At 36.1% G+C, this 71,694-nt stretch overlaps 6 protein-coding genes and 2 non-coding genes across 8 annotated transcripts; 7 read left to right on the top strand and 1 right to left on the bottom strand.

The window, feature by feature from the left end:
• Window positions 1-26,128: 26,128 nt before the first annotated feature.
• Window positions 26,129-29,593, top strand: LOC143620597 (uncharacterized). Its single transcript, XM_077092260.1, has 4 exons — window positions 26,129-26,356; window positions 27,118-27,360; window positions 28,268-28,292; window positions 29,064-29,593. Exons 1-4 carry the CDS (start codon window positions 26,296-26,298, stop codon window positions 29,458-29,460), a joined length of 726 nt encoding a protein of 241 aa, XP_076948375.1. The 5' UTR covers window positions 26,129-26,295; the 3' UTR covers window positions 29,461-29,593.
• A 1,546-nt stretch (window positions 29,594-31,139) lies between these two features.
• On the bottom strand, window positions 31,140-34,017 carry LOC143620596 (alpha/beta hydrolase domain-containing protein VTE7-like). The gene is made up of 10 exons (XM_077092259.1): window positions 33,806-34,017; window positions 32,967-33,061; window positions 32,767-32,864; window positions 32,468-32,517; window positions 32,305-32,400; window positions 32,075-32,164; window positions 31,908-32,000; window positions 31,725-31,820; window positions 31,523-31,588; window positions 31,140-31,430 (listed from the first exon to the last, which is right to left on the bottom strand). Exons 1-10 carry the CDS (start codon window positions 33,932-33,934, stop codon window positions 31,251-31,253), a joined length of 993 nt encoding a protein of 330 aa, XP_076948374.1. The 5' UTR covers window positions 33,935-34,017; the 3' UTR covers window positions 31,140-31,250.
• Window positions 34,018-40,614: 6,597 nt separating this feature from the next.
• Window positions 40,615-43,748, top strand: LOC143620595 (uncharacterized). Its single transcript, XM_077092258.1, has 9 exons — window positions 40,615-40,805; window positions 41,571-41,694; window positions 41,789-41,856; window positions 41,941-42,000; window positions 42,073-42,231; window positions 42,436-42,582; window positions 42,662-42,876; window positions 42,969-43,077; window positions 43,530-43,748. The coding sequence occupies exons 1-9, from the start codon at window positions 40,674-40,676 to the stop codon at window positions 43,608-43,610; spliced, it is 1,095 nt and encodes a 364-aa protein (XP_076948373.1). The 5' UTR covers window positions 40,615-40,673; the 3' UTR covers window positions 43,611-43,748.
• Window positions 43,749-44,194: 446 nt separating this feature from the next.
• On the top strand, window positions 44,195-44,266 carry TRNAP-AGG (transfer RNA proline (anticodon AGG)). Its single transcript has one exon. It is a non-coding gene; the product is annotated as a tRNA-Pro (tRNA).
• A 725-nt stretch (window positions 44,267-44,991) lies between these two features.
• Window positions 44,992-46,530, top strand: LOC143620593 (uncharacterized). Its single transcript, XM_077092257.1, has 3 exons — window positions 44,992-45,814; window positions 45,910-45,966; window positions 46,470-46,530. Exons 1-3 carry the CDS (start codon window positions 44,998-45,000, stop codon window positions 46,502-46,504), a joined length of 909 nt encoding a protein of 302 aa, XP_076948372.1. The 5' UTR covers window positions 44,992-44,997; the 3' UTR covers window positions 46,505-46,530.
• Window positions 46,531-47,311: 781 nt separating this feature from the next.
• On the top strand, window positions 47,312-49,510 carry LOC143620592 (uncharacterized). The gene is made up of 8 exons (XM_077092256.1): window positions 47,312-47,452; window positions 47,547-47,614; window positions 47,699-47,758; window positions 47,831-47,989; window positions 48,194-48,340; window positions 48,420-48,634; window positions 48,727-48,835; window positions 49,288-49,510. Exons 1-8 carry the CDS (start codon window positions 47,332-47,334, stop codon window positions 49,366-49,368), a joined length of 960 nt encoding a protein of 319 aa, XP_076948371.1. The 5' UTR covers window positions 47,312-47,331; the 3' UTR covers window positions 49,369-49,510.
• Window positions 49,511-49,952: 442 nt separating this feature from the next.
• On the top strand, window positions 49,953-50,024 carry TRNAP-AGG (transfer RNA proline (anticodon AGG)). The gene has a single exon. It is a non-coding gene; the product is annotated as a tRNA-Pro (tRNA).
• Window positions 50,025-50,749: 725 nt separating this feature from the next.
• LOC143620584 (uncharacterized) lies at window positions 50,750-52,351 on the top strand. Its single transcript, XM_077092249.1, has 3 exons — window positions 50,750-51,572; window positions 51,668-51,724; window positions 52,228-52,351. The coding sequence occupies exons 1-3, from the start codon at window positions 50,756-50,758 to the stop codon at window positions 52,260-52,262; spliced, it is 909 nt and encodes a 302-aa protein (XP_076948364.1). The 5' UTR covers window positions 50,750-50,755; the 3' UTR covers window positions 52,263-52,351.
• The last annotated feature ends 19,343 nt before the right edge of the window (window positions 52,352-71,694 follow it).

Genomic DNA, 71,694 nt, shown 5'->3' with positions numbered 1-71,694 from the left:
ACTTGTTTCCTACTCTAACTCTTAATAATAGATTAATCATATAATGTATTCTCTAATATTTATCTTTATACTCTTTATTCGATTCACCCATTGTATTTCTTGGTTGTTCATATTAAACCTAGTTCATATGTGATATTAAAATTATATACTTCAAGTTGTTTGTTGACTCATCAATGACTCTATGAGTGTTCGTTGGTTCGGTTTTTGGTTGTTATTTGATCCGCTTTGAAGGTTTTTCAGTAGAGACCGAGGCTTGAGCCTAACCAAATTCAGGTAGCACAAAACCAAACCATAACTAAAACCGAATCGTTAAACTAAAATTAACCATACAGACAAAACCGACCAGTTATGGTTAAGTAAATTTGATAAACCGACCATTGGTTAATGTGTATTCATTAACCGACTTTACTCATAAACGAACCGAACATTTTATGTTTGTTCGTTTTTTCCAAAATTATACCTTTTTTCATCTTTTATACATCAATTTCCATCTTCACACATTTAAATTCACGTGGCAGTTGTCTATAACTGAGCTTGGAACACAATGACGAAGCTTGAATGTCACACCCTCATCTAAGGCCTAGAAGTATGACCAACAGTTGGTACCATAATGGTAAATAAATCAGAGTTACGGTTTAATGCAAAAGACTTATAATACATGTAGATTTAATATATAATATTTACATTCACAAAAGGCGGGATTAAAATCTCCCGTTTAATGTTTGAAAGATTACTTGTTTAAGTTTTACAAAACCACCATTCATTAATAATTAAGTTTTATCAAAAAGACCCGAGCCATCGGATATCTTGAGCACTTCGTTACTCCAAGCCCTAACCTTGATCACCTGCAAAATGTTAAGAAAATACGTCGGCAACGAATGCTTGTGAATATGCTGACGCTAAAATATTTTCTTTTACTTGATTACCCCTCGAGACATAACTTAGGTCCGGCCCATCGTGGCTTAGGAATAATCAAGCTATTAAACAATACAATTTATAAACTCAAGTCTCTACTCATGGCACCTCAGCAAACACCGCAGCGTTCGACATTACTTAGATACCATAGGTATACACATGGTCATTACTCTCCGCAGGCGAGCGTACTATAACAAAGTGTGGTGCGATGTGCCCACCGCATTTTACCACATATGTAAGGATCCAGACAAACGTATACTATAGCCTGAGGGCTAGGTTTTTACTCTTGTTTATAAATGTTTTAGAGACACGTAGTCTCATGTAAATCTTTTCACGTAACACATTTGACTCGTTTTAAAACAAGTTCGTAAAGTTTGGGGCATATTCACCTTTTCGATTTGGATCGACTTCAAACACCGTCTGAGGGTCTTTCTCGTTGCTATCTCGCACCTATAGTACGAGTATAACCATTTGTTAGTCGAATATACAATCTGGCTTAAGACCTTTAGTCTTATTTTATAAACTTTACCTCGATGAACCTTTAGTTCAAAATCTCTTTTACTTTAAAACCTTTAGTTAAAAAGTAAAATTATAAACCTTTAGTTTATTTGTAAAACTCTACGTTTCTTCTTCTCTAAGAAAAGTATTATTTTCTTTTCTTTATTATTTAAGAATAATTATTTATTACTTAAATAATATTTTCATAACAAAGAATTACATATAATATAATCACATTTGATATATATATATATATATACATATGTTCATAATTCTATCTTTTTCTTTTCATTGTTATATTTTCTTTTATTTTATCGAGTATAACCTCTACTTAAGGTTTAAGCCATTAATATTTTATTATTATTTTATTCGGGCGTTATGCCTACCTTTGCTCGGCTTATAAATCCTAAATACTCGCAGCACCTCAAAACATTTTCACCTTCTTTTTCTACTTCTTTTCTCGTCACTTTTCCTTAGCACGTCAAACTATGAACACCAATACTTCACCACTCGTCGGCACGCTTTACGATGATAGTCATCATGATGTCGAGAGATAACAAACTCCTTCTTGGTTGATACGTTGGTGGAAAGTGGTACGAACAATCGAGGAAGCGACACGATAATTGAGGAATCGAGCAAGCTTTTCGAGGTGGATCGATAATATGATTATGGAATTCTAGTGAGATGTTAGAGAGAGAGAGGAGTACTGATTTTGGGATGTCAAATGCAAGATCCCGGACTTGCTATTTATAGGCAAATCTCAGGGGGCCATCGTGATACGCGATGGCCCTTTGGCTGAGCCCATCGCGTATCGCGACGTAGCCCCGACCAGTCACCCCTTAGACTTGCCACGTGGCGAGCGTTGCGCCACGTGTCGACACATGGCGGATGGTCTGCCACGTGTGACCACGTGGCGGGACACGTGGCGAACGATGTGGCCACGTGGCACGCCACGTGCCTCGCTGTCAGACAACCCATCGCGATACGCGATGGGTTTTCCTTCTGATCCATCACGTATCGCGATGGGTTAGGAAAACCAGAATTTTCATTTTAAACCCTAAGGTTTGGATTTTGACAGTTTTGGTCCCTTGACTTAGGAAACTTGGCATTTTGAACTCAAAATTTTCATGATGTTACATCCTCCCCACCTTGAAATAAATCTTGTCCTCTAGATTGCTTCTTTAGAATAGATGGGGGTATTTCTTTCTCATTTCAGATTCGAGTTCCCATGTATACTCAGGTCCTATTCGTGAGTTCCATTTGACTTTTACGATGTTCAATGTTCGTCTTTTTAATTTCTTTGTTTTTGAATCTTCTATTTGAATTGGTTTTTCAACAAATTTTAAGTTTTCATTAATTTCAACATCCTTTAATGGCATAGATAGAAATTCATCGGCCAAACATTTTCGCAGATTTGAGATATGGAACACGTCGTGCATCCCTTGCATTTCTTCGGGTAGTCGCAAGCGGTATGCAACAATACCAATTCGTTCGAGTACCTCAAAGGGTTTAACAAATCGAGGACTTAGCTTTCCTTTCTTTCCGAAGCGAACGACGCCTCTCCATGGCGAGACTTTTAATAACACTTTGTTACCAACATTAAATTCCAACGGCATACGACGGATATCGGCGTAACTCTTTTGGCGATCATGTGTCGTCTTAAGTCGTTCTCGGATTTGGAGAATCTTATCAGTGGTTTCTTGGACTATTTCGGGTCCAGATAATTGATTGTCTTCGGTTTCAGAATAGCATACAGGCGTTCTACATTTACGACCATATAACACCTCGAATGGTGCGGCTTGAATACTCGTGTGATAGCTATTGTTATACGAGAATTCCATTAGGGGTAAGTGGTCATCCCAACTTCCTCCTAAATCAATTACACAAGCTCGGAGCATATCTTCCAACGTTTGGATCGTCCTTTCGCTTTGCCCATCAGTTTGTGGATGTTAGGCGGTGCTAAGGTTTAGCTTTGTGCCTAAGGCTTGTTGGAAACTTTTCCAAAAATGAAACGTAAAACGACTGTCCTGATCAAAGATTATAGATAGAGGTACTCCATGTAAAGCAACGATGTTGTTCACATAAATACGCGTTATTCTATCCATTGAGTACGATTCATTGATGGGTATGAAGTGAGCGGATTTTGTTAATCGATCCATGATAACCCAAATAACATTATGTTGTTGAGTCGTTTTCGGGAGTTTAGTGATGAAATCCATTGTTATTAGCTCCCACTTCCATACGGGAAGTTCGGGTTGCTGAAGCAATCCCGAAGGATTTTGCTGTTCAGCCTTGACCTTCAAACAAGTTAAACATTTCGCCACATGCGAAGTGATGTCCTTTTTCATCCCATTCCACAAGTAGTTCGGTTTGAGATTTTGATACATTTTGTCACTACCGGGGTGCATCATGTATTTGGACTTATGAGCTTCGTTCATGATTCTCTCACGTAAGTCCCCAACGATTGGTACCCAAATCCTATTACCTAGTCTAAGGATACCATCGTCACCCTTGACTAACGAGTCAATGGCGCTGTTACGTTTTTTGTCGGAGATTTGATTTTCATGGATCGCTTGAATTTGAGCAGATTTGATTTGTTCAAAAAGATCGATTTGAAGTTCTAGCCTTAACGCTCGGATTCCTTTTGGCTTTGCATGTTCCTTACGACTTAAGGCATCGGCCACAACGTTGGCTTTGCCTTCGTGATAGACGATCTTGCAATCATAGTCATTTAGAGTTTCCATCCATCGTCGTTGTTGCATGTTAGGCTCTTTTTGATCGAAGATATGCTTTAAGCTTTTATGATCGGTATACACGATAAATCTTACTCCATAGAGATAGTGCCTCCAAATCTTTAATGCAAATATTATGGCGCCTAACTCTAGACCGTGAGTTGTGTAGTTCTTTTCGTGCACCTTGATTTGACGAGAGGCGTAAGCAATCACTTTCTTACGTTGCATTAGTACACATCTCAAGCCGGAATGAGATACGTCACTAAAGACAACGAAATCTTCGATACCTTCTGGCAAGGCCAGTATAGGTGCTTGGGTAAGCTTTTGTTTGAGTATATCGAACGCCTCTTGTTGTTTTGTTCCCCATTCGTACTTGATGTTTTTGCGAGTTAGAGAAGTTAGGGGAACGGCTATACGAGAAAACTTTTTAATGAACCTTCGATAATAGCCAGCCAAACCCAAGAAACTTCGAATCTCAGTTGGCGAATTTGGAATTTCCCACTTCGAGATAGCTTCAATCTTAGTGGGATCCACTTGAATACCATTGACGTTGATGACGTGCCCAAGAAATTGTACTTCGTGCAACCAGAACTCACATTTTGAGAACTTGGCGTACAACTTTACAGCTTTAAGTATTTCAAGTAAGGTTCGAAGGTGAATTTCATGATTAACCTTAGACTTAGAATAAATAAGTATGTCGTCGATTAATACGATAACAAATTTATCCAAGTAAGGCTTGCAGATTCGATTCATCATATCCATCAGCGCAGCTGGAGCATTAGTAAGTCCAAAACGCATGACCGTGAAATCATAATGTCCATACCTTGTTCGGAATGCGGTTTTCATAATATCTTCGGATTGAACTTTGAGTTGATGGTAACCAGAATGAAGATCGATTTTGGAAAAGAAACTAGTACCTTGGAGTTGGTCAAAAAGATCATCAATTCGAGGAAGTGGATAACGATTCTTGATTGTGACTTTGTTCAACGCTCGATAATCGATACACATACGCATAGATCCATCCTTCTTCTTGACGAATAATATTGGCGCTCCCCATGGTGATGAACTCGGTCAAATGAAGCCTTTCTCGAGAAGCTCGTCGAGTTGTTTCTTTAGTTCCTTCATTTCAGTTGGAGCAAGACGATATGGTGCCTTTGCGATCGGAGCAGTACCAGGAATAAGATATATCCTAAACTCTACTTCACGATAGGGAGGAATTCCAGGAAGTTCATTAGGAAAAACATTAGAAAAGTCGGAGACAATAGGTACGTCTTTTATCTCCTTCGGTTTAGATTCTTCAGTGACGTAAGCCATGAATGCTAACCATCCTTGATCCAAACATTTGTTAACCCTAATCATGGAGATTATGCTAACTTGGCCATCGTCTTTGTCCCCTTCAATTCGAATGGTTCGTTTTGCTATTGCAAATGATACGAGCATGGTTGTTGGATAACCATTCCATACCAAGTACAATATCAAAACCAGCAAGAGTCATTGGTAAAAGTTGGATAGGCAGAACATAACCAGCTAAGAGAATTTTTCCGTTTTCAAGGGCTTCGGAGATTTTGACTATGTCACCGCTAGCAGTCTCGACACTTAGAGTTTTATTTAATTTTGTTAAAGGTTAGTTTAATAGAGTACAAAAACTATAATCTATAAAACTTAAATTGGCACCCGAATCAAACAAAACTCTTGCATAGGTGTCGTTGACTAGAAACGTACCGGTGATGGTTTCCGGCATGTCAGCAACCTTTTTCGTGTCGACTACGAAGACTCTTGCGTTTCCCTTTTTGTTTTAACCACTTCCACCTGCACCGCCAGTCGCGGGTTTGTTCTTAGGGCATTCAAAGCTTAGATGACCCATTTATTTACAGTTATAATAGGTCATTTTCTTCTTCCAGCAATCGGCCGTAGCGTGGTTGGGTCTATGACATAATTCACAGGTAGTTGCCATAGAAGACGGAGTGAAGTGGCATCGCCCCCTATGAAATTTTCTACAAATCTTGCATTATGGGAAGTTGGAATTAAAACTAGACTTGCGTTGATCAATACCCTTGCCTTTGAAGCGGACATTTCCTCCCTTCTTTGGATAGTGAGTTGTTACAATCTTCTTGTCTTCTTCTTTGTTGCGGATCATTCCGCTCATCAGATAACCAGCCAATTCCATTGCGGAGTCGGTGGTTTGTGGAAAATGTGACCTTACCATGTCGCGGATTTCCCGCGGCAATCCCCATATATATCTCGTGACTTTGCTGGATTCAGGGTTAACCAGCTGGGGAACTAGGCGACAATACTCATGAAACTTGGTATTGTACTCGCGGAGATTTGTTCCTACGACTTTGTGATTAAGAAATTTGGTTTGAATCTGGTCAGTCTCGTGCATAGGGCAGAATTTCGCCATCAGCATCTCCTTAAATTCATCCCACAAAAGATTATACAACGTTTGTCGTCCTTTACTCATTATCATCGTGTTCCACCACTCCAGTGCTTCACCTTTGAACATCTGAGCAAAATATTGAATCTTTTCTTGATAAGAACATTTGCTTATAATTGCCATTGATTCCGTCTCCTCGAGCCATCTCACGGTCTTAATGGCTCCCTTATCACCATGAAACTCTTTCGGTCTAAAATACTTAAAATCTTTAAATGAACATCCTCCAATTTTAAACTTTTTGAATTCTTGTCTAATTTCACAATCGGCATTTGACTCATGAACACTCTCCTAAACATGGGACGGTTTCGGACGAGATTTAACAGATTTACTGGAGAGCTCAACAGAATGAGAATGTTTAGAGTGATTAGATTGAGATCTCGCTTCTGATTCAACCCTAACTGCTTCTTTTATCATTCTTTGAATTTGATTCATATATTTACTAGGAATTGGTTCTTCTTGTTCTTTCTCGGGGTCTTTCCCCTTTTCTTTTCGATTATCAGCATCTTTTCGAGCTCTTTCAATGTTATTACTTTGTTGATAAATTATTCTTTTTCTTTTTAAACTTTTTTTCTTTTTATCTGAAATTTTAACAAATTTCTTTCTTTAAACACATATTTTATTTATTCAACATATGTATATATCGTACATGATATATACACATCACACAAACATATATATACATCCATACTTGGTGTATATATATTTATTCTTATCCATACATTTACACATACATCACACAAAGTTACATTTAACACACACACTTCCTTTCCATCACTCATCTACAGTCCTTCATAAACTTCTTTACCACCTTGGCCAATTTGTTACATTTCTGAAGATGATTGTCTCCTATCTTCTTCTTTTTCTTCTCATCCACCGATATCTTCTTTCTCAATTCATCTATTTCATGCAAAGCTCGATCCAGGTGTTCTTCCTGTGATTGAGGGATCTCATTGGGATATCCGTATCTTGGCGGAGGGTCGTCGTAAGCCATCATGACTACATCGAAATGGTTCTTCGGGTCTGGATATGGAGATGCGGTCACATCAGATGAGTAGTTAAAGAATGCCTCAGCAGCTTCATTTTGTTAGCGGATTTTGTTAGCTTGTTCCTCTTCCGTTAGGATCGTGCCTTGGTAGGGTGGAAAGCTTGATGACGTTTTGTTTCTCAGCTCCTCAAGGTATTGCACATAAGGATCAACAGAGTCATAACTCATATTTTGGGGAGAGAGTGGTTCCTCCATTTGTGTTGATACTTCATTTGGGTTCTTCGGGTATTCCTCTTCCGAGTCCTCTTCGGATTCTTCCTCCGGATATTCTTCTTCTTCAGGTTCTTCTTCCTCTATAAGTTAAACAGTCTCTTTTACAATCGAGGGCATTCGGAAACTTTCGTAGAGCATCATTATTCTCATCTTGGGCTTGCGGGATGGTTCTTCACCAAGGTTGGGACGGGAGTCAACAGAATCAAAGGTAGAGCTTCCATTGTGCCATCTACGTTGGTCAGAATGGCATTGCATCCAGACAGATGAGTGAGACCTTGGTTCCTCCTTGATTGGTCGGTTGGAGAGGAATGTGTATGATGGGTGAGGATTTGGTGGTAGATATGTCGGAACTCCAGTTGGATAATACGGTGGTGTCTCGGATGGTTGATATGTTGGGATCTCAGATGGATGATATGTTGGAACTTCAGATGGTTGGTACATGGGTATACTTGGCGGGTGGTAGCTTGAGTGCCTTGGCGCTTGGTATCCTTGCCATGGTGTATCGTCAGGCAGATTGATTGGATTTTGTTTAGTACCAGGGAATTGAAATGATTTGGTTAGGTCATGTTCCACATCTTGATCGAAAAATGCTTCATAATAGTCTCCTCTCATATTATCTTTGGGTAGAGGTTCAACAATTCCAGCCTCCTTTGCTTTACGTACATAGTTCTCCATCATATTTATGAACGACATCTAACATTTTGGGTGGTTTAGAGTGAGGAGGGAAAGAAAAGGTTTACCAGCATATCTTATCCTTATTCCAAATAAAATAAGTAATGAAAACATTTTTCCTATACTTGGATCGAAGCTTAGGTATTATCTTGTAATACCTAATTCACTAAGATCGATGGCTCTGATACCAACCTGTCACACCTCCATCTAAGGCCTAGGAGTATGACCAACAGTTGGTACCACAATTGTAAATAAATCAGAGTTACGATTTAATGCGGAAGACTTATAAAACATGTAGATTTAATATATAATATTTACATTCACAAAAGGCGGGATTAAAAGTTCTCGTTTAATGTTTGAAAGATTACTTGTTTAAGTTTTACAAAACCACCATTCATTAATAATTAAGTTTTATCAAAAAGATCCGAGCCATCGGATATCTTGAGTACTTCGTTACTCTAAGCCCTAACCTTGATCACCTGCAAAATGTTAAGAAAATACGTCAGTAACGAATTCTGGTGAATATGTTGACGCTAAAATATTTTCTTTTACTTGATTACCCCTCGAGACATAACTTAGGTCCAGCCCATTGTGGCTTAGGAATAATCAAGCTATAAAACAATACAATTTATAAACTCAAGTCTCTACTCATGGCACCTCGGCAAACACCGCAGCGTTCGACATTACTTAGGTACGATAGGTATACACATGGTCATTACTCCCCGCAGGCCAGCGTACTATAACCAAGTGTGGTGCGATGTGCCCACCGCATTTTACCACATATGTAAGGATCCAGACAAACGTATACTACAGCCTGAGAGCTAGGTTTTTACTCTTGTTTATAAATATTTTAGAGACACGTAGTCTCATGTAAATATTTTCACATAACACATTTGACTCGTTTTAAAACAAGTTTGTAAAGTTTGGGCCATCTTCACCTTTTCGATTTGGATCGGCTTCAAAAACCGTCTGAGGGTCTTTCCCGTTGCTATCTGATGTGCTAAAAGTAGTCTAATAACTATTAACTAAAAATAAGCTAATCTAGACACTAAGTAATAATTCTAAACTCTTAACTTAACTAAACTACTAACCGGAAAGTGAGCCGGTCGACTCTAGTACAGCTAAGTAAGTCCGGATATCGAACCCACAAGACTCTTTAAATTACGTAAATGAACTAAACTAGACTTAACTACAAGCACGACTATTTATTTATTATTATAATGGGGGGTTTTTACTAAAAATACTAATATTAAAACTAATTAATAAAACTAAAGACAACTCAACTTAGAACTTGGATCTAATTCAATGATGACGAGCAACCACCTATAGTAGAATCCCTAATGTGTCAATTATCAAATGGTTGGAAAATGCTAAGTTATGAAACCGGGATCTTAAACTATTCACTTAATGAGAAACCAAACAGGACCCTTGACCCTTCTCAAGAAGACACCTATGGAATCCTAATAAGCTATTAAAATTACCGGCTTAATTAGACTCATTTACGATCGTTAATTTATTATATGGCAAGTACCTTTATAAGAAATCCTACCTTACAGCGCAGAAATCAAAGGTGGTTTAATGAACTCACTCGACTAGATAGACAAAGCTGATAAATCAAATTTAGACGGACTCCTTACGAAGAACTAAATCTAGCAATCTTAATCAACAAAGACCTATCAAATAATCTATCACCTTACAGCTTTTTAGATTAGCAGCACACTTAAGTCTACTTGATTAATTATTATTGTTTCTACGGTTTTAATGCATATTAACCATGAACTAGTCAAAAACACACAGTAGATAACCTAACAGAATCCTATTATATGGCAGACAATCACCAAGGAAACCGTGAAACAATAAAACTCACCAAACAAACTTAAGCACACATATTCATCGAACGAAAAATCAAGAAACCTGTTACTTAGTCATAAACCATAACAAAAACAAAATCCAAAATCAACAAAAGTTCATTATATGCCTAGACAGTCTAAATGTTTAGCCAACAACCATACCAAACACTCTCTGCTTGAACCAAAGGCCTTTTCTCTTTTTTTAGCTTTCTTTTTGTTGCCTCGTCGAACCCCTCTTGGCTGCTCTCTGATGTGTGTGGCCTTCCGTTGCCTCACCCCAATAACAAATTGTACTTTATAATAATTCTCTCTTACTTGACCACCACAAATTCTTAAGTTGGACCCCCTAATTGTTTAAAAACCCAGAATGTATTAAATCTCACAAATAACTTATTTGAACATTGGATCAACTAGAACTTATTTAGTTCTGCCATGTCACGTGCATAATACCCTACAACCAATTTGGAACAGTAATTAGACAAGAAATAATAATAAACTCATTCTTTTTAATTCATTTATAAGTCAACGTATTATATAACAATTTTCTCATCCAAACTTATATAATATATAATTTAGACTTTGAAATAACTTTGTTCAGACATCATATTCTTCTATTATATAGATTAAGTCCGTTTTATCATAAATTATATATCTTTAGCTCATTAATTTAAAACATTTAAACTCATATATGAATGAATAAGAATAATATTCAATAAAAAACGTGGCTCAAAATTATTTAAAATGTATAAATATTTATATAATAATATGTATATTTTAGACCATATCAAATATCCCCACACTTGAACCTTTTTCGTCCCAAAAAATATATTTGCAATGGAATCATAATCGGAAAACAGGTTTTCAAAACATATAGGTTATTTTAACGCTCAGATAAACGCAAAAACTGCGATTGCCAGTATTGTTGTCCACTTAAACCCACCCACTAGTCTATCATGCTCCCACACACATTAAGAATTTAAGTTTAAATAATATCAAAAACCTATGGGTCTCACCTTTAGAGTTATGATCCACCTACCTCATCTCAAACATAATAAAGACAATTAAAAATCGGGTTGAAGCAGACTGGTTCAACCTATCACCGTAAGATAAGAACCCCTTAACGGTAAGAAGAGAATACACTTAGATGGAATTATGGATGATAGGTCAAACGAGGTCGTACGAGCATGCCCTAAATATTATTGGACTTTGTCCTATGTATTCCCTAAAAAAATATTTGTTGAATAAAAACCTTGAGCCCCAATAGTGTATCCTCAGAGTCACTATCCCCTTGGTAACACTTAAACTCTCAGTTCCGTCTAGTATGTGCACTTTGGCCTCTTTTTCTATTTTTGAGAATGTTTTTTTTTATTGGCATTTTTCAATACATAACTTTTCTTTTTTTTTTTTTTGTATTTCAGACCAACTTTTTGGAATACTTAATTTTAGAACATAACCTTTTTTTATTTTTATTTTTACTTAATTTTGTGTAGTTGAGTCTTAAGTCTAGTTTTTATTACTTGTTAATTTAGTTAATATTTAATTGACTGTTTTAAGCACATCAGTTTTATTAGGGTCCAGTCCCTTTTCTACCTTTCTATCTCTTACGTTCCTTCATAACATACATATGTATCATTCATAGTTCGTACATAACATTCATATTCATAATTATAACTTGGCAGTACGTGCAATATCCGAAGATCGTTTACGTACCGACAAGCAATCATTCATACATTATACATAGCATTCATATTCATAACTATAACTTGACAGTACGTGCAATATCAGAAGATCGTTCACGTACCGACAAGCAATCATTCATACATTATACACAGCATTCATATTCATAACTATAACTTGACAGTACGTGCAATATCCGAAGATCGTTCACATACCGACAAGCAATCATTCATACATTATACATAGCATTCATGTTCATAACTATAACTTGACATTACGTGCAATATCTGAAGATCATTCACGTACCGACAAGCAATCATTCATACCGTCCACATATATCACATAGGGCATACACTTATCACTTAGTATAAGTGTATTAACAAATCACATCGAGTATGCACACAGCCCCAAAAACATAACAAGGAATGGGGCTAGAAACTCACCTGGATTCTGTTTCTTTCTCCGTTAATAGTTAATTCTTTCTTTAGTTGAGCTCAGCTAACTGTATATAAGTTATACGTATCAAAACTCGTCCTATCGTATCCGATTACTTTTACTTAGTATTAAGCGAACTTAGTATTAAGCGAACTTAGTATTAAGCTAACTTAGTATTAAGCAAACTTAGTATCAAGCGAACTTAGTATTAAGCGAACTTAGATACACGCGAACGTATTCAGCGAAGTTATCGACGGGTTTTGATTTTTAACCCCATAACACCTTTGTTCAACCTGTAACCCTTTGATATGATGTTAACCATTCCCGTGAACCTTCCCATGGTCATTTTTGGATAAGACTCGGTCCGAAAACGCATAAAGTTTGGACCTTTAAGTTTAAAAACGTTCAACACTAGTTTTAAGGTTTCCTTTGAACGAACCGTACATGTTATTTTGTTCGTTCTAACATCAAGTTTGTTACTTTACGTTTCGTTTAGGCCCGATCTATTATAGTTTCAAGTTTCATGGCTAACCGTCTATAAAAACATGAACTTTAAGATCGAAATCATACCTTTACGTTTTCGTTTAGGTCTCAGTTAGCTAGATTACGAACTTTGAATCTTTTATCTATCTTGAATCACGTTCGCTTGGCTCGGATTTCACCTCTCTATCCCTCTAGGTCGTGTATAAGGTGGTATGTGTGTGTTTGGAGTGTGTAGAGATTAAGATGGATAGAAATGAGGATTTAGGTTTTAGGGTGGTTTAAGAGGATATTTATATCCCCCAAGGCCCATGGACCTAAAGCCCATTTCCCTTTAATCCATCTTACTTAATCCCAATCCATGATCTTTTCTTTATTTAGTATTAATTAGCTATTAACACACGATAACTAAACGCGACTTTCTTTATTTAATATCAAAATATTTTAGGATGTTACAAGTCTTCCCTCCTTAAAGAGGTTTCGTCCCTGAAACCCAACTATTACTTAAACGGATCAGGGTAAAACTTGCGCATCTCATCCTCAGCTTCCCAAGTGGCATCTGATCCTTTTCGATGCTTCCATATCACTTTCACCAAGGGTATAACCTTGTGACAAAGTTTCTTCTCCTTGCGATCAACAATCTCTATCGGTTGCTCAATGTAGTTCAGCTGTTCATTAACCTCAATGTCCATCACTAGCACGTGAGACGTGTCATCAGCTAGACACTTCCTTAGATGAGAAACATGGAAGGTTGAATGAATTCCTTCTAACTCATCGGGTAAATCTAGCTTATAAGCTACTTCATCCACACAATCTAAAATCTTAAACGGTCCAATGTACCTTGGACTCAACTTTCCTCTTTCCTAAAACGGATAATCCCTTTCCAAGGCGAGACCTTGAGCATCACATTGTCACCAACGTCAAACTCAATAGGTCGTCACCGCTTATTAGCATACGATTTCTGTCTGTCTTGAGCATCTTTCATCCTAGCCTTAATCTGATCGAACTTTGAAGACATTTCTTGAACAACTTCCTAACTTCCCATCTTTTTCTGACCAATCTGTCCCCAACATACCAGGGTTCTACATCTTCTATAGTAAAGCATTTCAAATGGCGGCATACCAATACTTGAATGGTAGCTGTTGTTATAGGAGAACTCTGCCAGATGCAGATGGTCATCCCAACTTCCTCCAAAGTCTAAAACACGGGCACGTAGCATATCCTCAAGGGTTTGGATCGTCCTTTCGGACTATCCATCTGTTTGAGGATGATACGCATTGCTGATGTTCAGTCTCGTTCCCATAGCCTCATGGAACTTCTTCCAAAATCTCGAGGTAAACCGAGTATCTCTATTAGACACGATCAATAACGGTACTCCATGCTTAGTTACAACATCTTTTATGAACAAGCTTGCTAACGTTTCTGATGAGATAGTCTCTCGTATAGGCAAAAAGTGAGCACTCTTGGTCAAACGGTCCACAATCACCCAGATGGTATCATGATGCTTAGCTGTACGAGGTAGCTTAGTTATGAAATCCATGGTGATGTGTTCCCATTTCCATTCTGGTATCTCAAGCGATTGCATCTTCCCATAAGGCTTCTGATGTTCGGCTTTGACTTGTAAACAAGTTAAACACTTACTAACATAATCCACCACATCATTTTTCATTCCTGGCCACTAGTAGTCCTTTTTCAAATCTTGATACATCTTCGTAGCTACAGGATAAATTGAGTATCTTGACTTATGAGCCTCATCTAAGATTCTAACTCTAAGATCTCCATGGTGTGGGATCCACATACGGTCAAACCTAGTCTGAACACCATGAGTGTTTTCCATCAGCTCATCCTGCTGGCCGTAAATTCTTTCTTTCTTCACTAGCCCTTCATTAACCAGCACTTCCAACTGCACCTTGATGATTTCTTCAAAAAGACTCGAATTCATAATTAGCTGGTAGGACTTCACTGTTGCAATGACTTCTTCATTCTTACGACTTAGTGCGTCAGCGACCACATTAGCTTTACCAGGATAGTACTTGATGTCGCAGTCGTAATCCTTTATCAACTCCAACCATCTCCTCTGTCTCATGTTCAACTCCTTCTGTTCGAAGAAGTATTTCAAACTCTTATGATCTGTGTAAATGGTACACTTAGTACCATACAGATAATGCCTCCATATTTTGAGAGCATGCACTACAGCTGCTAACTCTAAATCATGTGTCGGATAAGTACTCTCATGGACCTTCAACTGTTTAGACGCGTAAGGTATCACTTTTCCTCGTTGCATCAACACGCAACCTAACCCACGATACGATGCATCGGTACAAACAACCAAATCCTCGTCACCATAGGGTAAAGCAAGGATTGGAGCTTGTGTGAGTCACTTCTTTAATTCCTCAAAAGCTTCTTCTTGAAACTTACCCCAACTGAATACTACCGTCTTTCGGGCCATACCGGTCAACGGTGCGGCTATATTGGAGAAACCTTCGATGAATCTCCTATAGTAGCCAGCTAATCCTAAGAAGCTTCGTATATCAGTCAGATTCTGCAGAGTCGTCCAATTTGTTATCGCCTCAATCTTAGCTGGGTCCACGGTAATCCCTTCAGGATTAATCACGTGACCTAGAAATTGCACTTCTTGCAACCAGAACGCGCATTTCGAAAACTTAGCATACAACTTCTCTTTCTTCAGAGTCTCCAATACTTCTCTCAGATGCTCAGCATGATCAGACTCGCTCTTTGAATAAATCAATATGTCGTCGATGAAGACGATAACAGACTTATCCAACATCGGCCGACACACCCTATTCATCATGTCCATAAATGCTGCAGGAGCATTTGTTAGACCGAATGACATTACGAGGAACTCGTAGTGTCCATACCACGTCCGAAACATTGTTTTAGGGATATCTGCCTCTTTCACTTTCAATTGATGATAGCCTAATCTGAGATCTATTCGTGAGAACCAACTGGAACCTTGTAGTTGGTCAAACAGTTCATCAATCCTTGGCAAATGATATCTATTCTTTACCGTAAGCTTGTTCAACTCGCGATAGTCTATGCACATTCTCATGCTTCCATCCTTCTTCTTTACGAACAAAACCGGCGCGCCCCACGGGGAAACACTTGGCCTTATGAACCCTTTGTCGAGGAGTTCTTGCAGTTGGGACATCAATTCTTTCATCTCGGACGGTGCTAGACAGTAAGGTGATTTCGCGACGGGCTAGGCTCCTGGTATCAAATCTATCTGGAATTCTATCTCTCGCTCCGGTGCAACCCCGGAAGATCCTCAGGGAACACCTCTGGGTAGTCGCGCACAATAGGAACATCTTTCATTTCTTTCGTCTCGACCGGAGCGTTGAAAACATATGCCAGGTAGGCACCGCACCCTCGCCTTAATAAACCCTCAGCTTTTATCATCGAAATGACATTAAGCCCAGAACTTTCCTTATCACCATAAATCGTCACCGCACTACCATCCAAAGTCTTTAACCTTATTATCCTACTTTTACACACTATCTAAGCTTCATACTCAAACAACCAATCCATTCCCAAAACTAAATCGAACCCTCCCAAGGTCATAACATACAAAGTAACAAGGAACTCGTGTCCCTCTAACTCTATCTTGCAATTCTTAACCATTTTCATTATTTTAACCGAAGTGTCACTAGCGGTTTCTACTGTAAAGGTTTCAGACACTCGGCAACATTTCGTTTTAGCTAGTTTACTAAACGGTGTAGCTACGAAACTTTTATTCACACCCGAATCAAATAATACTGAAGCAGAAATACCGTTTACTAAAAACGTACCAGTCACAACATCCGGAATTTGTTTAATCTATTCCTGAGTAAACATATAGGCTCTAGTCCTTGTCCTCACTTGATCACCATCCTTCTTCCCACTTCCTCCAACCTCACCCTCGGTGCATTCTCTAGCAAAGTGACCCGTCTTACCGCACTTGTAACATGCGGGTTTTGCAGTACAATTTGGAGCATAATGCCCCACCTTTCCGCACTTGTAGCAAGCGTTCATACCAAACTTGCACTCACCAGCATGACTCTTCCCACACCTATAACAAACGTCTGAACCCTTACTCCACATGCACTCGCCATGGTGCATCTTTCCGCAGGTCTTACACGACCTCTTCTCCTAAGCTCTCGGCTGTTTGTTCTTGGGGTTCCACAACTAAGTACCAGGTCTTTTAGAAAGAGCGACCCACTTCTTATCCTTCTTCTCTTCCACCACCACATCATTCGCCGACAAGTCGTCGTAAACCATTTCCGCGAGCCCTACAGCAGAATCAAAAGTACCTGGTCTACCAGCCTTGACTAAGACGCGAACATTTTGCGGCAGCCCCCAAAGGTAGCACTTGATCCGCTTGGCCTTAGTGTTCACCAAGTCCCGCACCAACCTTGACATACGGTTGAATTCAGTGGTGTATTCGCGGTGTGTCATCTTACCCGCCTTCAGACTCAAAAACTTCATTTCAACCCTCTCAACCTCCGCATCAGCACAAAACCTCTTCATTACCAACTCCTTCAGATCATCCCACCGCATAGCTTTGATCTCCTCTCGGGTCTTACTCTTTTCAACAGTTTCCCACCAGTACATGGCTTCATCAAGAAATGATTAGGTGGAAAAACCCACAGCTTGGTCGGGACGGCACTCGCTAATATGGATAACCTTGTCCATAGTAGTTATCCATTGGAGAGTAGCGATTGCGTCCCCCAAACCAGTCAGCTTTGGCGGGTCACAACCTTTAAATGACTTGTAGTTGCACCCACCTCGGCCTCTCTTCCCGTCATCAACCTTCACCGACTTAACCACACTTGATTCCTCCTTCTCCTTCTCATAATCCTTTTTACTCTTTTCCCCCGACTTCTCAGCAGTCTTTGAATGACTTCCAGCGGACTTTTCAGGATTCCAATTCTTCGCAGCAGCTGCTACTACCTGAGCAATGGCAGCTTGAACAGCAGGGTCAAGTTGATACCCTTTGTTGTTACTCGAATTTCCATTGGCTGCACTTCCTTCTCCCTCAGCGTTAGTAGCTGATTTTACTGACGGTTCTTGGACAACGTGTGGCCTACCAAGACTTCCCATACGTCATCCTCTTCTAGCAACTTTCTTAGCTCCAGCCATCGTATTCTATAAGGAAAACACAAACGTCATCACTCAATGAACTATTTAGTACAAGGATAGTAAGGCTAACAGGTAATAATAGTGGCCAGCTGTGATTAGCTGATTACGTTACTTTCCGTGTCCTATACACTTCCTCTTATAAGTCTATTTGTGCTGATTCTAACATTAAACTGTTAATGAATCAAACAATCAAGAAATCCTATCCATATCAATCAAGGTAACATTAACATTTATTACTTAACCATACACTTTACCTTTACTGGGCTTGCTTGAGTGACACATGGCATTCTTGTACTGGCATCTTCTTTCTTTTCTTACTTACATCTCGTTCTCTGTTCGAGTCTAAGCATATAGGATGCTTAAATATCTCGAACTTTGCTCTTATACCAACTTGTAAGGCCCCGTTACCAGTGCCTCACATTTGGGCGTTGGATTTACTCATCAACATAGTTCTAATCATCAGAGTTAATAAAAACATACGCGGAATATAAAAACTTTCATAAAACATTACATTAACCATAACTTGTCTTAAAATAAACATCTTATCTTTCAAAATATCATAATATTAAACATAAACGTCTCGAGTCCTCCGATGCCAGCCTCTTATTTAATGCCACGTGTTCCCCTCAAGCGATCTGTCTCATAGTTCGTACATAACATTCATATTCATAATTATAACTTGGCAGTAAATGCAATATCCGAAGATCGTTCACGTACCGACAAACAATCATTCATACATTATACACATCATTCATATTCATAACTATAACTTGACAGTACGTGCAATATCCGAAGATCATTCACGTACCGACAAGCAATCATTCATACATTATACATAGCATTCATGTTCATAACTATAACTTGACCGTACGTGCAATATCCGAAGATCATTCACGTACCGACAAGCAATCATTCATACCGTTCACATATATCACATAGGGCATACACTTATCACTTAGTATAAGTGTATTAACAAATCACATCGAGTATGCACACAGCCCCGAAAACATAACAAGGAATGGGGCTAGAAACTCACCTGGATTCTGTTTCTTTCTCTGTTAATAGTTAGTCCTTTCTTTTATTGAGCTCTGCTAACTGTATATAAGTTATACGTAGCAAAACTCGTCCTATCGTATTCGATTACTTTTACTTAGTATTAAGCGAACTTAGTATTAAGCGAACTTAGTATCAAGCGAACTTAGTATTAAGCGAACTTAGTATCAAGCGAACTTTGTATTAAGTGAACTTAGATACACGCGAATGTATTCAGCAAAGTTATCGATGGGTTTTGATTTTTAACCCCATAACACCTCTGTTCAACCTGTAACCCTTCGATATGATGTTAACCATTCCCGTGAACCTTCCCATGGTCATTTTTGGATAAGACTCGGCCCGAAAACGCATAAAGTTTGGACCTTTAAGCTTAAAAACGTTCAACACTAGTTTTAAGGTTTCCTTTGAACGAACCGTACATGTTATTTGGTTCGTTCTAACATCAAGTTTGTTACTTTACGTTTCGTTTAGGCCCGATCTATTATAGTTTCAAGTTTCATGGCTAACCGTCTATAAAAACATGAACTTTAAGATCGAAATCATACCTTTACGTTTTCGTTTAGGTCTCGGTTAGCTAGATTAAGAACTTTGAATCTTTTATCTATCTTGAATCACGTTCGCTTGGCTCGGATTTCACCTCTCACTCCCTCTCGGCCGCGTATAAGGTGGTATGTGTGTGTTTGGAGTGTGTAGAGATTAAGATGGATAGAAATGAGGATTTAGGGTTTTAGGGTGATTTAAGAGGATATTTATATCCCCCAAGGCCCATGGACCTAAAGCTCATTGCCCTTTAATCCATCTTACTTAATCCCAATCCATGATCTTTTCTTTATTTAGTATTAATTAGCTATTACACACGATAACTAAACGCAACTTTATTTATTTAATATCAAAATATTTTAGGATGTTACAAGTCTTCCCTCCTTAAAGAGATTTCGTCCCCGAAACCCAACTATTACTTAAACGGATCAAGGTAAAACTTGCGTATCTCATCCTCGGCTTCCCAAGTGGCATATGATCCTTTTCGATGTGGTATGTGATCCATCATTGTGCCAGATGAGTCTTTACAACCGATAATATTCCCCATCTTATCATACATCACACAGAATTTGGGCTGGTAGCTGTTTTTATCTAGGTGGTCCGTAATTGCCTGTATTTATGACTCCCATATAGTCAAACCTCTTTGATCTTTTTGAGGATTTTCTTCAACTCTGGCTCCGAAGTAAAAGTCCATGAAGATCACTGCAAAGATAAACTTAAACAGAAAATGATCACGAGCACCAAATAGTAGTAAAATAAAACAAAAATATATTAAAGAAAACTAAACTAATTAAAAGAAATTATACTAAACTATATTAACCTAACTCCTACGACTCAAAACAAAATATAAAAAAAAACAAAAATAAAAATAAAACTACTTAGACTCTTACGACTCAATAACAAAAACAAAACAAATAGCACGTAGGTAGCAAGAAAGTCTAATCAAACCTAATAACGCAATCGCCAAGAGTTCTTGGTAACGACGCCAAAAACTTGATATGCTAAAAGTAGTCTAATAACTATTAACAAAAAATAAGCTAATCTAGACACTAAGTAATAATTCTAAACTCTTAACTTAACTAAAACTACTAACCGGCAAGTGAACCGGTCGACTCTAGTACAGCTAAGTAAGTCCGGATATCGAACCCACGAGACTCTTTAAAGTATGTAAATTAACTAAACTAGACTTAACTACAAGCACGGCTATTTATTTATTATTATAATGGGGGGGGGGTTTACTAAAAATACTAATATTAAAACTAATTAATAAAACTAAAGACAACTCAACTTAGAACTTGGATCTAATTCAAATGATGACGAGCAACCACCTAGACTAGAATCCCTAATGCATCAATTATCAAATGGTTGGAAAATGCTAAGTTATGAAACCGGAATCTTAAACTATTCACTTAATGAGAAACCAAACAGGACCCTTGACCCTTCTCAAGAAGACACCTATGAAATCCTAATAAGCTATTAAAATTACCGGTTTAATTAGACTCACTTACGATCGCTAATTTATTTTATGACAACTACCTTTATAAGAAATCCTACCTTATAGCGCGGAAATCAAAGGTGGTTTAATGAACTCACTCGACTAGATAGACAAAGCTGATAAATTAAACTTAAACGGACTCCTTACGAATAACTAAATCTAGCAATCTTAATCAACAAAGACCTATCAAATAATCTATCACCTTACAGTCTTTTTATTTTTGGGTTTTTTGTGGTCCAAAATGGTTCTTATAGTTCTCAATTTCAAAAAAGCTCTCTCATGATCCTGATCCCATATATATATTCATAATTCTATCTTTTTCTTTTCTTTGTTATATTTTCTTTTACTTTATCGAGGTATCGAGTATAACCTTGACTTAAGGTTTAAGCCTTTAATATTTTATTATTATTTTATTCGGGCGTTATGCCTACCTTTGCTCGGCTTATAAATCCTAATTACTCGAGCAGCACCTCAACACCTTTTCACCTTCTTGTTCTACTTCTTTTCTTGTCACTTTTCCTTAGCACGTCAAACGATGAACACCAATACTTCACCACTCGTCGGCATGCTTTACGATGATAGTCGTCATGATGTCGAGAGATAACAAACTCCTTCTTGTTTGATACGTCGGTGGAAAGTGGTAAGAACAATTGAGGAAACGACACGATAATCGAGGAATCAAGCACGCTTTTCGAGGTGGATCGATAATATGATTATTGAATTCTAGTGAGATGTTAGAGAGAGAGAGGAGTACTGATTTTGGGATGTCAAATGCAAGATCCCGGACTTTCTATTTATAGGCAAAGCTCAGGGGGACATCGCAATACGCGATGGCCCTTTAGCTAAGCCCGCCGCGTATCGCGACGTAGCCCCGGCCAGTCACCCCTTAGACTAGCCACGTGGCGAGCATTGCACCACATGTCGACACGTGGCGAGCATTGCGCCACGTGTCGACACGTGGCGAACGGTGTGCCACGTGTGGCCACGTGGCACGCCACGTGCCTCGCTGTTAGACAACCCATCGCGATACGCGATGGGTTTTCCTTTTAATCCATCGCGAACCAGAATTTTCATTTTAAACCCTAAGGTTTGGATTTTGACAGTTTTGGTCCCTTGACTTAGGAAACTTGACATTTTGAACTCAAAATTTTCATGATGTTACATTGAAACCCGCATATTCCAGCTTTAAAACTTTAGTAATGAGCTTCAAACACAAAATCGAACCATTTTCAACATATACAAAGATAAAAAAATAATTTAACAATACATTTGGCAATTGATCAAACTTAATCGAACTGACATATAAGTAACAGTTGACCGTTCATGGGGTTATTATTGTTAAGCAATTTTCTATGCTCAAAACCTGGTTAGAGCATTCCCAAACCATTCTTCAAATCACATGAGGGGTTCTCAATTTTTTAGAGATAATTAAAAATGGTTATAAGAGAAGGAAAGAGAAAATGTTACTGTTCATGCTTAAATTTGGAGAAACACCTGTTTATCTCTATAATTTTTTAATGTTTTTTGAAAGTGGTTGTGAATGAAGAAAAGAAAAAAATAATAATGATAAAAGTATAAAACAATATTATATAATTAAAAATGAGAGAGAAATATAGTATTTTTAATATAATTATATATATAGAGAGAGAGAGAGAGAATGGATTGAGAATACTCTTATATGTATGAGGTTTGATTTAAATAACAACTGTCAATGATCCGTAACTTAAGTGATCAAAGTGAGATATCCAAATACTTTATTTAAATATGAAGTGTTCTTGGATTAAACTATCACTTGTGAAAAAAAAATAATAAAGGTTTTAGATTGGGCCAACGAATTTTCTCATCTATGATGAGTTTCTTTATAAGAGTGGTCTCTATGTCGAAAATAAGAAACATGACAAACATACCACCCCATAGTTTCATACTCAATAAATGAAGATGTTCTTATAGACCAGTAGTACATGTGTGAACATATCTTACATCATAAACCATGTTTAAATTTCTCTAAACTAGGAATTTATCCGGCGCGTTGCGCCGGACAGGTCGGTAAAATCTGGGTGGTGGTAAAACTCAAGCGTTGTTGGTCTCGAACGTTGAGATGATAAGTCGACGTAAATTCAGTCGGTTTCTTACGATACCAAAACTAAAAAAATGACACTTAGTCGGTTTTCGTTACATTGGTACTAGAACTAAAACAAAATGCAATGACTTTATGCGAATTTGGTCGGTAGGGCTGTCACTTTTACCCGAAACCCATCCCGAGAAAACACGTACCCGAACCCGAACTAACTTGACCCAAAAAACCCGAACCCGGACCGAAGTAATTCGGGTTGGTTCTTGGGTTTGATTTATAAGTTTCAGGTTAACCCGAATAAACTTTTAGTTTTGAAATTAAATATGTTTTTAGGCATAATAGGCTTAGTTTTAAGCACTAACGTTATCTGAATCTGGTCCTAATCGATTGTTGTCGGTACAACTATTATAGATCCATTGTTTATTGTTAATTTATGTTTTCAGTTTATTACTAATAACAACCATACCGAACAACTAAATCACGTTCGATAGAAGACGATTATGGTTCGAGTTAGGTTTACTCTTTATTTGGATTGTTTTATCTAATTATGTTGGTCTATTATTTTATTATTTGCTTACGAGCAAAGAATGATATGTTGTTTTAATTTTAGCATTTTAGTTTGTTATTTTTCTTATTTTTTTATTTTTTTGTTTTCTAGGATACTCGAGACCCGGTTAACCAAACCCGAACCCGAAAAACCCCGTGAGAGATTCGGGTTGGGTTTCTGGTCAAGATTTGAAACTTTGAAACCTGAAGAACCCGACCCGAAAAGCCTGAAAAACGAACCCGAAGAGCACCCCTATTGGCCGGTTTCTTTCTCGTTTGTTACGAACCCGGAACTAAAACAAAAAATAAAAAAAAGAAAATCGACATCCGGTCGGTTTTCGTTACGTTCGTTATGGTACCGTACTAAAACAAAAAAAAAAACAAATGGCATCAAAACCCTAGCATTGTGAGTCTCGTACGTTGATGCAGTGAGTTCACACGAATTCTGTCTGTTTCCGTTACGTAAACAAAAATTGACATCAGGTTGGTTCTCGTTATGCTACCAATACTAGAAAAGAAAATTAAAATGATATGGACAAGTTTGGTGTCGCCACCTGGTTAGCGGCACCAAACTTCTCTTTTATATATATATATAGGGTAAGGATCCTAAGAGAACCCTTTGCAAATTGAGAACTTTGAGAACCATTTTGAACATTTAAAAAAATATTTAGAAAAATCATAAAACAAAAAATAATAAAAATTTTAAAAAAGTAAAAAAACCAAAATTCTTATATTTCATTCCAGTTTCATTAAAAAATATAAAAAAATACAAAAAAATAAAAAAAAAACGTTGTATTATACACATATGTATAATTTTATATAATCTTTGGTTACGTAATATACACATATGTACAGTATCATTTATCTTAAATTATACACATGTGTACAAAAAAACATGTAAATATACATATATGTATATATTATACATATGTGTATATAATTTAGCTAAACCAAGTTTTTTTTTTATGAAACCTGGATGATAAAATAAGAATTTTGGTTTTTATACTTATTTGATTTTTGTGTTTTTTTTTATTTTATGAATTTTTTTATTTTTGAATTTTTTGTGGTCCAAAATGGTTCTCATAGTTCTCAATTTCAAAAAGGTTCTCTCATGATCATGATCATATATATATATATATGGGTGAGTTATAATAAAAAGAAATAGTTTCTTAGGAAGAGTAAGAATAAATCTAAGCCCTTGAATCTATGATCTAGTGGTTGAGATTGATAGTTTTTAAACTACCAAATAGTATCCTAAGATCTAGGATTTAGGCTATATAGTTTCCTAACTCTAGATTTTATGTCATTCATACTCTTCCTACAAAACTATGTCTTTTTATCTTAACCCTTTTCTATATATATATATATATATATATATATACTAGTTTTATTCCCTGTATTACGGGGTCGTTTTATATTATTTGTTTTTAATATTTATCTATTTTTTGAATATTTTTTATTGTATGAAAGCTAATAATATACTTATGGTTTGATATTAAATTGTTTTACAAATAAATGAGATGTTATAACCCGGTTTAAAAGCTATATGAATTCTATGGGACCCAAGACCCGTTTATTTTTTTACTCTAAAATTGGTTTTTAATTATAAATAACATATATCCTTTTTTAAATAAATCAATACATTAATTTTTAGTATATTCCTACTTTATAGGATTTTTGTATCAAATATTTGGTGAGATTAGTTATTAATTTAATGAGATGTTATAACCCGTTTAAGATATATATGGGTTTGATAAGACCCATACCCATGAATTCAGGTCAAATGCATGAGAAACCTCCATTAAAAAATCAAGCAAATCTTGTGAATCCAAAAAAGGGAGACCGACCACATCGCGACACGTATGATTTTTATGTTTTCATTTATATTATATATATATATATATATATATATATATATATATATATGAGAGGAATATTTTGAAAACTTGATGAGTTGTAAGAACTTTAAAAACTTAATTTTGGAACACACATTTAATTAAATGAGTTAGAATATGTGCCTGTGATTAAATTTGATTAAAAATGAATCATGAGAGAGAATAAAGATTTTGGTAGATTACACAAGTTTAAAATTTAGTTACACATGTGTAAAAAGTCGATTCGGTGTGTAAAAAATTACGGAAATTTTTTCTACTTTACCTACACTTACGTGTTACACATGTGTAAAAAAAATTCAAAAAAAAAGTTGTTACGTTGAGTTCTTTCAAGTTCTTAAAACTCAAAACGGTTCTCAAAATAAAATCAATCACACATATATATATATATATATATATATATATATATATATATATATATAAACCCGGGCACCGCCACCGTGGATATCTATAATCTATCGCCTCTAGAGGCCTCATTCATTCCCGTACATTTGTCCCTCTATATTACCTCCCTTTACATTTTTAATAATAATAATAATAATCACTATCTTTCTTTTGTAAAGCAAGCAGTTGCTTCACCAATTTGTCTACTATCATCATCTTCAATCATGCCTCCTTGTCTCCAGCTTCTTTCTATCCTGCTTCTGTTAGCTCTCGTTGGTTATTCAGGTAAGCTAATTTCCATTTTTAACCCTTCTTTTCCTCACTATTGATACTCAAAATTAATAACAGTTGCAACTAACTCATATGTTGTTAGATTATTTTGCTATTTTTTTTAATCTTAAAACTAGTCGTTTGTCCCCTGTAAAGTGAAAGAAAAACTTACCGGCAGTGGTCTGGACTTTGGTCGGTATGGTTTTGCTACTATATTAAACTTATGGGATTGTTTGTGTAATTTAATGGAACTCTAGGGTTGCTATATTAAAAAGTTGTGGTAATTCATGGAATTTGTGGGTTATCATGTTAAAAGGTTTTGTTGATGGGTTATATGTGTAACTAAATGTAACTTGTGGGGTAAGATATGTAAATAGTGTATCATGGATTTCAACACTATCATTTTAATTTTGATACACAATGTAATATAATTTGTATGATAAGAATCATGTTTACCTCAACATAGAACACAAATTTCGCCACTAGCCCTTTTTAGATAGCAAAATGAGGTTTTTTTTTTTAAATTACATTGCTAGACCCTATTATTCATGACCCTTGGACACGACTAAGTAGCTCAGTCCCGTCTTCGAGGGTTTTTGTTGGGTTTAAACAAATAAATTTTTAAATGTGCTTACTTGGTTATGATTGAGCCTTGAAGTAGCTCTACAGCTTTAAACACTAGGAAAACCAAAAGTATCATTACAATGCTTTGATTTTGCCTTTTGTGATTGCTAGGATGTTTTTTAGTGATTTGATTTTGTTTGATTGAAAAACAGATGCAGCTTATTGTGTATGCAACACTGCAATGAGTGACTCAGTGCTTCAAAAGAACATAGATTATGCTTGTGGAAATGGTGCTGACTGTAGTCAGATCTCTCAAAATGGGGCTTGTTTTAACCCTAACACTGTCAAGGACCATTGCACTTTTGCTGTCAATAGTTATTTCCAAAAGAAGGGTCAAGTTCCAGGGAGTTGTGATTTCTCAGGCACTGCTAGTGTTGTCCAAGCACTACCTGCTGGTATGAATTTACCATTTTACCCAGGGATCAGGGGGAGCGTTTGCACCCACTCAAGTCCATAGTTTCCTTTATAAAATTGTAATGTATTAGGTACAAAGACCCAAGTGACCCATCCAAAAAAAATTTTAGTGACCCATTCATAGTTTTAGTGCCCCAAACTTAAGTTTTTAAATATTAAGCCATAATTTCTAAGCCCAAATTTAGTTTTATGAACAATAACAATTAAGCCCGTATTAGTTAATAGCTCAACCACTTTAATTTAAAAAGTTGGAATTAGGGGAGACGACCAGATTAGGGTATGGCGGCTTCACATGTGACATCTAAGGTTATGTTTATTTTGTAAATTGTGATTTGAATTCTTGATTTTATTCTAATATAAAACAAACATTCATGATTCATGGTTCATCACTTGTTAGTTTATTTCTTTTGTATTTGAGTTATGCAACTACAAGTCCAGTTGCCAGTTTCAGTATTCTGTTAAAAAAATAATGCCCTTTTCTTCAAATTCAAAAGGCATGTGATCTTTGTTGTCTTATGGTGAATGCTTGTGTAATTTGTAGTGTTGAAAAAGAAGTACTTTTAAGTGTTACGAATGAAGCTGTAATTTTTTCAAAAGATGAAATCACGTAGAGGTCAATTGTAATATGTATTTTGTTTATCTTTAATGAAATTTATTGTTTACATTTCTATACGTAGTTTGTTTAATATAATTTTTTTACTCGACCCGTTTTGGTTTGACCCAACCCATTTTGGTTTGACTTGTTTTAGTTTGAATTGACGAGTTCTAGGTTGAACTTTTTTTTGCACCCACTGGCTAAATTTTCTGGATCCGTCACTTTTTACCTCTTCAAGATTCTTTTTATAGTTTATTCTAATGTACGTCTTTGTGTTTCTTGATTGTTTACAGGTGTAAATTCTGCTTGTTTTTCAAGGTATGTATGATCAGTTTCCATTATAATTGGATCTTGTCTGTTTCAGTTTTATGATGCCATATTATTTATTGAAAGTTGTGTAAAGATCTGATTTTTATTGTTAGGCTGTGTGTTGTGGGATAACTAGCAAGAGCTAGCTATCACGCCACGTCACTGCCACGTCGATGGTGGGGTTTTAACTTAACAAGCGTGTTGTGGGTTAACTTTGTTTAACTAATATTTTAAATAAAAGAAAAATAAATAAAAAGTAAATAAATGTGTGTGTGTGTATGTGTACGTGTTTGAATATGATTGGTGAGTTTGAAGTGGCCCCCATCCATCAGGAGCGATAACGTAGCCATACAAATGGCGCTCGAGGGCAAAAGAGTGTTGGGCGCCATCATGATAGTAGAGTGTTGTGGTCTAACAGCGCCATGGGAGGACGACTACCATAGCGCCATCATGATTAGTGTTTACTTGGCTAAAATGACTTAATGCAGAGATTTGCTTTAATTACATGTACTTTATGCATTACAAATTGTTTTTGATCCCAAGACCTTGCCTCATTAAACTGGTATTTCAATAATTATTATGATGAATTAATATCCTTTTTACTACCATAAGAGGATTACAGTTTTGTCAATCTAATGTTATAGTAAGTGGTCATATGAGCATGTTTACAATTAGGGATGTTCATATGTCGGTATGGATTGGTTTTGGGCTCAAATTAGAACAAAAATCGAACTTAAATGACTGGATATTCACATTCTTTTTTGGATTCTAACATTGCAGCACTTCAAGTCCATCACCACCCGGAACCGGAACCGGAACCGGAGTTGGGACCCCGCCTCCTGGGACTGGAACCGGAGTTGGGACCCCACCTATTGGAACTGGAATCGGAGTTGGGACCCCGCCTACTGGAACAGGAACTGGAACCGGAGTTGGGACCCCACCTCCAGGAACCGGATTTGGGACCCCACCTACCGGAATTGGAATTGGAACCGGAACTGGAACTACAGGGACTGGAACCGGGTTAGGGATACCTAGTGGGATAACGCCGATCGGACTCAGGCCTACAGGAACAAATGGCTATGACGGCAGTGGTTCTATATCGGTTTACGGAATCACCAGCCTTTTGACCCCTGCAAGCCTTTTGGTTTTGGGCTTTACTTGGTTCAGGCTTATCTAAACAGGGTTATGTATAACATGTGGATGAGATATTCGTGTTGTAAAGTAGGCTAGAAGTTATCTGTTGTATTCTATGTATCCACTTTTACTATTGAGGTTAATGATGTGTTGTTTACACTTCTAATTTATAAAGGTATGTTATGAAATCGTGTGTGTATAAGTACAGCCACTTGCATAATAAAAGGTGGCCACATCCATACCAGGGGTGTAAACGAGCCGAGCCGGAGCTTGATCAGACTTGAGCTTTTTTTAAAGTGAGTCAGTTTTCTAGCTTGGGTTCAGCTCGTTTATTATTTATTATTTACATTTTAAAATACTATTATTTATTTTGTGAAAAACCTTAAGCGAGCCTAATGTCACGGAGCTATCCCTTTGACTCCGTGTGGCGCCCGAATGGCAGCCAATCGGTCCGCTCATGATCAGGGCTTGCTGGTTTCGTCCTGCCTTGGACTCATCAGGCGAGCGGAAACAGCTCGCAACCAGCGATGCGTTCGTCGTGCCAGCACGACTAGGCATGTACGCCTTTCTTCCCGCTGAGGCCGTGCCCAATGAAGTCCAGGACGAGCCAACAAACCCAAGCGTTGCAACACAAATTAAGCATCTCGATCTTCAAATATTTGGTCCGTGACATTCTCCCACCGCCATAACCATGCACGTCCTCGTGCATGCACTTGTCGTCCCATACCGACGTGCAAGACTTAGACGTTGGTCTTCCCCTATGCCATGCATGTCTGAAGGGCAAGTTCGTCGTCCCATATCAGCTCACTAGCCGAAGCCATGCGTTTTGAGAATGATTCACTCTGATAAATGGGACACCCGGTAGTTCAGCCAAAATGTGAGTTAGCCGTGTCGGTTAATTATGCCGTCGGATTATGTGACGCCGACGTTCGCCAAATTAGCAGACTTCAACCCAAATTACGGCTCTGCCGCACCGTAAAACTTTTAACACGAACACGGTGTCCTTCACCTCACTGGACTAGGGCGGAGCTCACGATCCCATACTCGCGGCTTACAGAGATTACAAAGACCATTCGATCTTCTCCCACCACCATTGCATAACTCATCCTCGACATTTTTAAGCTCTTTTTGGTTGAGTGTGCACGTTCTAACGTATCCGAGGTTCGACCTGCTCTGATACCACTTGTCACGGAGCTATCCCTTTGACTCCGTGTGGCGCCCGAAGGCCGGCCAATCGGTCCACTCATGATCAGGGCTTGCTGGTTTCGTCATGCATTGGACTCATCAGGCGAGCAGCAACAGCTCGCAACCAGCGATGCGTTCGTCGTGCCAGCACGACTAGGCATGTACGCCTTCCTTCCCCTGAGGCCATGCCCAATGAAGTCCGGGACGAGCCAACAAACCCAAGCGTTGCAACACAAATTAAGCATCTCGATCTTCAAATATTTGGTCCGTGACACTAAGCTCGGCTGTGCAGTGTATACTCAAGGCTTGTTGATGCTCAATGAGCCTAAACGAACTCCTGGACAAGGCTCAAGCTCGGGCTTGAAAAAGCTCGGCTCGTATCAAGCTTTTTATCGATCTGTCTTGAGTAGCTCGTGAGTGGCCTGACTCGTTTGCACCCCTACTCCATAATGTTTGAAAATAAAAATTATGGACACTAAATTTCCGATATTTTGCACAAAAAAATATAACATAACATTTCGTGCATTTGCAAAAGAATTTCAAGATCCGCCACTGGACGGTATTGGAAGAATTATTAAGATCATACCACAATTATTTACATATTCCAAAAAAAGAATTAAAACAATATGATGAAAATTGAAAGCATCACTATTCAGATTGACGAACAAACACATTCTCTTCCTGCTTCGAAAATAATGGAAGACTATCGTCGGTCTCCACGAAATCCTTGATTACTTTCGCGACAGCATCTGGTTTTTCAACGTGTGGGATATGACCGCATTTTGGTATTTTCTGAATTGTTGCATTCGGAAGCTCACTATGTAATCGCTGCATGATATTTGATGGTAGCCAGTTATTTGACTTCATCATACGAAAATGAGAGTAACAATTATTATGATATAAAATATAAATGTACCAACCACAGCTAGTTGACTGTCGATTACTCGATCATCTTCGCCCCATATTATGAGTGTTCTCTTCAGAACCTAGTGTGTCGTCATATTATTATCAGATTTACTTACAAATGCGTCAGATTGGTTATCAGATTTACTTAATTTCATTTGTATTTGATCCAAACCCTATATATATATATATATATATATATATATAAACAAGAATAACCTGAGGAATCTGGGCAGTGACATTATATCCCCCGCTGTTCATAAAGGCAACGGTCGCGTCTTCCCACCAAGGTAATAGACAATGTAAACGTCCAATCTAAAACCGTTAAAATTTATAAAAAAAAATTAATTTAAAAAACATCTGGAAATTGTACAAATCGCAAAAGAAATATTAAGAACTTACACGTGTCCAATCTAAGCATGTATCGAGTCCAAGAGAATTAAACGCGATATTAGTAGCATAAACACGCAATGGGAGGCTCTTTAACAGAGCTACCTGGTCAAAACGGTAAACAAATGTTTTAATCATCAATAATAAACAAACTGCATCACATACTGACAAATACTCACGCCGGCATACGCTACAAATTTTGGTAAGCTCGAGAGGCTTCCCGTGCCTTCTGCATAAACGCTTGCATCAATCAAAATCAGCTTATCAACCTATAAAAACATCCAAACAAACAAATAAGAATTACGTGTTGCGGGTCAACTTGAGCCGTTTTGACCAGTAACCCAACACTATTTTCATATTTTGCCACCTCTAGTTTATCATATTTGTAAAAGAATTAGTTTGTACTTACTGCTTCAGGATGATTAATTGCAAAATCGATTGCAACTGCTGCTCCAAGACTCGGCCCGACTAGCAACATAGGCCTTCCAATGTAGGTCTTCCAAAACTAAATAAAAAAAGGTGTAATAGAAACTAATTGGGAAAAACTCATGACTAGTAAAAGATGAATTTACCTGAAATAGGTGATCACGTTTGGACTCTACGTTACACAGAGGAAGATCTTCTGATGAAGTCAAAAAATATAACAAGAAAAACGATTAACCAAAAATATATAACTTAAAAACCAAGGGAAAGGTTCAAATGAGAATCACAAAAAAGGTGTGAACCGCAACAAGAAGTACACAATCACAACACATGCGAATTAACGAATAACTGTGTAGTTCTTGAGGTTCTAGCCTTTTTGTGGCTCTCATTAGAATCTTCCACTATTAAACGGTATATAAAGATGGGAAAATATATTAACAAAAACAACCTAAGTTTGAGAAACCCCAGCCGAGAATATCAATTGCCCAAGTCTCAAAGCCAGCCTGCTCAAGAAGTGGAAGTGTGTATCTCCATTCTAAACAAGAGCTGCAAATTGACCGTGTAACTGAAAGTGAAACTTTTGACATAACGTGTTTACTAAAATTTTGACATTCTTGGTAAGTTAAGGTGAACATATTTAGAGTTGACCTGTCAAACCCATGAAGTAGAACAAGTGGATTGGTCGTATTTTGTATCAATGGCTTCACGCAGCTACTCATAATGCAATTGTTTGAGATGCTAAGCTGTGAAGAACATCAACAGAAACTCAGTATCAATCTATATCTGTTCCTTTTTAATATAATTTACACTAACCAAAGTGGAAAAAGATTATATCCATTTTGGCTTTAGTAAACCACAGTACCACACTTCAGGTTTAGAAAACACGAACGTACTATGAATAAAATGTTTAGCAAACAGTATTAAAGTTTGCTTTGATCCCAAAAGCAACCATCCATGTAGCAAGTCAAGTCCCATTCAAGTCCCGTATCGATAATCAAACACGAACTAAATGAATAACTCTCGTTTATATTAATTAGAAAATCTAACACAAAAAACTGATTACAAGTTATCAAACCCTAACTCGGTTTGACTCTTGATGAACCCTAACTCGGTTACACCAACTTCACCCTAGATGAACCCTAACTCGGTTACATCTCGTGTGTATCTAGATGAACCCTAATTCGGTTGCATCTCACACCACACACATTATATAATGTCAAACCATGACATAACGTCATAACGACATTACCTATTATAATTACAATACAATTGTGAAACATAACGAATTAGAAAACATAACCATCTATGACCTGCTTGTCAATACTGATCTCTCAAGTTCACCGATTTGTGACTTGGAGTCCGAGATTACTTCCAACAGCAAGCACATTGTGTATTGTGAAATTAATACATTAAAGTCCAAAATAGGTAAAACATAAAAATAGACCAGGCTAAACGAGCTTCCTATACAAGGCTGGAGGAATGAATACCTCAACGGGCAGCCTCTGAATCCTTGAAGCTAATTTTCGGGCAAACGGGTCTTTAACTTTCTCCACTTGTTTTGGCAGAAATGGAGGGAAGTTAACCTCCGCCGATACCATGGTGGTGGCGGTGAACATAGCTTCCGGCAGCGATTGCCGGAGATGGTGCCACGTTGGACAAGTAACTTCTATCTCAATAAACAAGTCTTATCATTTATATGCAACAAGTGTATATCTAGATGACACGTTGGTTGGTTGGTTATAATAACGTGAAAAGATCCAATACAATGCTTATCGTACAAATACTTACGTACTTACGTGAATCCCGTTTTTCGCGAATCAATTCATGAAATCACATCCAAACATCTTGTAATCGTCAATACATATCCAATCAATCATTGCTTCACCGAAAAAAACAGTTTTGGATGGTTAATCGATCAATTTTTCACTTTTTCTCACAAAGACGGTTTTTGAGCGTTTCAGGTTTTGTGAGCGTTTTAGGTTTTTGCCTTTGTTTTTTGCCTTTGAGCGTCTCGTCTCGCGTACGTTAATATACGTTAAGCATTTTCGTACAGTAACTGCACCCTATAATAATAATACTAGGGTATAGGACCGCGTGACACGCGGGTGGAATAACTTGTCGCTAAATATATTGAAATATAAAAACCTTTTAAGCCGTCATTTTATACCTAACAAATTTTATACTCATCTAAAACATGTTTTTAAATATTTTTAAAATAGTTACAAAATATAAAAAAAATTGGAATTAGTCAACTTTAAAAAATTATGAAATTTTGTTTGATTTTAGACCAATCTTGCAACAAACTTTTAAATGATCACTGACATTAATATTTTGTTAAAATTGAAAAACTTGAAAACATTTTACAATAAATGAATTTCCAAATAACTTTGGAAAGATTAAAAAATTTTTTGTTGACTTTGAAAATAATTAAAGGTGAAAAAATATGATGCAAAATCAATGAAAACAAAATATAAACATATAGGAAATAAATTATCAAATATTTTTAATATTTTTTGAAAACATTATGAAGACTTAGACTATCAAATTGTTTGGATGTTATAATTAGAAGATTTATATTATGTTTAAAAAACTTTTTAATTAAAATGGATAAAAATATAATACGTGTTTATTATATATTATTGAGAAATTTAGTGACATTAATATTTTGTGAACACAAATTAAAAAAAAAATATTGAACATACATAACCAAATTTAAAACGGTGAATATAAAAAAAAACTTATGTTTCGGGTGTGGAATCTCATAATCAATTGAATATACTATAAATAATAACAATAAGAAATTAATATGTGATTAATTTAATTTTTGAAATAGAAAGTGACAATAATATTTTATGAAAAGTTGTCATTTTTAATAATATTCACTAAATCATATGTGCCGAATAATATTTATAAATGATGATAAAACGGTTATTTAATTTATGATATATTAAGTATTAATTATTAGAAATTATGTCAATTTAAATATTGTGTTCTAAAATAACGCGGTTATTATTTTAGTATTAGTTAATAATAATAATAATTAATATTCACGTAAATTAAATTGAGATTAAATTACAATTATGGTAAGTATTTTTAGTTTGACAATCAGTTTTTTGAATATTAAAATGATAACTTATTCTAGTTAATACCAAATCACAAAAATTAAAATCAAATCGGTTTTAATTTTACTAATATGACTAATTAATTTAGAAATAATTACAAAATTGAAAATTAAATTGGTTAATTTGAAACTTTAAAAAGTTTTGGAAAGATTTTGAAATGAGCTCAAAATTATGGAGAGTATTAAAACCTTTAAAAATTTGTTGAAAGATTTGTCAATTTCTGAATTTAAAAAGAGTTTAAATATGTTAATTAAAAATGAGTTTTTATTTTGTAGTTTTAAGTTTGAATTTGGTCTTCTATGTAAAGATAGAAATAATTTGAAATATCTTAATTCATGGAAATAATAATATTAATAAATTATGAAAAGTTGTCATGTTTAATAATATTCACTAAATCATATATAACGAATAATATTTATAAATGATGATAAAACGGTTATTTAAATTATGATATATTAAGTATTGATTATTAGAAATTATGTCAATTTAAATATTGTGTTCTAAAATAACACGGTTATTATTTTAGTATTAATTAATAATTAATATTCACGTAAATTAAAGTAAGATTACATTACATTTATGACAAGTATTTTTAGTTTGACAATCAGTTTTTTGAATATTAAAGTGATAACTTATACTAGTTAATGCCAAATCACAAATATTAAAATCAAATATGTTCTAATTTTACTAATATGACTAACTAATTTAGAAATAACTACATATATGAAAATCAAATCGGTTACTTTGAAAACTTAAAAAAGTTATGGAAAGATTTTGAAATGAATTTAAAATTATGGAGAGTATTAAATAAAACCTTTAAAAATTTGTTGAAAGATTGGTCAATTTCCGAATTTAAAAGAAGTTTAAATATCTTCTATTTAAAATCATGAAAACTTTATAACTTATTTATTGGGTTTTCCATATATAACGTAATTGGTTATATATAGAAAATATATTGTATCTTACAATATAATAAACATAATAATGTTTTAATTCAAATATATTGAAATATAAAATTGGTAAGGTGTAAATAATATTATTTCTGTCAAAATAAGATGTAACAACTAATTAAAAAAGGTAATGAATTAATAATAATAAAATTACTAAAATTATAATAATTATTATAAATTATAGAGATTATCATTAATAAATAGAAAAATATAAGATACAAAAATAAAATTTTCTTTAATACATCGATTCTGATTAAACTATATTAAATGAACAAAACCAACAACTATATATGATTGATTATATAAAAATCGAATAAATTACATGAATTGTGAAAAATACATAAATACATGAATAATAACAAAAATATACATCAATATTAAACAAAAAATAAGATATCTTATCAACAAATCTTCAACCCATGAAATTAGCTATATCAAGTTGGGAACATAACCTGAAATGAGAAAATTAAATATTAATATTCGTTTTACAAATAATAAATTTTAATCGTAGTAATGTTACATGCTATGAAATATTTACCCAGTAATTCATAAAATTCAACTTTAATTTAATTTGGAAATTTATAAATTTTAAATTACATCGTTTTAGAAATAATAAATTTTAGTGATGGTAATTTTATGAATGTTTGTTTAATCAGCCATTTAAAAAGTTCAACTAAAAGTTAAATTCAACTTTAATGTTTGACCAGACAATTTAAAAATGTTTGACCAACTTAAACGTTTGACCAACAATTAAATAAAAAAATCAACTTTAATTTAAATTTGGAAATTTAAACTTTTTAAATCTAATCGTTTAATTTACCAACTTAAACGTTTGATCAGCAATTAAATAAAAAAATTAACTTTAATTTAAATTTGAAAATTTAAACTTTTTAAAACAAATCGTTTGGAAATTTAAACTTTTTAAATCAAATCATTTATCTTACCAACTTAAACATTTGACCAGCAATTAAATAAAAAAAATCAACTTTAATTTAAATTTGGAAATTTAAACTTTTTAAATCAAATCGTTTGGAAATTTAAACTTTTTAAATCAAATCGTTTAACTTACCAACTTAAACGTTTGACCAACAATTAAATAAAAAAATCAACTTTAATTTAAATTTGGAAATTTAAACTTTTTAAATCAAATCGTTTTAGAAAATAATAAATTGTAATGATGGTAAGTTTAGACTTTATGGAATATTGACTTACCATTTACAAATTTCATATTTAACTTAAATTTTGAATTAAAAATTCGAAATTGTAATCGTTTTAGAAATAAAATAAAAAAATTAATCGCGTTAATGCTACATGTTATGGAATGTTAAACCACTGATTTACAATTTATTATTGGCCTTACCGGAAAAGACTAATGATAATGTCCATGGATAAAACTTTTTATTTAGAACCTAGAAGAACAACATGTGAAAGAAAAAAACAGGAAGAATATAAAACTTCAAATAAATATAAAACAACCATTGTTATAGGTATAACACATGAACGGAAAAACTTACCGGAAAAACTTAAAAATGTAGAATATTAGCTTCATCGCCGTTTTTATTTAGAACCTAAACTGATTTTAAAAAAATCAGTTAACAATGAAAACAAAGATAAAAAGGTTAGATCTACAATAACCGGAAGAAAATATGATGTTGCTGGAAAAAGATATAACCTTGCCGGAAAATCATATAACATTGTTGGTCATTAGAGTATAATATATAACCTTACCAGAAAACGTTAATCTTGATCTACATTACCGGAATATAGAAGATGGTGGATGGTGGAGTTAGTAAGCCGAGAGAGATAGGGAGAGAGAGAGATAGAGATTAAATACAAACAAAAACGGAAAACAAAAATCTTACCGGAAAATCGTAAAAACTTCAAAATATTAATTCAATCTTGGATTTTGATATACAACCTAAAGAGATTATTACAAAATTATATAACAATTAAAATAAATATAAACCATATCGGAAAACCTTACCGGAAAAAGATATTACCTTGCCGGAAAATCAAATAACATTGTTGGCCATTAGAGTATAATATATAACCTTACCGGAAAACGATTAATCCCGATCTACATTACCGGAATATTGAAGATGGTGGAGTTAGTAAGCCGAGAGAGAGAGAGAGAGAGAGAGAGATTAAAATGATTTTGATGGAAAATATTAAGGTTTAAATAAGTATTTTGGTGTTTGGTCAACATGACACATGACACAATATTAGAGCTTCTGAAAATGGTAGTTTGATGACTGGATTGCACACGTGAACAGCTTAGTTGAAGGGCATGTGTCCACATTGTATTGTTTTAATAGTATTTAAAGATTATTAATACAAGTGATAAAAATAGGACTAAAATGTCATGTAATGACATTATTAAACATGGTGAAAATTGTCTATATATTGGAATATCTTTCTTGTTTTTTGAAAACTTAAAAAAAACTTGTAATTAGGATTCGTGTCTTGCGATTGAATTGTTAAAACGTACTAAAATAGACATGAAACGTTAAATCATGTACAAGCATTTGTAGCGTCAAGTTACGCGTTGCGACACGTTAAAATGTGAAACAAAAAGAACGTTAAAAATGTTTCAAAGAAGCGAATGTCACTAGAATTTATCAAATACGAAACACCTCATATATTTTAACACGTGAACGATATTAGGATTAGGAGTGAGCAAATTAACCGTTGTTAACCATAAACCGACCCATAACCGAACTGATTTTAACCGATAACCGCTATAACCAGTGGGTCTGTTTAATGAATTTTGAAAACCACCAAATACGGGTCGGTTTTGGTTATTGATAATATCAAACCCACCATAACCGAATCGCCCTGTTTATTATACTTATGAATCGACAAAGAGGTTTGGATATTGGAATTAGTGCCATAGAAGGAGACATTCTTTTGACCTTTTAGCTTCAGTTTCTCTTCCTAACTTATCTCCACAAACTACATCAATTGAAACGTTAATAATGGTGGCTGCCATATTGATATTCACAATTAATATATCAATATTAATTAAATATATTTAGATTATATCTTTTTGTGTTTTGGTTCATTGTTTCTTATCTAATTAACTTGAATTTTATTTTTGGGTTATGTCATGGCGTTTTGTTTGAATATTTGGTATTAATATTATGGATTATGTATTTTGTTTGATTGTGTCATGTCTTTTTTTGTTTTTTTGATAATATTTGGTACAAAAGTTTTAGGCCTAATTATATTTGTTTTGGTCACGGTTAACCGACCCATAACCAACTCGTTATAATCATCAAAACCGATTAACCGAAACCGCCATAATGGATCGGTTATGGTTATGGTTTTCTATTAACCGCCATGTTGGTTATGGTTATGGGTTTTTACCAAAATCCGCCCCAAACCGCCCCATGCACACCCCCAATTAGGATTATACCCACTCAGAAGTTCCATGTTTTACTTATTAATTTCCACGTCTAACACCACTCATGAATTTAGGGGTGGTCAAATGGGTTTGACCTGACCTGACCCGAACTCAATTAATAGTAAAGATGAGACTTGAGAATAACCCTAATGTTAATAATCGGTTCGGGGCCTGGAACCGGTTGTTAGTATTGGACAGCCGATTGTTAGATATGAAAAGGTTTTTAATTGAAAAATTACTAGATGTACATTGCAATTTATAAAAAAACAATAACGCAAATATAACTAACATAAGACTTATAACCCAACCAACGTGTATTTTGTGCACAAATGACCATTCTCATAAAACATGTCTTAGAAAAACCAATTCAAACTAGTAAAATATATTAAGTCATAAAAAAAAACAATCAAACAATAAATCAACTAAGCTGTATAATTGATTTGAAATACAAACAAGTTCGCAAGTCGTCCTTCATACCTGTTGTTGACCTGACCCCTGACTAACTCCATATGATATGCTTAGAAACCGACCCTATTAAACTACAAATGGGTTTCGCATGTTCATGTGTGACGGTCTAGCGGGTCTTGAACCCAACACGAGCGTAGCTAGTGATGTTAGACGAGCAAACACCGTGTTTCAAATCCAATCCACTCGCAACCTGCTCATATTTTACTTACACCATCAGAAAACCGTGTAATACCTTCAGAAGACAGCCTTATACCATCAAATTCGACTGACCGAATAAGCACAAATACAGATACGTGGCAAAATTGGTTTAGGACGCAGTACATTTTATTTCCACTAGGTAATTATAAATAGCGCTGAAGGATGTAATAGCGTTGGTATCACTCCACCGGATTATTCACTAGCAGCAGACGCAATGGACGGAGAAACGACGCCGACACCACCACTGCCACGGCGACCACCGACGGAACCACTTCCGCAGCAAGGAGTTGGAGACTGCATCGCCATTCTCATCTTCATAATCGTCGTAATTGCTATCCTCTCCATGGTAATTAAACACACTATGCTCATATCATTTAATTACTTACGTGCTTCATTATATCCCTTCACTGTATAATAATAATAATAATAATAATGTTTCATTTGGTCAAACAAATTGTCCGATTATGCTGCTCGTTAATACTTAGGGTTTCTTTACTGTTTGTTTATAAATATTTCGTATCAAATTGATGCTTAATCTGAACGATCATGTAGGATTAGATCTCTTACTATATTCTTTACTTCACTTCACTATTGGAGATCCTAGGGTTTTGTAGCATTTTATCAGCAGCAAACTCCTAAGTTTAACTCATCATTTAGATCACTTTCTAGTGATTATGAAACTGTTTACTACAGTTGCTTCCGGCCGCCTGTTAGCCGCTAATCACTGGCCTGCCGATTCTATTACTTAAATTTGGTAATCGGTCAAAGCTGGTCCAAATCGGTCAACATTTTTGAAAAATTTTACTTGTTAGTCAAATCCGAAAAATTACATATAAAATTCTAATCCGATTAGCCCTATTAATCCTGGTTAATCGATAGTTGGTACCCCCACTGACCGACTAGTGCCTAGCGAGTTCTATAACATTCTATAATAATGTATATAGTTATGTATAATGAAATGCACGTCTCTTGTTTTAGCCGGCATGATTTGTAGTTAGTTTTGTATCTTAAAACCTGTTCATCTTGCAGGCCATGTGATTGCAAAGAAATGGCAATTAATCATTATTATTATTATTAATTAATATATTATTATTTGTTTTATATTTTATAGGTTATGATTCCATCTTCATCACCAAACTTAAAGAACAGCTTAACAGTCTTGCATCAAGTTCCTGAAGGTCACGTTGGGGTTTACTGGATGGGCGGTGCCCTCCAGAAGACAACTACAACTCCAGGTTCATTGATAAATAACAATATCGTGTACACTGTTTTTCACATAATGATGCAATCACAAAATATTTTAAATGTTTGGTATGTATTGTATTCAAGGTTTTCATCTTAAACTACCTTTGATAACCCATTACGAGCCTGTCCAGGTCACCCTTCAGACAGATTTGGTTAGTGTTTCTCAGTGTGGTCTTTTTCATGCTTATCAGTTCATGAAAATGAATTTGATTCATAATGATAATGATAATGTATAGGTGAGGGATATACCTTGTGGTACAAAAGGTGGTGTTATGATCAACTTCGACAGGATAGAGGTAAACATTTAGGCACAATATAATGATTTGTTTGTCTATTGTCATTATATAATGATTATTTTTGGTCTGCAGGTGGTTAACCGCCTCAAAAAGGAAGCTGTTTATGAGACCCTTCTAAATTATGGTGTACAATATGACCATACTTGGATATACGACAAAATCCATCACGAGATCAATCAATTCTGTAGTGTTCACTCCCTTCAAGAAGTTTATATTGACATGTTTGATCAGGTAACAAGTACAACCGTATTATATATCGTTTGTATACTTATGGTAATTCAATTTTTTTATGTGTATAAAAGTAAATGCATTAATACATGTAGTAAATGACTAAATACATTAATACATGTTACTTTTATAGGCTTCCCGTGCTTTTTTTGTATTGCCATTATTGCAAAGTTTTGCATTTATAAAGCGTAAAATGTGAACTTTCAGATTGATGAGACAATGAAAGATGCTCTTCAAGCTGATTGTACACGTTATGCACCAGGCATTGAAATTATTAGTGTCCGTGTTACAAAACCTAGAATCCCCGAGAGTGTAAGGCGGAACTTTGAACAGATGGAAGAAGAACGCACCAAGGTACATCAATTGTCTAAAATACTCTTAAAAGATGCGGATATTGGTATAAATAGAAATATCATGATTTGTGCATATATAGGTATTGGTTTCAATAGAAAGACAGAAAGTTGCTGAGAAGGAAGCAGAAACACAAAAGAAGATAGCTATTACAGAAGCCGAGAAGAATGCTTATGTCAGTAAGATTGTAATGGAACAAAAGTTAATGGAAAAAGACAGTTTGAGAAGGCAAGAAGAAATTTCTAATGCAATGTATATTGCTCGAGAGAAGAGTTTGGCTGATGCCAAATATTATCAGTGAGTTATCTTATTAAGTTCTTGTATATACCGGAATATTAGTTCTGCCAAAGGGTTTCTTAAGTTAGAATGACACTCTTTTTTGAGTGTAGAACCATGAGAGAGGCTGAAGCAAATAAGTTGAAGCTTACACCTCAATTTTTGGAGCTTAAATTTATCGAGGCAATTTCCAACAACACCAAAATGTTCTTTGGTAACAAGGTCATTTATTTCACTCTCTCTCATCAACATAGAATGCACCATTGTGTTATCACCTTTAATTTGATTGTTAATAAGAAGATGCTTACATTGTGGCAAAAAAATGCGGTTGGTAGTGAGTAATTTTTGGTTACTGGTCAAAACATGTCAGTTCCGGGTCACTCAAAACGTTTTTCTTCTTTCTTTTTCTTAAAACAAAAATATTACTAAAAGACTATAACTCCATTGTTATAGACTTATTATTGTTTTTCATATAAAGCAATCTACGAGATTGTGTATTAAAAATACACTGGGTGACTTTTGACCTAGTTGACTGTTTTGTTTTAAACCGATTTTGTTTCATATGGTAAGAGGTCAAACATAATCTAGATGGAGGATGGACCCTAAATGGGTCCATATAGCAGTTTAACACCAGCATATTAAAGATTTTGTTCTTCGAAATTGTAACTATGCAGATACCAAATATGGTGTTGGATCAAAGGCTACTTGGGAACTTCTTGCGAGATTTGGAAGGAAGAAGGAACTTGGAAGCATAGTATGTAATCTTGTTACCATTGATAAATGCTTGATGATATTAGATACAATGACATTTGAATGGTAAACGTTTCAGAAAGCAAAACGAGATGTGAATGTTATATTATTTTCGACTGTGTTTTTCTGTTTATGGGTATATGCTATTGCTGTCGGTTTAGTTATTTTGCATTATTTTGCTTGTTCTCCGTAAACACAATATGTTTGCTCAAGTGTTTGGTTTGTACTATTCATTGCCCAATGTGAGTGATTGAATTACTCTCGTAGGTAATAATTATATTGAAAACTTGTGCTTCGAGGAAATATTTTGAAACTTTGTGTTTTGAGGAAATGATAAACGTGCTCAGTGTTTAACAAAACATAAAATGTATTTTGAAATCGAGGATGTGTTCATCTACACGTGTAACAATCGCAAGGGGCAATGAGTCCGGGCAACTATAGGTAGTGAGATGAAGGTCGAACATACGGCTTGGGAGTAGGGACTGGCAGTGATTGATGGTGTCAACCGCAAGGGCAGAAGTTGAGTAGTATTAGTCTTATTCGCACGTAACTGTTATTTTATAAATCGCGATTAAAAGATACTACAAAAGGGCATTTGGTCTAGTGGTATGATTCTCGCTTAGGGTGCGAGAGGTCCCGAGTTCAGTTCTCGGAATGCCCCAAATAATATTTTTTTATTTTTTGACATTTAAAGTGTTTTTAATGCAAAAATAGACGCTAGAAGGAGGGCTTGAACCTCCGACCTTGTGGTTAAACACGCTCTAACCAACTGAGCTATTCCAGGTTGTTTTCATGGTAATAAATAAGAACTTTGTAAACAAAGATTGCAAAGTCTGTTCGCTTCAGAGCTTAACAATGAGTGTGTTTCAGTTAAGTTCAGTTAATTGTCTAATGAATTTTTTTTATGTTTTTTATTCTCTAATAAATACTAGCTGAATTGTGGTTCGGTTATGGTGTTATAAGTTCAATTGTGAAATTTCGAAGTTGAAATAGGCCGGTTTAAAGCTTGGTTAAGGTCTATCGGACTTTTGCAACATAAATTAAAATGTTCGAAATTGGATATAAAGGTAAGATATGAAAATAGAGGTATAAAATTTGAAAAAATACAAGGTTCTGTTAGATTCTATTTAGTTTTTCTCACCCTAGTTAACATCATTCAGTTACTATAAACAATAGTAACGTTCACACACACACACGCTTGACCATATTCTAAATTTGAATAAAACAAATCATCAACCGTAAAAGGTAAAACCAAATGATTACCATTGCATCCAATTGTCAATCAATCTTGAAAAAACAAAAAAACTTTCAAAGCCACCGAAAGACTCCATCTTTTCTCCTCTTTTAAACTATATATTTGACAATCACTGACTTTCTTCTAAACCTCCACTAATGTCTACAAGAAGCTTATTCTCATATCCATGGTTGCTACTTGTCAACATTATCCTCTTTGTTCCAGCAATACCCTCATCCCACACTCCCCCAATCGTCCCAACTTGTAGGGACAAATGTGGAAGCCTCACCGTTAAGTACCCCTTCGGGTCCGACTTCGGCTGCGGCCATCCCGACTTCGCTAGGTACATCAAATGCACCTCGGGTGAGCTCCGGTTCTCCTCTGAAACCGGAGCTTACACGGTTTCAAACATAGATTACACCACCTCCACCCTTGTCCTTACGGACCCCTTCATGTCAACGTGTGCTTCCATGCAAAACTCTGGAAGCTTCCGTCTCGATCGGGCCAGCCCGTTTACGTTATCGTCGAATAATATGTTTGTTCTACTCGGGTGCTCCAGGACGTCCCCGGTGTTTGACCCGAATGAGGATCTTTGTGACACGGGTTCGGGTTTGCATCTTTGCAGGGGGTTGTATTCTTGTGAAGGGGTGAGTGGGATTGGGTTGGAACCAAATGGGCCTATTTCTAGTTGTTGTGTTTATCAGCCCATTCTTGATTTCGGGTCGGGTTATGGGTTGGATTTACCGAAACTGCAATGCTCCTCTTATGCCTCGGTGTACGGCTTTGGTGGCGATGAGACGGATCCGATGAAGTGGCAGTTTGGCATCTATCTCGAGTATAATGACTCTTATTATACCGAAACGTGTAAGGATTGTGAAGCGAGTGGTGGGTTTTGTGGGTTTGCGGGTTTTAGGCAGTCTTTTTCTTGTATCTGTCGCGGTGGTGGGAATTCTACGACTAATTGTTATGGTCGAGGTACACTACTTTTTATGCATATAGCACAACTTTTAATGATGTTTTGTGCATAGAATTGGATAACATAATGTGACATTTGGATTTGATGTGATTAGGGTATGCTTGGAATGGGACATGGAGACACAAAATTCAAACTAAGATAAGTTTTGGAGGTAACAACCTTCTTTTTGTGCCCTAGCTACTCAAAATAGATTGGTTGTTAAAAGTTTAGCTTGGCTTGAACGGGTTTAAACTCAAATTTCATACATTGAGCTTAGAGTCATGAATTTCTTTTAAAAAGACTTATGTTATATAAATAAGGGGTGAACCTCGGAATACCAGTAAATTAAAGTTGTGGCCATTTGCCTTAAAGTTCACGGGTTCAAGTTGTGGAAATATCCTCTTGCAGTATGCAGATTTAGAATGCATACATCAAATGAAAGTCGGTATGTCCATGTGGAAACCTCGCGCTCCGGGTTCGTACATACGTATCATAAAATTAAGATCCCATTTTTTACTTGGTCAACATATCATATGTAGTATGTACCTTTCAAGGGGTGCCCATTAAGTCAAAAAGTTTTCAAAAAGACATTTTGTAGGCTTTAGTAATCGAGTGCATTTGTATCCCAAAGTCTCACAAGTTTGACGTTCGGTATTTTGATTTTATTTCTTGCAGGAACTTTACTCTTATTGGTGCTGCTTCTCCTTTGAAAATTTTAGGGAATTTGTTATTTTTTTTAATTGATAAATTAAGAACAGATGTCTCCATGGTAATTAAACACACTATGCTCATATCATTTAATTACTTACGTGCTTCATTATATCCCTTCACTGTATAATAATAATAATAATAATAATGTTTCATTTGGTCAAACAAATTGTCCGATTATGCTGCTCGTTAATACTTAGGGTTTCTTTACTGTTTGTTTATAAATATTTCGTATCAAATTGATGCTTAATCTGAACGATCATGTAGGATTAGATCTCTTACTATATTCTTTACTTCACTTCACTATTGGAGATCCTAGGGTTTTGTAGCATTTTATCAGCAGCAAACTCCTAAGTTTAACTCATCATTTAGATCACTTTCTAGTGATTATGAAACTGTTTACTACAGTTGCTTCCGGCCGCCTGTTAGCCGCTAATCACTGGCCTGCCGATTCTATTACTTAAATTTGGTAATCGGTCAAAGCTGGTCCAAATCGGTCAACATTTTTGAAAAATTTTACTTGTTAGTCAAATCCGAAAAATTACATATAAAATTCTAATCCGATTAGCCCTATTAATCCTGGTTAATCGATAGTTGGTACCCCCACTGACCGACTAGTGCCTAGCGAGTTCTATAACATTCTATAATAATGTATATAGTTATGTATAATGAAATGCACGTCTCTTGTTTTAGCCGGCATGATTTGTAGTTAGTTTTGTATCTTAAAACCTGTTCATCTTGCAGGCCATGTGATTGCAAAGAAATGGCAATTAATCATTATTATTATTATTAATTAATATATTATTATTTGTTTTATATTTTATAGGTTATGATTCCATCTTCATCACCAAACTTAAAGAACAGCTTAACAGTCTTGCATCAAGTTCCTGAAGGTCACGTTGGGGTTTACTGGATGGGCGGTGCCCTCCAGAAGACAACTACAACTCCAGGTTCATTGATAAATAACAATATCGTGTACACTGTTTTTCACATAATGATGCAATCACAAAATATTTTAAATGTTTGGTATGTATTGTATTCAAGGTTTTCATCTTAAACTACCTTTGATAACCCATTACGAGCCTGTCCAGGTCACCCTTCAGACAGATTTGGTTAGTGTTTCTCAGTGTGGTCTTTTTCATGCTTATCAGTTCATGAAAATGAATTTGATTCATAATGATAATGATAATGTATAGGTGAGGGATATACCTTGTGGTACAAAAGGTGGTGTTATGATCAACTTCGACAGGATAGAGGTAAACATTTAGGCACAATATAATGATTTGTTTGTCTATTGTCATTATATAATGATTATTTTTGGTCTGCAGGTGGTTAACCGCCTCAAAAAGGAAGCTGTTTATGAGACCCTTCTAAATTATGGTGTACAATATGACCATACTTGGATATACGACAAAATCCATCACGAGATCAATCAATTCTGTAGTGTTCACTCCCTTCAAGAAGTTTATATTGACATGTTTGATCAGGTAACAAGTACAACCGTATTATATATCGTTTGTATACTTATGGTAATTCAATTTTTTTATGTGTATAAAAGTAAATGCATTAATACATGTAGTAAATGACTAAATACATTAATACATGTTACTTTTATAGGCTTCCCGTGCTTTTTTTGTATTGCCATTATTGCAAAGTTTTGCATTTATAAAGCGTAAAATGTGAACTTTCAGATTGATGAGACAATGAAAGATGCTCTTCAAGCTGATTGTACACGTTATGCACCAGGCATTGAAATTATTAGTGTCCGTGTTACAAAACCTAGAATCCCCGAGAGTGTAAGGCGGAACTTTGAACAGATGGAAGAAGAACGCACCAAGGTACATCAATTGTCTAAAATACTCTTAAAAGATGCGGATATTGGTATAAATAGAAATATCATGATTTGTGCATATATAGGTATTGGTTTCAATAGAAAGACAGAAAGTTGCTGAGAAGGAAGCAGAAACACAAAAGAAGATAGCTATTACAGAAGCCGAGAAGAATGCTTATGTCAGTAAGATTGTAATGGAACAAAAGTTAATGGAAAAAGACAGTTTGAGAAGGCAAGAAGAAATTTCTAATGCAATGTATATTGCTCGAGAGAAGAGTTTGGCTGATGCCAAATATTATCAGTGAGTTATCTTATTAAGTTCTTGTATATACCGGAATATTAGTTCTGCCAAAGGGTTTCTTAAGTTAGAATGACACTCTTTTTTGAGTGTAGAACCATGAGAGAGGCTGAAGCAAATAAGTTGAAGCTTACACCTCAATTTTTGGAGCTTAAATTTATCGAGGCAATTTCCAACAACACCAAAATGTTCTTTGGTAACAAGGTCATTTATTTCACTCTCTCTCATCAACATAGAATGCACCATTGTGTTATCACCTTTAATTTGATTGTTAATAAGAAGATGCTTACATTGTGGCAAAAAAATGCGGTTGGTAGTGAGTAATTTTTGGTTACTGGTCAAAACATGTCAGTTCCGGGTCACTCAAAACGTTTTTCTTCTTTCTTTTTCTTAAAACAAAAATATTACTAAAAGACTATAACTCCATTGTTATAGACTTATTATTGTTTTTCATATAAAGCAATCTACGAGATTGTGTATTAAAAATACACTGGGTGACTTTTGACCTAGTTGACTGTTTTGTTTTAAACCGATTTTGTTTCATATGGTAAGAGGTCAAACATAATCTAGATGGAGGATGGACCCTAAATGGGTCCATATAGCAGTTTAACACCAGCATATTAAAGATTTTGTTCTTCGAAATTGTAACTATGCAGATACCAAATATGGTGTTGGATCAAAGGCTACTTGGGAACTTCTTGCGAGATTTGGAAGGAAGAAGGAACTTGGAAGCATAGTATGTAATCTTGTTACCATTGATAAATGCTTGATGATATTAGATACAATGACATTTGAATGGTAAACGTTTCAGAAAGCAAAACGAGATGTGAATGTTATATTATTTTCGACTGTGTTTTTCTGTTTATGGGTATATGCTATTGCTGTCGGTTTAGTTATTTTGCATTATTTTGCTTGTTCTCCGTAAACACAATATGTTTGCTCAAGTGTTTGGTTTGTACTATTCATTGCCCAATGTGAGTGATTGAATTACTCTCGTAGGTAATAATTATATTGAAAACTTGTGCTTCGAGGAAATATTTTGAAACTTTGTGTTTTGAGGAAATGATAAACGTGCTCAGTGTTTAACAAAACATAAAATGTATTTTGAAATCGAGGATGTGTTCATCTACACGTGTAACAATCGCAAGGGGCAATGAGTCCGGGCAACTATAGGTAGTGAGATGAAGGTCGAACATACGGCTTGGGAGTAGGGACTGGCAGTGATTGATGGTGTCAACCGCAAGGGCAGAAGTTGAGTAGTATTAGTCTTATTCGCACGTAACTGTTATTTTATAAATCGCGATTAAAAGATACTACAAAAGGGCATTTGGTCTAGTGGTATGATTCTCGCTTAGGGTGCGAGAGGTCCCGAGTTCAGTTCTCGGAATGCCCCAAATAATATTTTTTTATTTTTTGACATTTAAAGTGTTTTTAATGCAAAAATAGACGCTAGAAGGAGGGCTTGAACCTCCGACCTTGTGGTTAAACACGCTCTAACCAACTGAGCTATTCCAGGTTGTTTTCATGGTAATAAATAAGAACTTTGTAAACAAAGATTGCAAAGTCTGTTCGCTTCAGAGCTTAACAATGAGTGTGTTTCAGTTAAGTTCAGTTAATTGTCTAATGAATTTTTTTTATGTTTTTTATTCTCTAATAAATACTAGCTGAATTGTGGTTCGGTTATGGTGTTATAAGTTCAATTGTGAAATTTCGAAGTTGAAATAGGCCGGTTTAAAGCTTGGTTAAGGTCTATCGGACTTTTGCAACATAAATTAAAATGTTCGAAATTGGATATAAAGGTAAGATATGAAAATAGAGGTATAAAATTTGAAAAAATACAAGGTTCTGTTAGATTCTATTTAGTTTTTCTCACCCTAGTTAACATCATTCAGTTACTATAAACAATAGTAACGTTCACACACACACACGCTTGACCATATTCTAAATTTGAATAAAACAAATCATCAACCGTAAAAGGTAAAACCAAATGATTACCATTGCATCCAATTGTCAATCAATCTTGAAAAAACAAAAAAACTTTCAAAGCCACCGAAAGACTCCATCTTTTCTCCTCTTTTAAACTATATATTTGACAATCACTGACTTTCTTCTAAACCTCCACTAATGTCTACAAGAAGCTTATTCTCATATCCATGGTTGCTACTTGTCAACATTATCCTCTTTGTTCCAGCAATACCCTCATCCCACACTCCCCCAATCGTCCCAACTTGTAGGGACAAATGTGGAAGCCTCACCGTTAAGTACCCCTTCGGGTCCGACTTCGGCTGCGGCCATCCCGACTTCGCTAGGTACATCAAATGCACCTCGGGTGAGCTCCGGTTCTCCTCTGAAACCGGAGCTTACACGGTTTCAAACATAGATTACACCACCTCCACCCTTGTCCTTACGGACCCCTTCATGTCAACGTGTGCTTCCATGCAAAACTCTGGAAGCTTCCGTCTCGATCGGGCCAGCCCGTTTACGTTATCGTCGAATAATATGTTTGTTCTACTCGGGTGCTCCAGGACGTCCCCGGTGTTTGACCCGAATGAGGATCTTTGTGACACGGGTTCGGGTTTGCATCTTTGCAGGGGGTTGTATTCTTGTGAAGGGGTGAGTGGGATTGGGTTGGAACCAAATGGGCCTATTTCTAGTTGTTGTGTTTATCAGCCCATTCTTGATTTCGGGTCGGGTTATGGGTTGGATTTACCGAAACTGCAATGCTCCTCTTATGCCTCGGTGTACGGCTTTGGTGGCGATGAGACGGATCCGATGAAGTGGCAGTTTGGCATCTATCTCGAGTATAATGACTCTTATTATACCGAAACGTGTAAGGATTGTGAAGCGAGTGGTGGGTTTTGTGGGTTTGCGGGTTTTAGGCAGTCTTTTTCTTGTATCTGTCGCGGTGGTGGGAATTCTACGACTAATTGTTATGGTCGAGGTACACTACTTTTTATGCATATAGCACAACTTTTAATGATGTTTTGTGCATAGAATTGGATAACATAATGTGACATTTGGATTTGATGTGATTAGGGTATGCTTGGAATGGGACATGGAGACACAAAATTCAAACTAAGATAAGTTTTGGAGGTAACAACCTTCTTTTTGTGCCCTAGCTACTCAAAATAGATTGGTTGTTAAAAGTTTAGCTTGGCTTGAACGGGTTTAAACTCAAATTTCATACATTGAGCTTAGAGTCATGAATTTCTTTTAAAAAGACTTATGTTATATAAATAAGGGGTGAACCTCGGAATACCAGTAAATTAAAGTTGTGGCCATTTGCCTTAAAGTTCACGGGTTCAAGTTGTGGAAATATCCTCTTGCAGTATGCAGATTTAGAATGCATACATCAAATGAAAGTCGGTATGTCCATGTGGAAACCTCGCGCTCCGGGTTCGTACATACGTATCATAAAATTAAGATCCCATTTTTTACTTGGTCAACATATCATATGTAGTATGTACCTTTCAAGGGGTGCCCATTAAGTCAAAAAGTTTTCAAAAAGACATTTTGTAGGCTTTAGTAATCGAGTGCATTTGTATCCCAAAGTCTCACAAGTTTGACGTTCGGTATTTTGATTTTATTTCTTGCAGGAACTTTACTCTTATTGGTGCTGCTTCTCCTTTGAAAATTTTAGGGAATTTGTTATTTTTTTTAATTGATAAATTAAGAACAGATGTCTACTTTTATCACATTATGTACTTTTAAATTTTATTTATTGTAATGTTATGATGGTTTACTATATCCAAATGACATCACTTTAAAAAGAATATCCTGTAATGTGAATGTGTGTGTGTGAACAACATACAAAAGTTAAAATATATAGGGAATTTTTTTTCAAAAATATATAGGACATTGACAATTTTCAATGATGTAGGCATGTAGCTTATTGTGCTAGGCATTTTAGTACAAATGAAGAGCAATCACAAAAGTTTTGTGTCAATACATGCTCACAACAGGATTAAAAGAAAATTTCTATAAGGTTGTAGTTTAACAAACCATATTATCGTATATATCATAAAAAATTAAATTAACTTTTCCAAATTTAAACATCGCATATTTTTATTATATCATCTAGCTACTATATTTAAATATGATGGTAAGACGTCTCCCATCTATTCTAGAGATGAAGAGTTCAAATCCTGTAAGATGCATGTATAACTGTATAAGTGATTTTAGTTTGTTGTGTGAAAAAATGAAAAATAGATGTCGTGTATATGCCATTACCACAACTAATAGTCACAAAACCCACTCCATAAATTAGAATACAAAGAAAACAAAAATGAAAATTAACATGGACCGAACCCCCCCCCCCCCCCCCCCCCCCCCTTTTCCTTCTTCATCCTTAAATCCGTACATTGTTGGATGCATTCAAATAAGGGGTCCAACATGGTGAAGTTCATCCCCATCCAAAAGAAACCAATTAGAGATGAGCTAACTACAACTATACCCTAAAACGCCAAAACACTTTACACCCCGAATCACCCATCTTCTTCTACTCATTGTACGTGTGCGCTTTTAGCCCTAACTAATGTGCATAGTATAGTATAGGCTTGTGTCTAGGCGAGATTAAAAAAATGTTAATGGGTTAAAATGAACAAATAAATTAATGCTTTCAAATAAAAAAAAATACATTTTCTTTTTGTTGTTTTTCCTGGTTACTATATTTCAAAAAGTTTCCAAACTAAAAATAAAAAAATAATTAACTTGTCATTAAAGCACGTACAACCACTAAAATTCAAACTGAATAAAAAGAAAAGGAAATAAAAAACGATTTCTTACAATGTGCCTCACATCATCATACGATTTTAGTCCTTTAGAACGAGTATTTTACGATCGGACATACATCTCCATAGGTGCCCTTTTGACGGGCGTTTACACCTTAATGGGCACCCTCTCACGGGGATTGTTTTGATGAAAAGATGCATCAATAACAGGAGAACGTCATTTTTTTAAAAGGCGGAATTTTATAGCCATATAATAACCTGGCAAGGAGCTAGGAAAGGAAAAAATTACATGCACAAAAGAGGGTTTTGAAACTACTTTGTTCTCGAAGTTTTACAATTTCAATTCCAACTAACAAACCATTGAAAACAGAAATGCACAATATGGTGAAGCAATGTTTGTTTGTTTGATGTGACGTTTATTCTTGAAAACCATGTCATTCCTGAATCTCCAAACCACCCACCGCGTCGCAAACAAGATCATCCTGATAAACTCTTTTCTATGCTTTGGAACTCTTAAACCTTCGACGCAATCCATCATTTCTCCTGGACTAAAAGAATTCATCATCGGAAGGCCTAACTAAGACGTAATTTAAGGCCAAATCTGATTTACAGACATACACTTACCTTATCAATATATATGCTCATTAACTTCTCTTCGTTTTGATAAATCGTATATAAAGTGCTCGGAGCATTTAAACCTTTACACTCCAAACATGAGAACATCATTTGAAACATCAAGTCATTAGCCATTGGCGGCGTATAAGGGCTAGGTGTGTAACCGTGTAACCCACTTTATCTAATTTACCCACACTTGACAAGAAATAGGAAAAAAGCCACCTCATTGAAAGTGATTGAACCCGATTCTTTAGCGCGTTTCCGTACCCGAATCACTTTTTTAACAAACCCAACCATTCATTATTTTCTTCAACAAACACAATCGGTTTCCCACACCCAATTCACCGTACCGAATATCCAACTAGAGGGAACCACACTTGTGTTCCCGAACTAACTATCCCCTTAGACTACATTGTCATTGCTTCATCGCCGCCGCGAGCGACCGTTGCAAGCCACATCACTGGCGCACATCACAGCAGGCCGCCGTGACAGGGCTTTTGCGAGCCTAGTCGCGGATGGTGAAGAGAGAAGAAGAGAGAGAGAGAGAGAGAGAGAGAGAGAGAGAGAGAGAGAGAGAGAGAGAAAGAGAGAGAGAAAGAGATAGACGGGTTTAAGATGGGTTTATGTTGGGATGGGATAATTAGGGTTTTGGATTGAAGAAATTGAATCTTGACGTATTCTCCTCCGACGAGTGGTGTTGAAGACATACGTTGAGAGAGAGAGAGAGAGAGAGAGAGAGAGAGAGAGAGAAAGAGAGAGAGAGAGTGCATAGATGATGTATATGTCGTGCTCTATTAAAAAAACAACTATTTATAATCTTAAATACCTTTAACTAGTATGGGTAAGTAAGGTCGTCTCCACAGAGAATCAGTGGAAAGTGCAAGTTTGACTCATGACTTTTACTAATTAACTAGGCAGGCAGTCGATGTCAAGCAATTTAGAAATATGGTTTGAATGCAACACAATTACTTTTAAAGTTGTAAACAATTATGAGAAAATTGAGTCGTTTCAGGTTCAGGTAATGCGATGACCAACTAATCACATATTCAGATAAATTGATTGCACAGTAATTACTAGACTGGATTGTGATGACAAATGATACTCTAACTGAATTGTTGATTAAACTGAACCCAATCTACCCAATTACCAGTTTTATATTATGAAAATAAATTAGGTTGCAATGACTAGTGGTTATTAGTTCAATGACACAAGAACCTAATCCTAGATGTTGATGAACCTAACCAGATAAATGATGCAAAATTCAATAATCAAGAACAAAAACAGTTTAAACAATCCATTGGCAAATTAAACAAGATTAAATAACAAAACCCAATCAAGTTCATAATCAATTTAGCATAAATAATCTGATCATAGTCAATTACACAAAACCCTACACCTGAAGTGATCACAAGTGGTTTATCCTTGCCTCTGCATCACGATTAAATCGAATATGAATTGGAAGGATGAAACCATGGATGATTTGGTGATTGAGAGGTGTTAAGATGGTGAAAAATTACTCCAAAGTTGCTCTTGCTGGCTAAGTATGAAAATAATCGATTTAGGGTTTATTCCGGCTCAAGAATGGAAGAAAACAGGCCCAAAACACAATTCTCGTCAGACTTGGCCATAGCCTACGTCTAGGTCACCGTAGCATACGGCTGGGCTGTTGGCTACGACCTCCAGTCACTGCCTTACGGCTATTATTACTCCATTTTCATACTCTTTTCATTGAGAAACCCAAAGTTCATATACTATGGGTTCCGTAACTCATTTCTAGCCCCGGATATGCCCATTTACTTTAGATGCGCACGAATCACTTCCAAACACCCTAGATTGCTTCCCTTTTGCCCATAACTCAATTCCTTGCCTATCTAAGTGCTCCAAATTTGTTCATTTAAGCTCCGATCACCTATAAACATTAAACCACTCAAAGTACTCGTGTTCGATACATATAAACAAGTACAATTCATGAGATTACACACTATAAACACATGGTTTCAACCACACATCACATCCCCACACTTATCATTTGCTTGCTCTCAAGCAAAATCTCATGCAACACATACACCTCGATCCATGGTTCATCAATTATTATTATTAATACTAGTGAGGTATAAGGTCATACCCAATTCCTTAGAACTAACACTTTCAAGATTGATAACCCACCAAATTATTTAGTAATGCATTTAAAAACTATGGAACCGCCCAAACAGGTGTACTTTGTTTCCGTTTAAGGCACACATGTTCACACCCCTCATAACTTTCAGTTTAATATCTGGACCAACATAAAGTGTGCTAGTATCTCTCTGCCTCTATACCGAGCATGAACACAATGCAATAAGCTTGCAAGCAAGTCATATCTCCACCCATTACCCACCGGTTGCATAAAGAATTGGACTAAGGTTTTGTTGTGGCTTAGGTTCGGCTGTGGAATAGGAATTATTTTGTGACTTAAGGTGGATGAAACCCAATTTATTCAAATGACTACACCAATAAACACACTTACTAACTTTTATTTATAACCAATACTGACTCAAACATTGACTCTTTTTGAGTTTTTCTTTGAATTTTCACTTTTTTCTTCTTTCTTATTTTTAACAAATGCTCTCATCAATATATACAGACAACTGACCCAAGACATACGTGCATTGTGTACAATGCTCGACAAACAACTTATATAAAACTCTAACATACCGGTTTTCATCCACATGGTTAAAATAATAGAAGGCCAAGGCAAACACGGCTTGTAATGTGGGTTTAAACAAACGAAAGGGAAAAAGAACAAACTTGGCTCCTAGTGGATAATGTAGGGTAGGGAGTATTATTTTATTTTTTTCATGTAAATGCCATTATATGTGGGTTTCTACAGTCCTATTTCTCCATGCAGGTGGTGTTATTAAGATCTCGACATGCATATGACAAACAAGTTCTAGATATCATGAACATACTTGTTTCGCTCTTTAATGTATATCATGTGTATATATCTATATATTATCTGTGTATTATATATAAAGAAAATCTCACACACGCACGAGAGGAATTAGGCTGCCAATATGAAACATGTGTACCCGTCCCCATGACTCATTATTACCATCTAAATGGTCCATTTTAATTTCCTTTTCTGATAAACATTTGATAGGAAGACTTTCGAGAAGCTTAAAAACTGACCATGACCAAAGACCTCTACTTGGTATTAATAATAGCAATTAACAAGTTACAGTTTCAGCTTTTGTGCACAATCAAGGTACTCTAAGGAAAAATTAATAATTTCTTCCCATCCCCACACTTGAGGTTAACATTGCTCTCAATTTTTAAAACTTAGCATTTAAAATAACATTTTCGAGGACGGGGATAAAATATACAAATTATTAATTATAAAAAAACTGGGCTTAATGTGATTGTGCTAACAATTAAAACAATACACTTTTAACAAACTAGCAAAACAAAGAAAATTATGAAAATGAAATCACATGATATAACAATAAGTAACTCGTGTGCTCTCATACTTTCTCTAGACGAACCTATCTCATCAACTCACTCAACAATATCTGCAAACTCTTAAACGTGTAGAAGCATGCTTCTCACAACCATTAGAATAGGTCTTCTAAACTGTTGGCAAAACTGTTAATTTTAATTATCAAGCCGAGTTAAATAATTTTCATAATTAAATTTGTTAAAAAAGTAAATATGTTAAAAGACCTAACTCACTTTCGTAGGAATCACAATTTCATTTATCTTATGCAACAAGCCCTTTAAACCACCTGGTAGCCCGGGTAAACGAGTGAGGTCTCGTGAGGATTTATAGGAAACTACACCCACAAAGTTTTAATTACAACAAAATAGACACGTAACTGGATTAATCGTAGCAAATCATTAACGCACTCCAAGTGGTTCGAACTGGTCAATGGATCTTGGACCATTAAATTTTTTTTATCCTCGAGCGCCATGGATGGTTAAAGGTTCACCCGTCTCATAGCACGAGCCACATAAATTTTTTTTAGAGTTTAGCCAACCCTTGCAAGTAAGACAAGCAACCCTAGCAAGCCCAACGGACCAAGCAAGCCACACAAACCTAGCAAGACAAAAAGACCAAGCAAGCCACCCAAACCTAGCAAGCCAAACAGACCTACTAGCAAGCCACACAAACCTAGCAAGCCAAGCAAACCACGAACTCCTCGATTTTTGGTGTGGCATCCCCACACTTGCCTTTTGCTACAGTGGTACGCTTGAAATAAAACAGTTAAACAATTACAAAAATAAAATAAAATAAAACGCAAACTGAAAATAAAATCCGGGTTGCCTCCAAATCAGCGCTAAGTTTTTGTTAAGGTCTTCAGCCGGACCGTTACTGTAACATCCTAAAATTTATAATGTTAAATAAAGAAAGTTACGTTTAGTGATTTTGCGTTATTAATTAATTAATATCGAGTAAAGAACGGATCATGGACTTAGATTAATTGAGATGGGTTAAATGAGAATGGGCCTTAGGTCCATGGGCTTTAAGGGATATAAATATCCCCTAAACCAACCTTAAACCCTAAACCATCATTCATTTCCATCTTATTCTCTAACACACTCTAAAACACACACACACCACACACCGCCATATACGGCCGGCGGCCGAGGGAGAGAAACGAGCAAGATCCGAGAGAGAGTAAACGATTAGTTGTGATTAAACAAGTTAAACGAGATCCAAACGAGCACAAAAGGTATGTTCTTGACCTTTAAAGTTTATGTTTTATTGAATGTCCTTAAGCTTAAAGATCCAAGCTTTATAGTATATACGGGATATATATACGAACGAAATGGTTAGGGAACGTTAGTGGGTGATGTCGAACCATAACAAGGTTATTAAAATCGCCAAAATGCGTGATAAAAACCAAACCCGTAGCGAACTGGGCAACTTCGCCTGCGAACTGGGCAACTTCGCCTGCAAAAGCTTAACTTCGCCTTCAAAGGTTAACTTCGCCTTCAAAGCTTAACTTCGCCTACGGCCAAGTTCGCCTAACTGGTAACTTCGCCTAAGGCCAAGTTCGCCTAATTGATAACTTCGCCTAAGGCCAAGTTCACCTAATTGATAACTTCGCCTACGGCCAAGTTCGCCTAACTGATAACTTCGCCTAAAGCTAAGTTCGCCTAAGGTTTAACTTCGCCTCAAGTCAAGTTCGATTAGAAAATATATTAAAAACCTAATGGAAAATGTGTTAAGACAGTTAATGTAAATAAAATTTTTCCAAGCTGACCTGGCAGCTCGACCCCAGCCAGGGGCTCTGCCCCTTGGACCCTGCTAGGGGCTGCCGCCCCTAGACCCCGCTGCCAGGGGCGCTGCCCCCGGACCCCCGTTCATTGTGGGTAGTAGTTAAGACTAGAAAGATGATATGAGTAGTGATAGTTAATTGATACGTATACTTGTTATACAGTCAGCGGTGCACAACTGAAGAAAGGGATTACGATTAACGGTGAACGTAACCGTGTTCAGGTGAGTTTCTAGCCCCATTTATGTGTTATGTTTTCGGGGCTGTGTGCATACTCGATATGTTTGTTAATACGCTTATCCTAAGAGATAAGTGTATGCCTCATGTGAATGATGTGATATGTATGAATGATTGCTTGATGGTACGTGAACGATCTTCAGATTTGCACGTACTGTCAGGTTGTAACGTTAAGTATAAGGTAAGTATGATATGTATGCTTATGTGTATGAATGTGATAAAGTTAATAAAAGAAGGAAAGGATGGTTGTATGGTAACGAAGAGGGAATCGAACCCTACTAATATTCGAGAACTAGGGAACCGAACCCTACTAATATTCGAGGAAAGAGGGCACCGAGCCCTAATAATACTCGAGGAAGGAGGGTACCGAGCCCTAATAATACTCGAGGAAGGAGGGTACCGAGCCCTAATAATACTCGAGGAATGTAGGGCGTAATGCTCTTTATAACGTAAGATATGAAAGTAAGTTAATACAAAAGAAAGTATGAAAGTATGAATGAAAGAATATAAGTTTATGTGTATTGTATAGTGTATGATTAACTAGAACTCACTCAGCGTAGCTGACTTTTAGTATGCACGCATGTGAGTAGGATGAGGCAGCTCGCTTGAGGAGACACGTGGCACTGAATAAGAGGCTGGCATCGGAAGACTCAAGACGTTTAAGTTTAATGTTTCGTTTATTTTGAAAGACAAAATGATGTTTTAAGACAAGACGTGTTTTGTTATGAAATGTTTTATGAAAGCTTTTATATTCCGCGAATGTTTTAATTAACTCTGATATTTAGAACTGCGTTTATGAGTAAATCCAACACGAAAGTAGGGCTACCGGTAACGGGGCCTTACAGTTACCTGGTTTGAAGTTTACGGTGGTCGAATGGAACATTTACCTACCGAATTTCCCACGTAAGCTCGGTAGTAACGGTGCCACGGCTCTACTTCCTCTTTCATGTCCATCAAGTTTGATGAACAATTGCGGGCCGGTGTGAATGCACATTTACCTTCAACGTTTCCCACATATGCCTGGTAGTTAACACATCGAACCCACACCCTCTTTATTGAGATTAAAACACTAGTATTCAATCATGGTCGAACTGAACATTTTCCCACCGAATCCTCTGTGTATGCTCGGTAGTTAAAATTTTGTCCCCATACTTTCTTCTCCGTGGTGAAGATGCATGTAAACCGAATATAAGGCCACTTCACCATGTTTTGTTCAAGATATTCTGAACTCACCTTCCTTTTCTTTGAACTCGGACCATCTCCCAAGTCTTCATTTATATGTGTAGCCAAGATGGGAAGACGATTGGGATTCACTTTTGTTACTTCAATCATCGTTTCTTTAAAGGTGTCGATGTATGCAACTGAGTCTAAACATTCAACTTGATGCCCCTAAAGATATGAACTCTCACCATTAACATCCTCGTCATCAACCACATTCGATGCATTCATTGGCTCTTCGGTAACTGGATGAATTAACGTGGTATTAGTCTCCACAACCTCTTCCTCAACTTCGTTCTCTGAAAACCCCTGGACCTTATCCATCACTTCATCATCCACAACGGCACTAGCCAAATGCTATCGGCCTCGTTTAATTTGGGTCAAATCATCAATTAGTTGGCTCATCATTTTATCTTGAGCAACATTAGCCTTTTCGTGAACTTCCATCCTCCGATTGAGATCCTTCAGCAATGCTAACACATCAGAATTTTCAGACTCACTTTGACTTTGTTGGTAATTGTTTTGATAAATTTTGTTAAAACCCACTAATTCACTCTGATTGTGCCCACCTTGATTATAACATTGAGGGACTTCTTTGTATGTCGGTTAAAGGTATTCATCGGAATAACATACATCCTCCTCTTCTTGATAACTTACAAATGTTGGTCTCTTAGGCCCATCACTATCATACTCATCAGCTGACTCAAAATAACCCCCAAGTGGAGGCGGTGAATAATTGGTACTTCCTGTTGTGACCCTGCTGGTTGACGTTCCTTTTGTTATCTGACTCGTAGCAGCCTTGAAATTTTGGTGAAGGTAGTTCATGATATGAATATGGATGGTACGAGCCATCCTCCTCCACGGTCTTATATCCTTCATGTGGGTCATAAATCCAACTACACTTCATCTTGAGTTACCTGCACACATGAGACACACAAATACCAAACGTAAAAATGACAAAAATAAAAACAAAAACAAAAAACTAAATTAAACTAGCACTTTGCGTGTTGATTCCCTGCAACGTCACCATTTTGATGTAAATGTCATGCTCTAATAAAAAACAAGTATTTATAATCTTAAATACCCATAACTAGTATGGGTAAGTAAGGTCGTCTACAATGGGAATCAATGGAAAGTACAAGTTTGACTCATGAATTCAACTAATTAACTAGGCGGACAGTCGATGTCAAGCAATTTAGAAATATGGTTTGAATGTAACACGATTACTTTTAAAGTTGTAAAAAATTATGAGAAAGGTGATTCACTTCAGGTTCAGGTAATGCGATGACCAACTAATCACATATTCAGACAAATTGATTGCACGATAATTACTAGACCTAATAGTTGGGTTGTGATGACAAACGATATCCTAACCGAATTGTTAATTAAACTGTGCCCAATCTACCCAATTACCAGCTTTATATTATGAAAATAAATCAGGTTGCAATGATTAGCGGTTATTATTTCAATGACAGAGGAATCTAGTCCTAAATGTTAATGAACCCAACCAGATAAGTGATGCAAAATTCAATAATCAAGAACACAAAAAGTTTAAACAATCAATTGGAAAATTAAACAAGATTAAATATCAAAACTTAATCAAGTTCATAATCAATTTAGCATAAAGAATCTGATCATAGTCAATTACACAAAACCCCCTAGCCGTCCACCCCTCACACTACCCCAACCCTTGGCTTGCTTAATCACCACTCTAAACATGTGCATGCATAACACATAACCCTAGACTTCACACTTGTCCCAACATAATCCTATTATTTGTCCATTCTTTCCAACACAAACCACCACCCATTCTCTCCCTCCCTTTCTCCTTCTTGAGGCCGAACCCCACCCCCACCCCCACCCCTTTCTCTCTCACCCATTCTTATAATATCATCAATAACATAATCAAAACCCTAGCATCAAATCAAGAAAGATGAGTTAGAAGCAAAGTTAGGAAGATTCAAGCTTTAAGCATGCACTAAGAGACCATCCTTCTTATTTTCTTGTACCTCTCTCTAAAACCCTAAGGTAAATCCGAAACCCTACTTTCATTCTTTAAGTTTTGGATGCAAAATACTTGTTCTTGCATCTTAAAAGGGTTCACACAAGTAACCAAACCCTTAAACTCATGTGAAAATGGAAGAATACAAAGTGTATGTGTGTGCATATATGACTCGTGGGTTGTGTGTGTGTGTATCTGGAACCCGAATCCACATATACATACATACACACATGCATATCACTTCCATATTCATATTGATAAGCTTGGTTTGGTGATTTTAAGATCTAAAAGAGTAAAAATGAGATTAAAAGATGGGAATACAAAGATATATATATATATATATAGAGAGAGAGCCGTGAGTTAGAGAGAGAGAGAGTATGACATGTATATTTTCAAATGGTTAATGTTACATACACATGTGTATTTTGATGATTTATGCTTAAATGTTGATATGCATGTTAAAGTTTGATAATACATATATGATTCTTGACAAAAATGAGAATGATATGATAATAATACAAGATTGGTAATAATATTAACTTAGATATATGTTATTGTTAATGAAAACCCATAAACTATACATGCATGTAATCTAGTTAAGGTTGTTATGTTAAAATTTGAATTGTTACTAGTAAACTTGTTAATATTATTTTGAAAATGGTTGACATGGATTAATAAAATAATATTGATAAGTTGAAAAACAAGAAAGTAAAAGTATACAAAAAGTTGTCATAAAAAGCTAGGATAAATCTTGGAAAAGTAATACTTTAATATATACAATAAAAATAATAAAAAGGCTACAAAAGGAATGGAATAAAATCTGGTTTTATTAGTTTAATAAAATGTTACAAATCATTAGAATTTAATATCATAAGTATAGTTAATGATGTGTGACATAATAAACTTATGATATGAAATAAATACACGTTTTTAGTTAATAAAATATGTTTTTATGACATAATATTAATTCTGGAAATTTATATAGTTCGCATGTTTATAATAATTATATTTGATGTGTTATATGTTATACATGCTTTATTTGATTTAAAATGAGTGTCGATTACTTAACTAGTCGAAAAATCGGCTTTTTAAAGCTAACCGACAAAGATTTTAGGAGTAGAAATAAAACAGCCCCTAAAACTTTAAAACTCATATATATTACACCATATAATGTGTATAAAGTGTTCAAGATGATAAAACTTGACAATAAACGAGTCTCATCGCGAAAGACGATGCGAAAACGTTAAAAATGACCATTTTTACTAAATTAAAACTAAACCGACAACAAATATATTTTTACAAACTAAATTATAAAACACATTTACTTCAGCTATAAAAACTATATTTTTACTTAAAAAGATTAATTTTCAATAAAAACATTAAACAATTCACCGTTAAACGTTAAACCGACAAAACCGGTAAAATATTACAAGTTAACATAAGTATTGTAAAATTTTGGAAAGACATAAATAATTCAGCAAATAAAAATAGGTTTTACTATAATTACAATTAAATATTTAATTAATAAATAATAAACAATTTTAAGAAAATTACTTAAGTGTTTTAATTGCATAATTGATGATAAAGTGGGAAAATATATATGTTATTAATATAGAAGTAGATATATAAAATATATATGTATGTATATATATATGTATATATATGCTTATGATATATATGTTATGTACTTGAGTGAATATATAATACGGACTTAACCAAACCAAAGCCGTCAGTGGGTCGTTGAACAATGAAACTAATAAACAAGTTAAATAATTTTGGAAGAACTGAAATACTGGTGTGAACACTTTAAGTTGAAAGAACAACTTAAGATTATTGTGAAAATAAATTATTAAAAACGTGTACTAAATGAATATGACACGAGAAGTGGACGAAAACCGACAGTAACAGTCAAGGTGAGTTTCTCAGAAATCCCAACCATTTTAAATTGTTTTAAATGATTTATCAAAGTTTTCGGGGAGGAAACACGTTTGTGTCAAAACACATTTTATTATCTTAACAATTGTGATATTGTAAGAGCTTTAAATTTGACCAACGTTGATTAACGTGGTCGGGCTGACCAGAATAAACGTTGTGAGAATTGGAGATCGTGGCAGTCTTATAATCATTAACTGTAAAAAGGCATAGAAATATTGATAGATCTATCGGGTGACGCCCTGCCTGACGACCAGTCGCGCTGTTAAATGTTGGGGCAAATATTTTAAACTATTGTACGCTTTGATTATAGGTTTAGTAGCATTATATTTTTTATATTCCTTGCTAGATTATAACTATCACAAATGTTGAAGAATAAAATGTTATACTTCGAGAACTATTGTTGTAATACGAAAGGTGTCCATTTGGTTTGTCGTTGAGGCGACTATATGATTTTTAAACAACTTTCGTGTAAGTTGGCCTTGGTCCTGTGGGGTCAAGGTAAAACATAAATTTTGATTTTTGTATGGACAAAATAGTTTCAAATTGGAGAAAGTGAAATTTAATGAAAAGGATATTTAATATTGTTTTGGACAAAAATCTACTAAGGATCAAGTATCCAAATCTGTTATATGAGGTAAGGTGCTAACTCGATAATGACAAGTGCGTAATTGTAACATTGGTGAACACAATGGATTGATCACGAGGAAAAAAGCCCTTAACCAAGATAGTCTTACTTCGGTCAAAACTTATCAAGGTAATCTTTGGTAAAATAACTCCGATCAAGGATTAATAAGATAATCCTTGGTCGGATTACTTTAGTCAATGATCAACAAGGTAACCTTTGGTCGAAAAGTATATGATTATCGTGATCTCCGGCACAAAAAACCCCCGGACGGTGAAAACTATCACCGTCAAGTTTATTGATAACTAAAAAGCGATTACAAGTGTTGTGGAGTAAATGACCGAGATTACAAAGTATGCTAGTGTGTAGAGAGAATGTTAGTTTCTGCTCTAGAGTGTGTGTGATAGTACATGTGTTTTTTCTAGCTGATCATTACCTCTATTTATACATAAAAGATAATAACTCTATGAAGTTATGAATAATAAAGACTATTAACTAATAACCCCTAAAAATCCGCCATTGCCTTCAATATAATCGTAACTGCCACTTTGACCACGTGCTCCATCATTCAGGCTGTGAAATAGGGGGAAAACCAGGTCTTGGAGCCGTTATAGTTGATAAATATCAGCCTTTATATAAGAAACAACCGTTAACAGCACCAATATACCGAGGATCCATGATCCTGACATAGCTCTGGAACTCTTCAGAAGGATAATTGATCCAGACACGTCAATATCTTCTTGACTGCAGTTAGTGGATAGACCGAGTCTTCTAACCGTTATACCTGCTAAATATAAGACTATACATGAGAACAACCGTTAGTAAATAATAATTACTTTGGATCCTCGATCCTGACGGGATCTGGAACACACACTAAGGATAACTGATCCAAAACACATGCCAGGATAACATATCCACATTGTCAAATTTCTGTGCACTAACAATTGCCCCCAAAATGGCAGTTGTGATAAGATCACAGCTGTCATTTTGTCTTTGAATTCGAGTTCCAGCTTATCCTTCTTCTATCGCGCTTCTCAGTTTGATAACTTTGCTTTGTTGGCCAAGCTTTCTTTAAATTGTGCTTTGCAGGTGCTCAGAAGTCTGGAAAGTCTACTCCTCAATTTTCTCTTGAAGACATTGACTGTCTGATTGTTAAGAAAGAGACTCCAAAGTCCACAGCTATCCATGAACCACGCCCGTAAGGATCCTTTATCCTCCTTATTTGCTACTGTAAATCCGAATTTCTTTTGTACTTATTCTGCTGCATCTCACAGGCCTTGGATTCTGCTAAGAGATATCATGATAACTGTTAGTAACACCTACATAACCCGGGTGGATGGTCCATCTTTCGTATGGTGAAATCCGGGTTAAGGATTTTGGATAAGTCCAGGTGACTTATGTTTACAAACTTTTGACTATTCGCTTGTTACTTGTTATTCTGAAAGTTTGTTTGATATAGCTTTAGTCTCATTGAAATTTTTAAGAAATAATCTTGAGTAAAAATTTTAGAATAAAATATCCTTACAAAAATAAACCAGGATCTTAAATCCTTATAAAAATAGATTGAAAATAATGAATCCTTATATCTATGAAGATATAAACTGAAATCAAATAAGTGTAAACCAATAAACAGAAATCATACCGTAAGGTCTAGTTAGACCTACGTTACCATAAGTATTGAGCTCTTAATGATCCTTAAAGGAATAACTTTAGGATCCGGTATCCTCAGTTTCTTGATCTTCAGAAGGAACTTAGAAAATCTGTTGCAAATAATTCATAATATCAACTGGGATCAAACCCATTAAGCTGGGGACAAGCCCAAATAATAACTGGGGACAAGCCCGTGCAACTGGGGACAAGCCCTTGTAATCTGGGGACAAGCCCGTGTAACTGTGGACAAGCTCGTATAACTGGGGACAAGCCCGTGTAATCTGGGGACAAGCCCGTGAAATCTGGTGTTAAACTGGGGACAAGCCTAAATACTGGGGACAAGCCCAAACTGGGGACTGGCCCAAAGATACGGATGTTAACTGGCGACATGGCCCTTGAGAAGAGGTGAAAACCCCTTAAACCTTAGGAAATGGTACGTCTACCATTATTCGTAGGATCCTCCATATAGCCGGAGACAACGAAATTGTCAGCCACTAAGCGTGTACTGGTCCCGCTGCCCCGAACTATACGTCGGATAGCGTGCGCAACTGGCGATCGCGAGAAAGGTGAAAACCTTTAAACCTTAGGGGATATGACCATCGGGGGTCATATCCAATCGTGGGCAATGCCAGGGGAAATAGTAAAGTACCTTATATGTAAAGGAGAGGTGGCCAACCTCTTAGACTTTGAACCCTTTATTGAAATCTGCATTGTTACTTAAAAACTTGGAAAAGATAAATGTTAAGAATATATTATCCTTAGAATAACGAGAATATAAAATGGATAAGTAATCAGATAGATATTATCGATTTTAGGATCCTTGATCCTTTAAGGATAATATATCCTTTCAGGATACTGGATCCTGATTAGAAAAAGTACTACTTTAGGTGGATAGCATTCCATGCTCTTGGTAGTCTATTGCCTTCCATTATGAGCAAATGATATGCCCCCTTTCCTGCTTCTGACTCAATCTGATAAGGTCCTTCCCATTTGGGCGCTAGCTTCCCATCAGCTGAATTTGTTGTGTTTTGGAAGGCTTTCCTTAATACTAGATCTCCTTCTTGAAATCTTCTGATTCTGATATTTTTTTTGTATGCCCCAGCTACCCTTTGTTGATATGCTGCCATCCTGATCTTGTCTAGGTCTCTGAGTTCTTCTATAGTATCCAAGTCTTCAAGAAGTGTTTCTTCATTGGCTACAGGATCACGGATGCTCGTTCTTGCCGTAGGAACCATCATTTATGTGGGAATTACTGCTTCTGATCCAAACACCAATGAGAAGGGTGTTTGGCCTATTGCATTTTTGGGCGTAGTCCTGTCTGCCCAAAGAACATAAGGAAGTTCTTCAGCCCATTTACCCTTCTTGGATCCTAGCTTCTTCTTTAGATTATTGATGATGATCTTGTTGCTAGACTCAGCTTGACCATTGGCTTGGGGATGAACTGGAGTGGAAGTAATCATTTTGATGCCTCAATTGTCACAAAAGTTAGTGGTTCTATTCCCGATAAACTGGGAACCATTGTCAGAAACAATTTCAGCAGGAATACCAAATCTAGTTATAATATTTTGTTTAATAAAAGATATTACTTCCCTTTCTCGGACTTGTACAAATGCTTCTGCCTTGATCCATTTGGAGAAGTAGTCAGTCATTGCAAGCATAAAGACTTTTCCACCGGGTGCTTTTGGTAGCTTGCCTACAATATCCATACCCCATTTCATGAAAGGCCATGAGGAGGATATAGGATATAAAGGCTCCGCTAGCTGATGAAGGATGTTTGCATGTCTTTGACAAGCATCACATTTCCTTGAATACTCCACTGCATCCTTCTTCATTGTTGGCCAGAAGTATCCAGTTCTAAGTATTCTAGAAAACAATGCACTTCCACCTGTGTGATTGCCGCAGTCTCCTTCATGAAAATCCTTGAGTACTTCTTTGATCTCAGGATCCTCGATGCACCTCAAGTATGGACCTGCAAGAGATTTCCTATATAGTATATCATCTAATAAAATGTACTGCGATACCTTGAGTTTGAAGGATCTGGGATTCTCTGTTGTTGGAATTTCTCCTGTTTGGATGTACTTTTTGATCGGGAGGATCCAGGATCCTTGATTGTCCGAGGATAATGGATCCCAAAGTACAATCTGCTTATCACTTGTTATTTCCCCAACTTCTTGCTCTCCTATTGCTGGCGAGAGTATGTGAATAATTGGGATCTTCGTATTTTCTGGTATTTTTAGGGATGAGGCTAAATTTGCCAAAGCATCTGCCTCGGCATTTTCTTCTCTTGGTACCTGTACTATACTAAATACTTCGAAGGATTTTTGCTAATTCCTTCACAATTTCTAAATATTGATCATATTTTCACCTTTTACAGTATAGGAACTGTTAAAGTGGTTAGTAATGAGTAAAGAATCCATATACACTTGAAGAAACCTGATCCTCATACTTTTGGCTAAAAGTAAACCTGCTATGAGTGCTTCGTATTCTGCTTCATTATTGGTAGCTTGGAATGCACATGCAATGGACTGGGGTATTGTGTCCCCCTGTGGCGATTTCAGTAGTATGCCCAATCACGTTCCTCTTACATTGGATGCTTCATCTGTGAAGAGGATCCAAGGATCCTTGGTCTTTTCCAGTTGTTGGACCTCCAAGTCAGCTTCTTTTTGTAGATCACTAGTGAAATCAGCCACAAAGTTCGCCAGTGCTTGAGACTTGATTGCTGTTCTTGGCTCATATTGGATATCATATGCACTTAACTTCACTACCCATTTGGCCATTCTACCTGATAACTCTGGTTTTCTGGATTCCGCATATAGAAGACTTTTACTTACATAGTAAACGGGATGCTGTTCACCTTCATGATCCTTCACCAAGACGGCACTTACTGCGTTTCCTGAGACGGCTAAATACAGGTATAAGGATTCTCCATCCACAGGTTTCATTAGGCTGGAGCTGAGGATAAGTAATCCTTCAAGGCTGTAAGCGCAGCCTTATGCCTTTCCGTCCATTCAAACTTTTTATTCTTCCTAAGAATGTCGTAGAAGTCCTTGCACTTCTTGGAGGATCTTGAGGTGAACCTATTAAGGGCAACTATTCTTCTTGTGAGCCTTTGGACATCCTTTGTGTTTGCAGGAGATTTCAAATTGAGGATGTCTTCAATCTGCTCGGGGCTTGCTTCAATTCCTCTCTTCGTCACCATGTATCCCATAAATTTTCCAGCCTTAACACCAAAGTGGCATTTTGACGGATTCAATTTCATGTTATATTGGTCGAGGATATTGGACGCTTCCTCGAGATCTCTAAGGTGATCCTCAACTTTCTTTGATTTTACCACCATATCATCTATATAGACCCCCATAGTCCTACCCAACTGATACTTGAACATCATGTTGACTAATCTTTGGTATGTTGCCCCTGCATTTCTTAGTCCAAACGGCATAGCAGTATAACAGTATATGCCGGTAGGAGTCATGAATGATGTGTCCTCTTGATCAGATGGTTCCATCTGAATTTGTTGAAATCCAGAGGAAGCATCCATAAAGGTAAGCATTTCATGTCCTGCTGCTGCGTCCACCATGGAATCTATATGTGGTAATGGGAAAGGATCCTTGGGGCATGCCTTGTTTAAATCAGTAAAATCGACGCACACCCTCCACTTTCCATTCTTTTTTGAAACAACGACCACATTAGCTATCCATCGAGGATATTGAACCTCTCTGATCATACCGGCCTTAAGAAGTTTTTCAACTTCTTCTTGTATGATCTTGTTCCTCGCAGGAGCGAATTTCCTTCGCTTCTGATGGACGGTTTAACAGATAAATCAAGGTCGAGTTTATGAGTGATTACCTCTTTTGAAATACCTGTCATGTCCGAGTGCTTGAAGGCAAAAGTAGATCTTCTTCGCCCTAAGAAGGATATTATATCCTCCTCAATCTTACTGGGGATACTGGATCCTAGGTACACCTTTATTTTTGGATCCTCGGGGTCCAATGATACTTCTTTAAGGTCTTTCTCCCGAGCTTCCATCACGTCCCTAGGATATTGCTGTAGTTGCTATGCTATGGTTGGCTTGGCTGTTGGCTTCATTGATGATGAATAATAGTTCTTGGCCTCCGCTTGGTCACCTACTATCTTTACAACTCCCCAAGGAGTAGGTAGCTTGATGCACTGGTGATAAGTTGAGGCTACAACCTTCATTCCATGGAGCCACGACCTACCTAAAATAACATTGCAACAGGAAAGGTTATCTATAACACAAAATTTTTGATATGAATTTAACCATTCGATATAAATTGGGAGGTTGATGTCCCCCAGTGTCTTCTTGGTTTCGCCACTAAAACCAACTAGCACCGAAGTTCTAGGGATGATTTCTGAATCCGGGATGTTCATTTTCTTAAGGACATCATGTTGGATAATGTTAAACAAGCTGCCGCCATCTACTAGGATCCTGCGTACATAATGGTTAGAGATAAATAAAGTAATAATCAAACTGTCATAATGAAGATCCTGTATGTTCATTTTGTCTTCCTCATCGAAGAAGATTCTCTTGTCTGTTGTTAGGGTGGTTGACACGATTGGTTGATCTCCGTTATCCATCTTTATCTCTTTAGCGAGTATTTTTGCTGTAGAGAAAGAAGTTCCACATATGTCAGAACCTCCTGAGATGAAATTGACCGTTCGCACGTTCAGCTTGTCCTGGTGAGGATCCTGGATCCTTGAATTGAAAAAGATTCTCTGATCAGTCACTCAAGTAGTGGGGATGAGCGGTCTTCTCTGGTCTTCCAGTTCGAATTCTACTA

This window comes from Bidens hawaiensis, unplaced genomic scaffold, assembly GCF_021521415.1.
Source record: "Bidens hawaiensis isolate Kalapana, Puna unplaced genomic scaffold, B.hawaiensis_p1.1 tig00002617_1, whole genome shotgun sequence".
Classification (NCBI taxonomy): Eukaryota; Viridiplantae; Streptophyta; class Magnoliopsida; order Asterales; family Asteraceae; genus Bidens; species Bidens hawaiensis.
This window is presented reverse-complemented; position numbering and strand designations above follow the sequence as displayed.

What these genes read in the sequence shown, in the direction of transcription:
- LOC143620592 (XM_077092256.1), top strand. Translation starts at nt 47,332, where the DNA reads ATGATTCCATCTTCATCACCAAACTTAAAGAACAGCTTAACAGTCTTG. An exon ending in GAAGACAACTACAACTCCAG is followed by an intron (nt 47,453 to 47,546) that starts GTTCATTGATAA and finishes ATTGTATTCAAG; the next exon opens with GTTTTCATCTTAAACTACCT. An exon ending in ATATTGACATGTTTGATCAG is followed by an intron (nt 47,990 to 48,193) that starts GTAACAAGTACA and finishes GTGAACTTTCAG; the next exon opens with ATTGATGAGACAATGAAAGA.
- LOC143620584 (XM_077092249.1), top strand. Translation starts at nt 50,756, where the DNA reads ATGTCTACAAGAAGCTTATTCTCATATCCATGGTTGCTACTTGTCAAC. An exon ending in GACTAATTGTTATGGTCGAG is followed by an intron (nt 51,573 to 51,667) that starts GTACACTACTTT and finishes TGATGTGATTAG; the next exon opens with GGTATGCTTGGAATGGGACA. An exon ending in AACTAAGATAAGTTTTGGAG is followed by an intron (nt 51,725 to 52,227) that starts GTAACAACCTTC and finishes TATTTCTTGCAG; the next exon opens with GAACTTTACTCTTATTGGTG.
- LOC143620596 (XM_077092259.1), bottom strand. Translation starts at nt 33,934, where the DNA reads ATGTTCACCGCCACCACCATGGTATCGGCGGAGGTTAACTTCCCTCCA. An exon ending in TTCAGAGGCTGCCCGTTGAG is followed by an intron (nt 33,062 to 33,805) that starts GTATTCATTCCT and finishes TGTTCTTCACAG; the next exon opens with CTTAGCATCTCAAACAATTG. An exon ending in CAATTAATCATCCTGAAGCA is followed by an intron (nt 32,165 to 32,304) that starts GTAAGTACAAAC and finishes ATGTTTTTATAG; the next exon opens with GTTGATAAGCTGATTTTGAT.
- LOC143620593 (XM_077092257.1), top strand. Translation starts at nt 44,998, where the DNA reads ATGTCTACAAGAAGCTTATTCTCATATCCATGGTTGCTACTTGTCAAC. An exon ending in GACTAATTGTTATGGTCGAG is followed by an intron (nt 45,815 to 45,909) that starts GTACACTACTTT and finishes TGATGTGATTAG; the next exon opens with GGTATGCTTGGAATGGGACA. An exon ending in AACTAAGATAAGTTTTGGAG is followed by an intron (nt 45,967 to 46,469) that starts GTAACAACCTTC and finishes TATTTCTTGCAG; the next exon opens with GAACTTTACTCTTATTGGTG.
- LOC143620595 (XM_077092258.1), top strand. Translation starts at nt 40,674, where the DNA reads ATGGACGGAGAAACGACGCCGACACCACCACTGCCACGGCGACCACCG. An exon ending in TAATTGCTATCCTCTCCATG is followed by an intron (nt 40,806 to 41,570) that starts GTAATTAAACAC and finishes TATATTTTATAG; the next exon opens with GTTATGATTCCATCTTCATC. An exon ending in ATATTGACATGTTTGATCAG is followed by an intron (nt 42,232 to 42,435) that starts GTAACAAGTACA and finishes GTGAACTTTCAG; the next exon opens with ATTGATGAGACAATGAAAGA.
- LOC143620597 (XM_077092260.1), top strand. Translation starts at nt 26,296, where the DNA reads ATGCCTCCTTGTCTCCAGCTTCTTTCTATCCTGCTTCTGTTAGCTCTC. An exon ending in TGTCCAAGCACTACCTGCTG is followed by an intron (nt 27,361 to 28,267) that starts GTATGAATTTAC and finishes GATTGTTTACAG; the next exon opens with GTGTAAATTCTGCTTGTTTT. An exon ending in AATTCTGCTTGTTTTTCAAG is followed by an intron (nt 28,293 to 29,063) that starts GTATGTATGATC and finishes CTAACATTGCAG; the next exon opens with CACTTCAAGTCCATCACCAC.